The following is a 72,089-nucleotide window of genomic DNA, read 5'->3' as shown; positions in this document are numbered from 1 at the left end:
AGTAAGCAGTAATAACTTGTAGTACTAAGGTCATGGGTCCAAATACGTCCAAGGACAACAATTTAACCACTTTACAACCAGATGTATTTCTGTTTTTGCTTTTTCATTTTTTGCTTCCCTTCTTCCCAGAGCCATTTCGTTTATAGTTTTCGGTCAATATGGCCATGTGAGGGCTTGTTTTTTGTGGGACAAGTTGTAGTTTTGAACGACATCATTAACTTTAACATATTGTGTACTGGAAAATGGGAAAAAAATTCTAAGTGCAGTCAAATTGCAAAAAAGTGCAATTCCACAGTTCTTTTTTTATTTATTTTTATTTTTTTACCATGTTCACTAGAGTTGAGTGACTTTTAAATTTTAAGATTGAGTCGGGTTTTGCGAAACCCGACTTTGTCAAAAGTCGGGTCGGGTGAAATCGGCCGATTATTGCGAAAAGTCAGGGGCCGACCGAAACACGAAACCCCATGCAAGACAATGGAGAATCAAAGTCGGCAGTGAATGGAGGACAGGATAACACCTACAGTGTCCATTGTAATGCCAAAAACATCAATTATTATTTCTTAAGCTTGTCAAATTTAATTTACTTTATAATAATAGTTAGGCATTGAAAACAGGGGGTCATTTGGCTAAAGTTGTGGGGGACTAGGGCTGGCTCAAGATTTTCGTGGGCCCAGGAAACGCGGAATATGTCACAGCGGTGGAGCAGGGAGAGGTAAGTATTTCAACTTTGCAAGTGCTGTGATCCTGAGCAAGCAGGGGGGCCCACTCATTGGCACTGGCACTGGCATAGGGCGCCTCATAGTACGGCGGTGTGTTTGACAGTGGTTGGCGCCTCCCACTGCCAGAGACACTTTTGCATACTATGAGGGGCCCTGTGCCAGTGACGTTGACAACGAGTATGCCCCCCCACCTGATGAAGGAACCTGCACTTTCATCTGCTCCTTCCTCTTTGTCCCCGTGTAAGGTGGTATAGTATGCGGGAAGGGGAACCTGACTTTCAGCAGGGTCAGATTCTGACTGTGTAGAGTGCAAGGAGAATGTAGTGGTCTGGGTCTATGTACCAGCAGACTCATCTAGCAGTGGCTGGGCAATGGGCAGGATGAGGAGGAAACACAGATATAGGCCCAAATAATAAAGTAGGCTAAATGCAGTTCAAAATTGGTAACAGGACTAAACAGGTGGCATTGCTTTGTTCAGTGGAGGACAACTGTAATGAGTGACGCAGACACAGTAAGCCCAAATAATAAAGTAGGCTACATGCAGTTCAAAATTGGTAACAGGACTAAACAGGTGGCATTGCTTTGTTCAGTGGAGGACAACTGTAATGAGTGGCGCAGACACAGTAAGCCCAAATAATAAAGTAGGCTAAATGTTCAAACTTGGTAACAGGACTAAACAGGCAGCATAGCTAGGTACTGGGGTGGGCTCCTCTGCTGAGTAGCAGACAGTGGTAGTAGGTGCAAAGTATTAACTGGTCTAAATGGAGGCCAGGGCCCCTGTATATTTTAACAATCATCTATCATTTCAACAAATTTGTATTGGCAGTGCCATTGGCGGCTTTTATATTTGGAACTTTCAGAAGAGGAGGCGAAAGAGCTAGAGGCTGAGCCAGCAAGGAAAGCCTAAACTTTTTCCTGCTTCTCTGGCTTTAAAAGCCATTTTCCTACTCATAGATAAGGGATCCTTCGAGGCCTTGTGTAGCCAGACGATGACGCTGGCTCAACACCTCCAGCCTTAGGTACTATTGTGCTTTTGCCACTACCACCAAATGCACCACCACCACCATCAGTACCAGCTCACAACCACCTCCCACGGCCTCTTCCACCTGACTTTCTCATTTTTTGGAAAATCTAACCAAAATAACAACCGTTATATGGTCCTGTAAAACAAGGTAGAAGGTGCATATAAACGTGTTGAGATTTTAAATCTCCCTCTTTTGGGGGGGAGACTGAACAAAAAATCAGGTCCTGTGCAAAAAACAACACAATGTAAGTGGCTGAAAGTGGCTGACTGATATACGACAAACTAACAGGACAGTAGTATATCCACTTTGTGAGAATTTGAATCTCCCTTTTTTTTGGGAGACTGAACCACTACTTAGGCCCAGTGTATATAACAACGCTTTCTAAGTGGCAGAAAGTGGCTGGCTGATATACGACAAACTAACAAGACTGCAGTTCATCCACATTGTGAGAATTTGAATCTCCCTCTTTTTTTGGGAGACTGAACAACAGCTTAGGCGCAGTGTATATAAAAACGCAATCTAAGCGGCAGAAAGTGGCTGGATGATATACGACAAAATAACAGGACAGAAGTATATCCACTTTGTGAGAATTTGAATCTCTCTTTTTTTGGGAGACTGAACCACTACTAAGGCCTAGTGTATATAACAACACAATCTAAGTGGCAGAAAGTGGCTGGCTGATATACGACAAAATAACAGGACAGAAGTATATCCACTTTGTGAGAATTTGAATCTCCCTTTTTTTTGGGAGACTGAACAACAACTTAGGCCCAGTGTATATAACAACCCAAACTAAGTGGCAGAAAGTGGCTGGCTGATATACGACAAACTAACAGGACTTAAATATATCCACTTTGTGATAATTTGAATCTCACTTTTTTGGGGGGAGACTAAACCAAACCTATGGCCCTGTGCATAAAACAACACAATGTAAGGCTGGTTGCGTTTTTGTCTGCAGCGTTTTTTGCAAAAAAAACGCATGCGTTTTTTTCCCCTATATTTAACATTGAAAACGCATGCGTTTTTTTGTGTACGCGTTTGGTCGCGTTTTCAATCGCATGCGTTTTTTTACTGCATGCGTTCATTTTCCAAAATGCAACTTGTAGTATTTTTGAGGGGCATTTTTTGGACACAAAAAAACGCATGCGTTTTCATGCGTTTTTTTTGGGACCAAAAATACATTGGCGTCAATGGGGACGCATGCGTTTTTTTGTACATGCGTTTGCATGCGTTTTTTGATGCATGCATTTTTTAAACAAAGGTTGAATATACTGTAGATAAGGTTGTCTAGACACTGATAAGCCTCCCCCATAGCAGCAGGGTTATAAAAGGAAGGTTGGGGGAAGTTTCTGGTCACTTCTCATCAGACTCCAAAGAAGACAAGACCCTGCCCGGACGCATTGGTGGACAAGACCCAGAGCAATGTGAGTATATCCTAGCCAATGCATGTATTTTCAATTTTTTGGATCTACATGTCCTAATTTCTTCTATTTTTTTCTTTCAACATGCATCAGAATGTCTTCTACGGAGTCTTCATCTGATGAGGAGTTCCAGCCACGTCAGTCAGAAGTGGATCATGTCAGTGAGGTTAGTTTTTGGTCCTTCAGCTTGGTAAGTATTGACTGTCACATCGACACATGAGACAATTTGATTTTTTTTTTTTTATAGAGCACTTCAACTGAGGGACAGAGAGGGACTGAGCAGCGGAGTCAAGGTCCGGTGGGAAGACGGCAGCGGGTATGTATACAAGTCAGACTGTCCTCATTGTAATATTCTTGAAACTTCCTTTCTGTACCCTTGATTTTCTTTTATGATCCTTTTCTGAAAGTTGTCTTTCATATTCCTGCCCTTTCTCATCTTCTGGTATTTTTTTTTCTCAAACTTAAATGATTTTCTTTTACTTTTAGGTTTCATAACGGGACGACCACCGGATCGATAATGACCTTCTGATCACCCTGGTCCAGGAGCGAGTCCCGTTGTTGGACGGCCGAGATCCACAGCACGCAGTCAATAGTACGCTACGTCGGTTGTGGAGTGAGGTGGCCCAAGCGTTGTGGGATGGCTGGGAGAATGCCCCGCCATGGGTCCGTAATGCATTTGGTAAGTATTGCACTGCAGTGTGAAGCAGCAGAGACCTTGGCCGGGCTCTCTTGACTGTGTGTGATGAAAGAAACTTTTTGGAGTTTCTGTCATCACACACAGTCAAGAGAGCACGGTCAAAAGTACTTTTTCTGACCATTATATGTTTTTGTTATTTCACAGTGGACAAAATAAGAACACATTGGCGTTCCATGAAGGACCGCTTCAACAAGGACCTTCGTGCTGAGAATCGTGCAGCAAGTAGTTCCGGAGCAAGGCACCGGCTGTACAAATATCACCGTGTGCTGGCCTTTCTAAGACCGGTCCTTCTCATGAGAACGTAAGTATTTCTCACATGCTTCCGGTTGTATTGCATTGAGATAATCTGTAATTTTTAATTCCACAGAATGTACCTTCTTGTTATATTTTGGTATTAATTTTCTGTTTTCTTTTTTCACGGCACACACTGCATGACTGTCGCAACAGGTTCTGGAGCGGTCCTTCAGCCGGCAGCCACGGACCCGTCCCAGCCATCCAGCAGCGCAGCACCAGGTGGGTCTTCCACACTCACTGGAGACCAGGGGGCTGGCCCATCAGGTCTTCCCCTTTCGCAGTCCTCTTTCACTGCACCCATTTTTGCGGGTTCATCCCGGCAGCGACAGAGGGCTTCGGATAGGTCCCTCATGCCCGAGTTTTTGCACTTGAGCTCGGTTTTACACAAAGCTATCAAGGCTTTAGGTGACAGAATGGATGTGTCCCATAACCTCTTAGATTGCCGCATCCAGGATGTCGCCAAAAGCGTTGATCAAGTGAAAGCCAACCTCCAGAAGCCAGCTCATAATTTTTTTAATCAAATCCAACAGGGCATGTCGGAGCACCTTAGCCCTGATCTCCAGCTGAGTGTGATGCAGGCCTGCAATGTTGCTTTTGTGCAGGCTATGCAGCAGAGTCAGAGTCGTAATGTGGCGGCATATCCAACTGTGCCGTCACTGTCACTATTAAACACCATTCCTACCTCTGCTGCAAACCACTGCACGGCCACCTCTATTCCATCCACAGGTGTACTCCACTACAGCACCAACACGATGATGAGTGCTGTTGGACATCCCACCGCCACCACCGTGACAACCGCTGCTCCGGCTTGGACCTCCTCCGCTGACACCACGATGACGCAGGACCCTGGCGTGGCTTATCGGCCCGGCCCCCTCCCGATGCAGCAGGACCCATCCATGGCATATCGGACCGGCCCCCCCCGATGCAGCAGAACCGAGGCCTGGCATATCGGACCGGCCCCCCCGATGCAGCAGGACCAAGGCATTGTTTTCCGGGCAGGACGCCCCCGATGCAACAGGACCCAGGCCAGCCATATAGGACGGCCCACCCCCCCATGCAGCAGGACCCAGGCATGGCGTATCGCATCGGCCCCCCCCCATGATGCAGCAGGACCAAGCCATAGCTTTCCGGGCAGGACCCACCCCGATGCAGCAGGACCCTGCCACGGCTTTATGTTCCCCCCCACCAGCAATGCAGCAGGACCCTGGTATGGGCTTAGTTTCCCCCCACCCAACGATGCACCAGGACCCTGGTAGGGTTTTATGTTCCCCCCCCAACGAGGCACCAGGACCCTGGGAGGGTTTTATGTTCCCCCCAACGAGGCACCAGGATCCTGGGAGGGTTTTAGTTTCCCCCCCCAACGAGGCACCAGGACCCAGGCGGGGCTTTATCTTTCCCCCCACTACAATGCTGTTGGACTCAGACGTTGCCGAGCGCTCCACAATGGAGACAGACTGTGTTATTGTGGAGCCGGATCCTGACGTGTCTCCCGCCAACAATCAACATCCTAGCCCAAGAAGACATCCCCCTACCAGGAAAACCCAAAGAAAAACTGGCAAAACTCATAAAAAACAAAAAACTCGGAATATTCCTCCCCCATCACCTACCGATGTGTCTCTATTGTCTGTTGTATCTCACCCTTCCAGTGTGTCTCAAGCCCCTCATGTTTTAAGCCCCATCCCCGAACTTCCAGACCCTTCCAGTTTTATTGCCCCTTCTCCTGCCACCTCTGCCTCCTCCACGGTGAGCCAGGCCTCAGTTCTGAACACCCCCCAGTTACGTCACTCTACCCCAAGCCGGCGCGGTACAACCCGTCGCGGTACAAAAAAATAAATTTGTTTGTGTTTACTCAATAAAAAAAAAGTTTATCTGCAACAATTATGCTTGGTTTATTGTGTCTTTCACCGCTCTCAATACACACCAATAAACTTCGCCACACACTTATTCTTTTGGCCAAAACATATCTCCAGTAGTATAAAATACAAGACAACATCTATATGTGTTTCTTTAGTATACAGATATGAGTTAGCCAAAAAAATAGTAGTTATTTCCATACTCTTATTTTTGTACCTAGTGTAGTGTCACTGTACAAAGAGAAAATGGTGGAAATCAAGTTCAGAACTCAACTGAACCGGTCAGATGTCAAAATAGACACCTGACCTATTTAGTTGATTACTGCCTTGTATATTCACCATATTCTATATAGCACATTATGTGACAATGGTTGTCAAACTGATGGGACAATGGTTGTCACACGCTACATATCTATGCTCACCTGGCCAGGTGTAAGAAATTGTGAATTCATGATCATGTATATGTTTATCATGAATTCATTATTTCTTACACTTGACTTGATGGGTATAGAGAGCGTGACAGTCTTGACGCAATGACGTCAAGAAGATTACCAATAAATAAATACAAATTTTGTTCCATTATTATAAGTATGCGGCCCGTGTTTTATATCATTCTTTGTAAAGCAAAATAGGGAGTGCAACAGAGGTCAATTATGATGGAAAAATAAAAATTACTACCTCATCAACTATCACCCACTCCTGGTTTTGGATTACAAAATATGATATACATATCTACTGCCCATCTTTCGTCAACCTTTGTTTAGCGAGGAAAAAGATAGGAGACATGGTCAACACAACCAACACTAAAGTTTATTAATTAGAAAAATTTGTATCAGTATTTAATAATTGGTAAACATAAACATACAACAGGACATTTACACAACATTGTTCTGCCATGACACCCGTCCAATATCGGACACAAAATAGGCAGCAAATTGGTCCTGCATAAGACCAACGGCTGCAGTTGACCGCATCGGGTGATGCTGAAAATCAGGCAATGGGTGTGAAACTGGTTCATCAAGATCAATGTGGGGTCGCTCCTTAGCCATTATATAATTGTGTAGAACCACACAGGCTTTGACCACCTCGTCCACTGTTTCCATTTTTAGATTGATGGCTGTTGCAAGAATGCGCCATTTAGCAACCAGAATGCCAAAGCTGCACTCTACGGTTCTTCTGGCCCTGGTCAGTCTGTAGTTGAATATTCTTCTAGTCCAAGTCCCTACTAGAATAGGGCTTCAGGAGATTTTCACACATCTGGAAGGCCTCATCCCCAACCATAACAAATGGCAGCGGTGGGCCTTGAGTGTTGGGGAGAGGCTGTAGAGGGGAAAAATTAAAATTGTTGCCATACACCCGACGGCCCATATCCGAGCTCTTGAAGGTCTGGGAATCATTGCCACGGCCAAAACCTCCAATATGAAGCGACACTCCGCATCCGCTATTGCCATGAGCACTACCGAAAAATATTTTTTATAATTATAAAACTCAGATCCGGTTCTGGCAGGTTTGACAATGCGGATGTGCTTTCCATCCACCGCCCCTAAACAGTTGGGGAAATCACACACGTTCAAAAATGTATTTGAAATTTCCCGCCACATGTCCATGGTGGGTACGAGTATAAACTCCTCACGGAGGACATTCCATAATGCATGACAGGTGTCCACAACAATTCCGAACAGGGTTGATATTCCAAGGCGGTATTGGAAGTGCAGGGAAGATAAACTCTCTCCTGTGGCAAGAAATCTAGAAGAAAAAAAAACAAAAAAAACTTTTAAAATCGGCTCTTAATGGTGTGTTTAAATAAGAAAAAGAAAAAAAACAACAAAAAATACATGGCATAACAAAAAAAATGGACTGTCATTGGTTTAGTTTTGGAACGTACCGTAATGTCACTAACAGACGTTCCTCGGGTGGAATTGCTCTACGGAGCCGTGTGTCCTTTCGCCGTATGGATCCTTCGACACGAGACAGTAAATCCCAGAAAGATTCTTGAGACATTCTCGTGTAATCCTGGAATTTCTCCGGGTTGGCATTCAGCTCCGCATAGAGCGTGTGATATGCTCAACGGGTCTCACGCACTTCAATGATGGGGTGCCTCCAAAAACGCCGACGCTGTCTCCTTCTCCATCTTTGGCGGTTTTGGTCTTGCTCCCAAGCAAAAACACAGGCAAGGAAAATCTTGAAGCTGAACTCCAGTTTGAAATAAAAGCTCTCCATTGAAAGATCCATCATGACACCGGAAACAGTAGCAAGCTGTGAAAATTTCTGCACCCCTAGGGTCAATATATTGAGAGACAATCGTATACGCCCTCTCTATTCCCATTGGTTGTGTCTGGTGACCTTTTTTTTGTTTTGTTTTTTTGAAAAATGCTGAAAAAAATGCATGTAAACGCTGCATTTTTTGATGCATGTGGTAAACGTGTGCGTTTACACGCGTTTACATGCGTTTTTGCATTATGCGTTTTTTAAAAAAAACGCATGCGTTCAAAAACGCAAGTGTGAAACCAGCCTTACAAATAAAAAATAATAAACCAACAATATGCATACCTTCCGTAGATCTGTAATGTCCCACGTTGTAAATCCATCTGAAGGGGTTAAAATATTTTACAGCCACAAGCTCTGCTAATGCAGCTGTGCTTGTGGCTGTAAACCCCAGCGAATGAAGGTAATGTAGGTCAATGACCTATAGTTACCTTCATTCGTGGTGATGCGCCCCCTGCTGGATGTCCCCATATGACCTCGAGCCTGGGAACTTTTCCCACGCTCCAGGGACATCCAGCAGGGGGCGCATCACCTTCATTTGCTGGGGTTTACAGCCACGAGCAGCGCTGCATTAGCAGACATCCTGGCTGTAAAATATTTTAACCCCTTCAGATGGATTTACAACGTGGGACGTTACAGATCTACGGAAGGTATGCATATTATTGGTTTATTATTTTTTTATTTGTTACAGAGTGAGGGTCTTCAGCGAGTGGATTGAGCATACAATAAAATATTACAACAAACGGTGTGTTTATTTCATTAAAATACTTTTAAATATTGTGTGTGTGTTTTTTTAACTCTTTCATACAATTGGATTAATAATGGATAGGTGTCATAATTGATGCCTCTCCATTATTAATCTGGCTTAATGTCACCTTACAATAGCAAGGTGGCATTAACCTTTCATTACTCCATATCCCACCACTACACGGGAATGGGAAGAGAGTGGCCAAGTGCCAGAATAGGTGCATAGTTATGGACCTGGTGGTTAGGAGCACCAGGAACGACCTGATGGTTAAACTAACACAGGACAAGCTCTGGGAAGTGGGAGCTCTGCTGACCGCAACCCCTAATCCTATCACACACACTAGAAATAGCCATGGAGCGTACCTAACTCTGCCTAGACGCCTCTCACAGCCTAAGAGCTAACTAGCCCTAGAGATAGAAAATAAAGCCTACCTTGCCTCAGAGAAATTCCCCAAAGGAAAAGGCAGCCCCCCACATATATTGACTGTGAGTTAAAATGAAAGTCACACACACAGAAATGAAGCAGGTTTCAGCAAAGGAGGCCAGACTAACTAAACAGACTGAGGATAGGAAAGGTATCTTTGCGGTCAGCACAAAAAACTACAAAAAGACCACGCAGAGTGTGCAAAAAGACCTCCGCACCGACTCATGGTGCGGAGGTGCCACTCTGCATCCCAGAGCTTCCAGCTAGCAAGGCAAAATCATGATAGCAAGCTGGACAAGAAAACAATGAACAAATAATTAACTAGCAGGGACGCACGAAGGACCTGGAACACCATTCTGACCTGCTTTACATGAGACTCCCAATCATCCGAAAAGACCAAAATATCATCCAAATATACAATCATGAATCTATCCAGGTACTTTCGGAAGATGTCATGCATAATGGACTGAAAAACAGATGGAGCATTAGAAAGCCCGAATGGCATAACCAGGTACTCAAAATGGCCCTCGGGCGTATTAAATGCTGTTTTCCATTCATCGCCCTGTTTAATACGCACAAGATTATACGCCCCTCGAAGATCTATCTTGGTGAACCAACTAGCCCCCTTAATCCGAGCAAACAAATCAGACAGCAGTGGCAAAGGGTACTGAAATTTGACTGTGATCTTCTTAAGAAGGCGGTAATCAATACAAGGTCTCAAAGAACCATCCTTCTTTGCCACAAAAAAGAACCCTGCTCCCAACGGTGATGACAACGGGGGAATATGACCTTTCTCCAAGGATTCCTTTATATAACTCCGCATAGCGGCGTGCTCTGGCACAATTAAATTGAACAGTCGGCCCTTAGGAAACTTACTACCAGGAATCAAATTAATAGCACAATCGCAATCCCTATGAGGAGGTAGGGCACTGGATTTGGGCTCATCAAATACATCCCGGTAATCCGACAAAAATTCAGGGACTTTAGAAGGAGTGGAAGACGAAATTGACAGCAATGGAACATCACCATGTACCCCTTGACAACCCCAGCTGGACACAGACATAGATTTCCAATCCAATACTGGATTATGGACCTGTAGCCATGGCAACCCCAAAACGACCACATCATGCAGATTATGCAACACCAAAAAGCGAATATCCTCCTGATGTGCAGGAGCCATGCACATGGTCAATTGAGTCCAGTACTGAGGCTTATTCTTGGCCAAAGGCGTAGCATCAATTCCTCTTAATGGAATAGGATACTGCAAGGGCTCCAAGAAAAAACCACAGCGCCTGGCAAACTCCAAGTCCATCAAATTCAGGGCAGCGCCTGAATCCACAAATGCCATAACAGAATAGGACGACAAAAAGCAAATCAGAGTAACGGACAAAAGAAATTTAGACTGTACCGTACCAATGGTGGCAGACCTAGCGAACCGCTTAGTGCGCTTAGGACAATCGGAGATAGCATGAGTGGAATCACCACAGTAAAAACACAGCCCATTCCGACGTCTGTGTTCTTGCCGTTCAGCTCTGGTCAAAGTCCTATCACATTGCATAGGCTCAGGCCTATGCTCAGAGAATACCGCCAAATGGTGCACAGCTTTGCGCTCACGCAAGCGCCGATCGATCTGAATGGCCAAGGACATAGACTCATTCAGACCAGCAGGCGTGGGAAATCCCACCATGACATCCTTAAGGTCTTCAGAAAGACCCTTTCTGAAAATTGCCGCCAGGGCACACTCATTCCACTGAGTAAGCACAGACCACTTTCTAAACTTCTGACAATATACCTCCGCTTCATCCTGACCCTGACACAAAGCCAGCAAGATTTTCTCTGCCTGATCCACTGAATTTGGTTCATCATAAAGCAATCCAAGCGCCAGAAAAAATGCATCTACATCAAGCAATGCAGGATCTCCTGGCGCAAGGGAAAATGCCCAGTCTTGAGGGTCGCCACGCAACAAAGAAATAATGATTTTTACTTGTTGAACGGGGTCACCAGAGGAGCGGGGTTTGAAAGCAAGAAACAGTTTACAATTATTTTTGAAATTCAGGAACTTAGATCTATCCCCAGAAAACAAATCAGGAATTGGAATTCTAGGCTCTAACATCGGATTCTGAACCACAAAATCTTGAATGTTTTGTACCCTTGCAGTGAGATGATCCACACAAGAGGACAGACTTTGAATGTCCATATCTACACCTGTGTCCTGAACCACCCAGAGGTTAAGGGGAAATGAAAGACAAAACACACTGCAGAGAAAAAAAAATGGTCTCAGAACTTCTCTTATCCCTCTATTGAGATGCATTAACACTTTGGGCCAGCTGTACTGTTATGGACCTGGTGGTTAGGAGCACCAGGAACGACCTGATGGTTAAACTAACACAGGACAAGCTCTGGGAAGTGGGAGCTCTGCTGACCGCAACCCCTAATCCTATCACACACACTAGAAATAGCCGTGGAGCGTACCTAACTCTGCCTAGACGCCTCTTCACAGCCTAAGAGCTAACTAGCCCTAGAGATAGAAAATAAAGCCTACCTTGCCTCAGAGAAATTCCCCAAAGGAAAAGGCAGCCCCCCACATATATTGACTGTGAGTTAAGATGAAAGTCACACACACAGAAATGAAACAGGTTTCAGCAAAGGAGGCCAGACTAACTAAACAGACTGAGGCTAGGAAAAGTATCTTTGCGGTCAGCACAAAAAAGTACAAATAGACCACGCAGAGTGTGCAAAAAGACCTCCGCACCGACTCACGGTGCGGAGGTGCTACTCTGCATCCCAGAGCTTCCAGCTAGCAAGGCAAAATCATGATAGCAAGCTGGACAAGAAAACAATGAACAAATAATTAACTAGCAGGGACTTAGCTTCTGCTGGAGTTGACAGGTCACAAGAAAGATCCAAGAGCGAACTGAGCCAGTACAAGAACATTGACAGCTGGCATGGAGTAACGATCTGAGTGGAGTTAAATAGAGCAGCCAGCCAAAGAATAAACTAAGTCACCTGTGGAAGGAACCTCAGAAGCAGCAGCTCCACTCACAGCCACCAGAGGGAGTCCATGGACAGAACTCGCCGAAGTACCATTCATGACCACAGGAGGGAGTTCGATAACAGAATTCACAACAGTGCATCTTACAGATGTGCCTTTTCTGGGGTGGCTGGGGGCAGGTGTTTTTAGCCAGGGGGGGGCCAATAACCGTGGACCCTCTCCAGGCTATTAATATCTGCCCTCAGTCACTGGCTTTACTACTCTGGCGGAGAAAATTGCGCGGGAGCCCACGCCAATTTTTTCCGCAATTTAACCCTTAAATTTAAGAGCTAGAGCGCTGAAATTTTGCTCATATACACTACTAACATTAGTAGTGTGGAATATGCAAAAAAAAAGGGGGATATGACATTGTTTACTGTATGTAAACCATGTCTCAAATCATGTTGGGTTTTGGCAGGAGAAATGAAAAGCCGGTAATTGAATTACCGGCTTTTCTGCTATATCGCGCTGAAGTTAATATAAATATATGTATATATATAAAACGAAACCCGACTTTTAAGTAGAGATCGCCGACCCGATCCCAGAGTGGGATTGGGTCAGGTATCACGAAACCCAACTTTGCTAAAAGTCAGCGACTTTTGAAAAGTGCCGATCTGTTTCGCTCAACCCTACTTGTGGGCAAGGCCGCTACATCTCATTGACGGCACACTGGTTTAATATTGTGGAAGCTGGGACCCAGTCTGAGCGAGGGACGGAACACGTCCTTCCCACACCAAGGATTGCAGGCCCTACCTCAGTCAGGGTTTCACCCACACTCTACAGCTCCGGAATGTCATGTCCTCAGCCTCCTCCTCCTGCGCATCCTCATCCACTTTACCCTCCGCACCAATCCCAAGCTGGAAGTACTGCAGCACTGCCTCGGCGAAGCCGCAACAGGCTGTGCTGAAGCTAATATGCATAGGTGATAAACCCCACAATGCAGAAGAGGTGTGGACAGCTCTGAAACAGCAGGCAGATCACTGGCTCACACCTCTGAACCTAAAGCCAGGAAAGGTCGTGTGTGACAATGGCCGGAACCTGGTGGCGGCTTTGAGGCGAGGCCAGCTGACACATGTTCCATGCGTGGCCCATGTGCTCAACCTCGTGGTTCAGCGGTTTCTAAAATCATACCCAGAGCTGTCTGATCTGCTCATAAAAGTTCACCGCCTGTCTGCACATTTTCGAAAGTCACCTACTGCTTCAGCCGGCCTTGCCGGCTTTCAGCGCCGTTTGCATCTTCCGGCTCACAGACTGGTGTGTGATGTCCCCACGCGTTGGAATTCAACTCTGCACATGTTGGTCAGGATTTGTGAGCAGAAGAGGGCAGTTGTTGATTACCTGCATCACCTAAGCCGTCGGGAAATGGGTCAAACTCCACACATAACACCTGAGGAGTGGAGATGGATGTCTGACCTATGTACCGTCCTCCAAAACTTTGAGGACTCCACCAAGATGGTGAGTGGCAATGACGCCATTATTAGCGTGACCATACCGCTTCTCTGCCTTCTAAAACGGTCTCTGCTCAAAAACAAACATGATGCATTGCAGGCGGAGCACGCTGAGTTGGAGCAAGAAACAGTAGTGGGTGTGGGTGATAACACACAGCCCAGCCTCATGTCTTCACAACATGCAGTGGACGACTATGACGAGGAGGAGGATGAAGACATGGAGCAACTCTCTGGCCAAATTGAGGATGTGACATGCACACCAGTCATACCCTCGGTTCAGCATGGCTGGCCAGGGGACAGGGGAGATGAGGAGGAGGAGGAGGAGGACAGCATGTTCAGTCATCGTGTTGGTCAGGACACTGAAGTGATGGCTGTTAAGAGTCTGGCGCACATGGCTGACTTTATGGTAAGCTGCCTGGCTCGTGACCCTCGCGTTAAGAACATCTTGGCTGACAATCATTACTGGTTGGTAACACTGTTAGACCCACGCTACAAGGAGAACTTTATGTCTCTTATTCCTGAGGTGGAGAGGTCGGCCAAAATGCAGCAGTTCCAGAAGGCCATAGTCACGGAAGTAGGCAAAGCATTCCCCTCACAAAACTCTAGCGGCATAGGTCAGGAATCAGTGGACAACCAAGGCGTACGGCCGAGAGGGGCACAAGTCCAATCCACCAGTGGTAGGGGAACAGTCTTTAAGATGTGGGACAGTTTTCTCAGCCCCTCACATACCACAGCCCCTGAGGTGCGGGGTAGTGCCACAAGAAATGCTAAGTTTGCCCAGATGCTGAAGGAGTACCTTGCAGATCGAACAACTGTACTCTGACATTCCTCCGTGCCTTACAATTATTGGGTATCCAAGCTGGACACATGGCATGAATTGGCTCTCTACGCCTTGGAAGTCCTGGCCTGCCCTACCGCTAACGTTTTGTCAGAGCGTGCTTTTAGTGCCGCAGGTGGTATAATTACTGATAAATGCACCCGCCTGTCAACTGAGAATGCTGACAGACTGACTCTGATCAAGATGAACAAGGGTTGGATTGGGCCAGACTTCATTACACCACCAGCAAATGAGAGCGGAATTTACATTTTGTAACGGGGATTTGCCATGTACCTCCACTCACCCATGGGTACACACTTCTGGACTTTGGCTAATTGCTGGACTGCTCCTCCTTCTCCTCATGTGCCACCATGATGACCGTTACAAAACTTAGGCCGTAGTATCTTGTATACCCCCAGTGGTAAATTTTTTCACCCATTCATTCAGAATGGGCATTACAACGACAGGAGACCCGCTCCTTAGCAATGGGAACAATGTTTTGAGGCCTTCATGCACGTCTCTATCCAGGGACAATGTGGAGCCTCCCAATTTTTGGTTGCCCTGCCAAAGGGCTATACTACAATACACCTACTTTAGGTTTACAGGCCCTCATGCACGTCTGTATCCAGGGGCATTGTTGAACCTCCCAATTTTTGGCTGCCGTGCCAAAGGGCTATACTACAATACACCCACTTCAGGTTTACAAGCCCTCATGCACGTCTCTATCCAGGGGCATTGGTGAACCTCACAATTTTTGGCTGCCCTGGCAAAGGGCTATACTACAATAGACCCACTTCCTTATAATGGGCACTTCAGGTTTACATGCCCTCATGCACATCTGTATGCAGGGGCATTGGTGAACCTCACAATTTTGGACTGCCCTGGCAAAGGAAAATACTACAATAGACCCACTTCCTCAAAATGGGCACATTATGTCAAGAGACCTTCATGTACGTCTCTTCTCAGGGACATCGGAGTTCCACACAATGTTTTCACGTAAAATCTTTCATGTAATCACAAAAAGTAACATACACCAGCTCTATCTCACTATTGGGTATGTGCCCTTAACATTTCCGCCATGAAAATTCATATTGGTGTCATTTTGGAAGGTTTTCTGTTGAGTCCGTAAAAATGGCGTCAAACTCGGACAAAATTGTTCACAGCTTTGACTTTTGAGTGAGAAATGCTTACAGGGGTCTTCCCCATGCTGTTGCCATGTCATTTGAGCACTCTTCTGAGACTTTTGTGACATTTTTAGGGTTTCTACATGCTGCCGGGGGTCATTTCATAAAAATACTCGGGGCTCCCATAGGATAACATTGGGCTCGGTACTCGGGCCGAGTACACGAGTATCTTGGGACGCTCGGCCTGAGCATCGAGCACCCGAGCATTTTGGTAATCGCTCATCACTACTTAATACCACTGTTATGTACTACAAATCACATAATACTCTATGGATGAGTATTTGAATCCAGAAAAAAAAATCAACTCTTTTTTGGAGTGTTATATGCCACATATATGTACCACAAAGTACTTAATACTATGTGGATGAATAATTCAATCAAGAAAAAAAATCAACTCTTTTTTGGAGTGTTATATGCCACATAAATGTGCCACAAAGAAAGTAGTACACTATGGAAAGTAATTGAATCCAGACAAATTTTCAAAGCTTTTTGGGAGTTTTATATACAGTGCCTTGCAAAAGTTTTCGGCCCCCTGGAACTTTTCAACCTTTTCCCACATATCATGCTTCAAACATAAAGATACCAAATGTAAATTTTTGGTGAAGAATCAACAAGTGGAACACAATTGTGAAGATGAACAAAATGTAATTTTTGTGGAAATTCAAAAACTGAAAAGTGAAGTGTGCAATATTATTCGGCCCCTTTAATTTCAGTGCAGCAAACTCACTCCAGAAGTTTATTGTGGATCCCTGAATGATCCAATGCTGTCCTAAAGGCCTAATGATGATAAAATAATCCACCTGTGTGTAATCAAGTCTCCGTAAAAAATGCACCTGCTCTCTGAAAGTCTCAGGGTTCTGTTTGAAGCACAGAGAGCATCATGAAGACCAAGGAACGCAACAGGCAGGTCTGTGATACTATTATGGAGAAGTTTAAAGCCAGATTTGGATACAAAATGATTTCCAAAACTTTAACATCCCAAATCTACTAATACCCGGCCATCCCTCTAAACTTTCATCTCAAACACGGAGAAGACTGATCAGAGATGCAGCCAAGAGGCCCTTGATCACTCTGGATGAACTGCAGAGATCTACAGCTGAGGTGGGACAAGTCTGTCCATAAGACAACAATCAGTTGTACACTGAACAAATCTGGCCTTTATGGAAGAGTGGCAAGAAGAAAGCCATTTCTCAAAGATATCCATAAAAAGTGTTGCTTAAAGTTTGCAACAAGCCACCTGGAAAACACACCAAACATGTGGAAGAAGGTGCTCTGGTCAGATGAAACCAAAATCAAACTTTTTGGCAACAATGCCAAACGATATGTTTGGCATAAAGGCAACACAGCTCATCACCCTGAACACACCATCCCCACTGTCAAACATGGTGGTGGCAGCATCATGGTTCGGGCCTGCTTTTCTTCAGCAGGGACAGGGAAGATGGTTAAAATTGATGGGAAGATGGATGGAGCCAAATACAGGACCATGCTTGAAGAAAATCTGTTGGAGTCTGCAAAAAACCTGAGACTGGAACAGAGATTTGTCTTCCAACAAGACAATGATCCCAAACATAAAGCAAAATCTACAATGGAATAGTTCACAAATAAACATATCCAGGTGTTAGAATGGCCAAGTCAAAGTCCAGACCTCAATCCAATCGATAATCTGTGGAAAGAGCTGAAAACTGCTCTTCACAAACGGTCTCCATCAAACCTCACTGAGTTCGAGCTGTTTGCCAAGGAGGAATGGGCAAGAATTTCAGTCTCTCAATGTACAAAAATGATAGAGACATACCCCAAGCGACATGTAGCTGTAATCACAGCAAAAGGTGGCACAACAAAGTATTAAGTTAAAGGTGCCGAATAATATCGCACGCCCCACTTTTCAGTTTTTGAATTTCTACAAAAATGTAAAATAACCAATAAATTTTGTTCAGCTTCACAATTGTGTTCCATTTGTTATTGATTCTTCACCAAAAATTAACATTCGGTATTTTTATGTTTGAAGCATGATATGTGGGAAAAGTTTGAAAGTTCTAGGGGGCCGAATACTTTCGCAAGGCACTGTACCAACTAAATGTACTACAAATCAAGCAATACCATATTGATAAGTAATTGAATCCAGAAAAAAAAATCTAAGATTTTAAGGAGTTTTATATACCACATAAATGTACCACAAAGCATGTAATACTGTAGTGAATCAAAAAAAAATTCAACTATTTTTTGGAGTGTTATATACCACTGAAATGTGCCACAAATACTTAATACTCTATGGATAACAAAATAGTCAATTTTTCAGTTAAAAAAAAATTGGTCCCATTGAACCGATATACATTTAGCAGTGGACTGCAAAGCCCTAGGCCCTGCTTAGTGACTGTATTCTGCCACTCCCCTTGTTCCTGCAGCTATACTTCCCTTGGCTAAATGCAGAATGTATCTGATACCATTATAAAGCACAGATTTAGCCCTCACAAGGGCTGTTAGAATAATGGTTCAAAATCAGTACCAGCAATGCTAGAGGACTTTGATTCATTCAACTATCCACACACAGTCCAGGACAAGCACTCTCTCCCTCCAATAAGAACTGTCCCTGAGCTGTCCAATGGCATCATGTACCGAGCATCGCAGTGCCTGTCCTTTTATAACCTCTGATTACGTCATACTGCCTGCCAATCACAGTAATGCCACTACCATTATGGCTATGGCATTACAATGACTCGCTGTTAATTCCCGCATGATTATTGGCTATGTGACAAGTGCCAAACATACAAGGTGGAGATTTAAGTTTCAAATTGGAGCATTAGCTAATGATTGCCGAGTGCCGAGCACATCCGTGCATCCAGATACTCGAGTAATATCCAAGTATCATTGAGCATGTTCGCTCATTCTTTAGTTTTATAATTTTTTCTTAACTTTTTTTACTTAGTCCCTTTATGAGACTTGGACATGTTATACAACTGGCTGTTGCTGCAGGAGTTTGGCTGTCAGTGAAGCCAAGCTTTCAGCATAGAAACTGTTGGCAAAGATTCTCTGCATGATCACCATTATGTAACTATATATATATCATAGTGCAGGAACACGTTTCTCATTATAATTTAGAAGAACGGAGCATGGGGATAAAGAGACTGAATTCTGCCACTCTCCTTGCTCCTGCAGCTATACTTCCCTTGGCTAAATGCAGAATGTATCTGATACAATTATGAAGCACAGACTTAGCCCTCACAAGGGCTGTTACTATAATGGTTCAAAATCATTTTTTTATGCTGTGTGACTTCCAGGCAGAAAAAAACCCTGCAGAACGGATCCGAAGGAGAGAAGTTGAGGGTGGACTGAATTAGCCAGTGCTTTGGGTCAGGTGACAGTGACGAAGACTTAAATTCAAAAGGCCAACTTGCCAAAAATAGAGGAAATTTGGTGCCAAGGGAAGTGACAGTTTCTCCTGCTGAAGCTCCAGCATCTGAGACAGTTGGTTGCAGCAGTGTGTACCAGCAATGCCCAGACTCAGATGACGATCAAGCATCGAAGACCAGAGCTACGCCAGTCAAAGTCCAGACTCCACTTGTTTATGGTCAAGCACCGACCAACATGATGACAGTCAGCAGCCAAGAACCTGCCTCCAATGTTACGAACCAAAGAGACATTCATCGGCGGTCAAGCACCGAAGAGCCCTGAAGACATCCAGCCAGAGATTCGAGCCTGGGATTGTGATCGGAGGTGATATGTGAGACAGGCCATCAATTTCACAGAGACTTAAGGTACTGGGGTGCGCAGAGGGAGGACTTCAGGCTAGACAAGGTCTGGCTGATGCTAGAGTGGCACAGAGAGAGCTGATAGACTTTGTCAGGAAAACATGCGATTAGTGAGATGGAGCAGCGGCCTTTGTCAGGATCCAGATATTCCCAGGGACAGCTTAGTGAATAACTAAAATATTTGAGTCATCTAATGACATGAGATATAAATGTTAGTCAGCGGGCTGTCATATAATATTATATTAATAAAAAGTGCAGATAAAATTTTATGTTGTAAAATTAGTTTGATAGCCTTTTTTGGTCTGGACATGTAGTGGTATAAATATACAATTGAGCATTCATTTTTGATTGATTATTGTGCTTTTATTCTATTTTCTTCCTTGTTGTATTTAGTCACCACATCTCTAAGTCTGGACACATATTTGAAATATTCAAATAATAATGATCTGTGAACATGATAGATCATACCAGCCCCACATAAAAAGGTCAAACAGACCTGAAAATGTTACTTGTCTAGTAGGAAGATCACTGATACTGAGAGAGCTAGATAATAGACTCATGGAGAGATGTCTGTACTGAGATTATCAAGACTGAAATGAAAAACAATATTTATGTTTTTCCTACTGTGGACTCATCTATTTTGTGCACTTTTCCATGAAGACCTTTGTGTTCACAGCATTGCAGAACTAAGCACATTAAAAACCGTTGTCAAAAAGGTGGCACATGGCCATCATGATTAATTGTACAATGATGCATAGCGCATCAGTTTTACTAGTTACTTTTTAATGGAACAATTAATAAACTCTTTTTGCCTGCACATTTTTCCTCATATCATAAATAGATTTTACAATGTGGGCACGTCAGTTTAACAACATTGTGCCCCATACTCATCGACCTTAAAAATGTCCATTTTAGAACAGAACAATAAAAAGAAATGATGGTGAATACTACGTCATGTAATTTACTGCAGTAAATATCCTAATGTGTTGGGTGGCTTACTCTTCATAATTAATGTTTAATCTCCTTTAGAATATTAAATCATTATATACTTACTCATCCTATTAAATGCCTTATCACCAGCTGATGAGAAAATATGTCCCAATTCTCACTATGTCCAGATATATAAGGATCAGTCTCAATGCCATCATCAAAATATAACTTTGAGTCTCTGAGAAGTTCAGAACTAAGACAAGAAATCAATCATGTCTGGAATCAAAGGAGGACCAAACTGCCAGAAGAGCTCGTGCCAGAATCCGTGCAAGGATCCCTGCCAAAAAGTGCCTGTCTGTGTAAATCCTTGCCAAGACCGTAAGTTACTCTTTTTCTGCTTTGCTTTTTGCGTATTGTTTGTAAACTTTACACATTAATTACCGTAGTATTATAGAACTTTGCTCCAGTATTTTACAATACTATTATTTTAACAAAGATATTAAAAAATGTAAAAAAGTAATGCATTTAAAAACTGTAAAAAATAGCCGTAGATGTCTTGTTGAAAACATGTCATATTAAAGGTTAGGTTTAGTGCACACTTCATATGCTCTTACGTTCAGCCTGTACAAAGATGTCCTGATATATAATTTGCAGCTGTATGCTATTCAGCTACCTACTTTACCACTTGATTTAAAACAGGTTTTTATTGAAAAGAGTGGTTGAACATGTTTTTTGATACAGTAAAATGATTTAGGCTAAGAAATGGGATATGTTCTGTGTACTTAAATTTAATAATGAATAGTGTTTTCCAAGAAGTAATCCACAAACACTGACTAGTATATCACTCCGACACCTGTCCTGCATAGGCGGTACAACAGCATCCTATAGACTTCAACAGGTTCCAGCACAGCTCCATAGTGCTCAGACATTGTACATAAATAACGATACGACCATAATCATACATAACTCTGCAGATATTGTTTCAAAATGCAGTGAACACAGAATGAATGTTTCTCTTTTCTAGCTTGCCAATCTGGATCCCAGTACTCCGGCTACAGCAATCAACAAGGTTGTGGACAATTCCCCAAGCAAGGTAAAAATAATGTGGTATTTAATGCCTGTATGCGCAGGTCAAAACTGTAGTGTATACAAGCTACCTTATATGGGTTGATTCGTAGAAGTGCATTTGGGATATATTATCAAGAAAAACTAAGATCCGCACTAATTGCTGAAAAAAAAACCTCCCAAGAAGTATGCAGCTCAGGTGATAGAAGCACACAGCTCCTTCCTGAGCCCGCACACAGAGCAGCGGATGGATTCAGTAGAAGGCATTGATCTTTTATTGTGTGCATTTCCTGCTGTGTGTGGGCTCAGGCAGAAGCTTTAGGCCTCTATAGCTGGAGCTGCGCACCACTCAAGCTTTTTTTTTCACTTATTTACTTGAAGTTAATGGGCACTCAAATATAAAAAAAAATGATAAAGGGGTTTAGTTATTCTTCAAAATAGATGAGTAACTGGTATATATTCACTTTTTCATCAGATCCCTGCAACCCCTGCTGTCCACCTCCCTGCTGTCCTGATCCCTGCTGTCCTGATCCCTGCCAAGGTCAAGGGAATTTTTATTGCAATAAATGAAGATTTGACACCTGTGTTCCTTGCATCATAGAGATGACCATGGCACTACTGTATAATGGTGCGCAAGTAGCATCTACACCCCTTTAATGATACATATGAAAACTTGGCACTCAGAGTAGATAAAATTGAATAAATCATTTAATAAGCAATCCAACATTAAGGTCCCTCAGTGTGCCTATTGTCCAGTTAAATCATTTATTTAGTTTCATCTACTCTGAGTGCATTCCTTGCATCGTTCCCCATCTTTCTGCAAATGTATTACAAATTGTCCTAATAAACTTCTGAATCCTGACCGTCGCTTTAACTTGCTGTTTACTCATCTGTTCTGTTATTCAATAAAATGCTGTTATTAACATATGGTTTATGTATTCATTTTTTATGCATTAAAAATCTTTTATTATAGTGAACCAGTCCTTAGAAAAATATGCTATTGACCTGCAGATATGGAGTTAATCTGCAAGTTAACGTCAATCATCCGTGCCTTTATAGACTTTCTACTAGGCACTGCTCCTGATAGCCAGTTTCCTAGTCCACACTGATGAGGGGCAAAAACCCTGAAACAGCTGTCTGTGGATGGATACCATGCTTGGCATAGGTGGTTTTCCTTTATTGGATGCTTTCCTTTATTGGATGCTGCCCTTCCCTTGGTTGTTCCTTCCCGGGGAAAGGCCTGGCTATTCACTGCCTGTGTTGAGAAACACGTGATGGTGTCTCTGCAGCTCCTCTACATGCAACGTCATTGTTAACATGCCCGATGCCCCCATTAATGCGACCGCTACTTGGAGAAAATCAATTGTAAGCCTCCTGGCAGCACTCCGGATTCAGCCTCGGGGTTGGCGCTGGCATGGGTTCTGTAAATACTCAGAGTATACATAGCAGCGGCAGTAACTGTGCCCCCCATAGTGACTGAAAGCTGAGTCTGCATTAGGGTGGGCTGTCAGTCGGTGTTGGGGGCGAGGTTACAGCCACCACTCTGCATACTCAAAATAATGATTGAACCCGCATTGGCGACACTCCCGTGACTAAAAACTGAACGCTGCAAAGGGGAATAAAGTTCTGTAGGATAGTAATTTTTTTTCAAGTTCTTTTTACAGCATCGATGTAGGTAAGATAAAAAATAACAACAAACGGACAGATGAACGGTCCTTTCTAAGAAAAAAAAAAGCAGACATGTTTTTCTAATCAAAAACAATACTTTTAAGAAATAAAAATGTCAAAGATCAAATGCTTCTCATATGCAATGCAAAGCTTTTCTAGCGAATAACCAATATATTGAGAAAAGGAGTATAAATAGATTTATCAACCAAAAAGAACCAAAAAACATACCCCTAAAATTTAACTTTTAATACTCATAGGTAAAAATTAACCTAAGCAAGGGTCAGGAGACGACGGTTAATCATAACAATATAATCTTAACACTAAAAAGAATAGAGGTACTCTACCTTACCGCGAAGGTTGGCACCCTAAGTTCAACATGACGCCCCCACTCAACGACGGCTCTCCCTTAAGACCCTAAGAAGGACTAATAAAGAAACACCATCACCAACACCAGTATATCTAAAGTGCTAATGTGCTTAAAGTGCTTAATCAATAACACCTGCATAGGTATATTCTTGATTGTTTAACATACCAATTTATTTTGGGATTCTTAGTTATATAGATCCTGATGCCTTACAACTAATGTGCAGCTGTAAGCAAGAGTATAAGTTCAAAAAATAATTACTACTTATGCCATTTCTTATGGCTACTCATATTTTCTTAGCACCCACAGTGTGCATACAGACTAAATATGTTCCAGAGCACTAAAAATACATATGTTCCCCTCAAATTTTCACAGAGATACATCTGTGAGCACCTTTCTGGAACAAAAAGGGAGGAAACATGTTCCTCTGGGTTAATCAAGGTTAATTTCTTAAAGAGTTAATTTTCAGTCTGACACAACCATAACCCGCTACCAAAACTCAGCGGCTGCAATATATCTGAAAAAAACAAATAGTACCAGTATGCTCCACAGATGATATATTCCTTAGTCATATATTACATTTAGAAATAATGCAGGAAAGCAATAGATCCATAGATTGATCGTGGTCACAGAAAATAATAGTACAAATTGTACTTATCCAATCAATTGCCCATCCTGACGTGTTTCCCTCAGGATAATAAGCCAGGTTTCTTCAGGGGACCAAAAGGGGCTTCTCCTGACGGGAGGCTGCTACAGTGAGCCTCACCCCATCCTGACCGCTCACAATGAAGGGTTACCTGCCTATCCGCTTTCCTGTTTAAATAACATTTACCACCATAATCGGTGTCCCTCCTGGCCGGAGGGTGACGTATCGCAAGTCCGGTCACGTCACCAGACTTCCGGCGCTTGACACGCACACGTGTCACGGCCTGGGGAGGATACTGGGGGTGGCACTCTGTGGTGACACGCACTGTGTTCCAACGTGCGCAATTACAGTAAGCTAAAAAGGCAACCCATCTACCTTAAAAGATACTGGACAGCGGCGCCGTCTTCAAATATAATGGAACAATAGTGCGTTCCATCATGTGCTCTCACATTGAGTGGCAGCCTCAAATGATATGGGGTTAATCTGCAAGTTAACATCATTGTTAACATGCCCGATGCCCCCACTTATGCGACTGCTACTGGGGAAAAATCAATTGTAAGCCTCCTGGCAGCACTCCGGATTCAGCCACGGGGTTGGCGCTGGCATGGGTACTGTAAATACTCAGAGTATACAGAACAGCGGCAGTAACTGCGCCCCACACAGTGACTGAAAGCTGAGTCTGCATTGGGGCGGGCTGTCAGTTGGTGTTGGGGCGAGGTTACAGCCACCACTTAAAATAATGATTGAACCCGCATTGGCGACACTCCCGTGACTGAAACCGGAACGCTACAGAGGGGAATAGAGATCTGTAGGATAGTAACATTTTCTCAAGTTCCTTTTAAAGCATTGATGTAGGTAAGATGAAAAATAACAACCAATGGACAGATAAACAGTCCTTTCTAAGAAAAAAAGCAGACTTTTTTTTCTAATCAAAAACAATACTTTTAAGAAATAAAAATGTCAAAGATCAAATGCTTCTCATATGCAATGCAAAGCTTTTTTAGTGTAAACATACTCAAAAGAGTATTCCCATCTCCAAGATCCTATCCCAGTATGTAGTAGTTGCAATAATAATAATAATAATAATAATAATTTTAACAGATACCTTCAATTTGAAATGTCGTACATTTCTTCTGATAACTATGTCACTTATGCCATGTGCAGGACATTGCAGTAGCTTAAAGGGACACTGTCACCTGAATTTGGAGGGAACAATCTTCAGCCATGGAGGCGGGGTTTTTGGGTTTTTGATTCACCCTTTCCTTACCCGCTGGCTGCATGCTGGCTGCAATATTGGATTGAAGTTTATTATCTGTCCTCCGTAGTACATGCCTGCACAAGGTTCAATCTTGCCTTGCGCAGGCGTGTACTATGGAGGATAGAGAATGAACTTAAATCCAATATTGCAGCCAGCATGCAGCCAGCGGGTAAGGAAAGGGTGAATCAAACACCCGAAGACCCTGCCTCCATGGCTGAAGATTGTTCCCTCCGTTTTGTACAACGTTCCAGTAGTCTTGTATAACAGCTAGCATATAATAAAGGTATACAAGATTCCATACAAGACGTGTATTGTATTCAGATGTGACTTTTCACATATGCAAAAAATTGTCCAAGTGTCATCAGTGTTTTTCATCCTTGTTTCATCAGTGTTTGTTGAGTGTTCGGGTATGAAGTAGCCTAAAAAAGGTCTAACTTAAGCCCCATAAAATGAACATAATACACAGCATGTCAAAACGACTTGTTCTGACTTTTTCCACTTCTTTTATCTACTTCATGGTTCAGAAACCATAAAGCAGTTAAAGGGGTCGTCCACTACACGGACAATCCCATCTTAATCAGCATGTTTAAACCATTCACTTCTACTGCTGGTGATCTCTCAGGGATCACATGAGGTTGTTATGTCATGTGAACCCTGCCCTCAATCAGTGCTGTCTTCACTCTCCCCACTTTCGGACAAATCAGACATCCAGAGGAAGGTAGAGCTGCGGCTAGCTGCAGACATCCTCTTGTTGTCTAAAATGTCTAAAGGCAGATGCATTGAAGCCAGCACTGATTTTCATGCAGTCCTTATGTGACTTAACAATGTCATGTGATCCCCAGGAGGGGAAATGCCGACACCACTGGAATTGCCCCGACTCTGGAGGTGAGTATGAGCGTTGTTATTTTACTGGGGCAAATATACTAATTGAGACGGAGTTGTCTGAGTAGTGGAAAACTACTTTAAAAGAAGTGTCATGCTGATTCTTCGCAGAATAGAGTAATGAATGCCTGTGCCAGAGTCGCTGCATTGACATTTAAAATTTGCTGTGTGCTCATAGCCTACAGTGTTTTATCATTTAATTTCATGTATGGATAAAAAAATGACAAAACTTCTGTAATGACAGAGCCGGCAGATAATGTGAAGGTGAAAATAGAATGTAATATTAATTCACCAGCTTGATAGATTATAGAGTATTGCCAAAATTATTTATTATTCACAGACTAATCAAATTGGAGTGATTCATAAAAATTAAATGTTATTAGATATTAATTAAAATTCATAGAATTATACAAGTAAAATTAAAATTACACTGAAAATCTGCCAGCCAGAGGTTTTTTAGGTTATTTAACATGTAGTTTCCTTAGCTCTATATATTTATTAATATGATAGATGGTTTATTAAAGAATCTCAATTGTGAGATTTCTTTTAGTATAGTTCTATCAATTTAAACATATAAAGTATACTACCTAATCCTAATATTATAATAGGCAGGTATCATTAATCAGTGACAATTTAAGTTTTATGTCCTGAATAGATAAGAGTGGACCTTTCAAGGTTTGGTTTGGTTCAATTTGTTGAACGTTTAGACGTTCACGAACATGTTTGCCAAACAGTTCAACGAATGTACCCGAACCCCATTAGGTTCAATAGAAGGCTAAACAAAATGTATAAGCAATACCTTAAGGGGTGTCAAGCAGCTAAAATTAGGGGCAGACACCATGAAAAGTGGCATTAATTAACACACAGTAGAAATTTGCAAATGGCACAGTAGCAGTCAGCTATAATCCATGCATGGGGTATCAGGGTCTAGCCTAGCCAGCTTTGAATTGAAGTTTCAATGAGGACCTGGTGGTTAAGGGAGTGGTAAAATTCTCCTTAGCTGGGAGCCCTGATACCTCATGCAACACTTCCAATTTTTTTCCCAGTCACACTCAGATGGCACAAGCATCAGTTTCATACAGTACTATTGGTAGAAAAATGTAAGGGAAGTAACATAGGTTGTTGACTGATCAACTGACCCACAGTAGAATTTTTTATAATGGCATAGAAGGAGTCAGCCATGGGCCATGCATAAGGTATCAGGGCCTGACCCAGCATTTAGAGGTTTTAATTGAAGTTTCAATGAGGACCTGATGGTTAATGGAGCGGTGAAAGCCATCTTAGCTGGGAGCCCTTATACCTCATGCAATACCTCCAATTTTTTTTCCAGCCACACTCAGATGGCACAAACATCAGTTTCATATGGTAATATTGGTAGAAAAATGTAAGGAACGTAACACAGATGGTTGACTGAACGTAAATGCAGGCCTGCCTGTCTGGGAGCCCTACTTACACAGGCAACCCACCAAATGGAGAGCCAACTTGGAGTCTCCACATTTCAAAAAATTATTGTCACACACCACTAAAATGGCATCAATTTTCACAGAGCAGGAACAGTATAATCGACCTCTGACACACCTTCTACTACAGGCATCTTTCCAAATGTAGACTCAGCTTGGAGTCTCCAGTTTTCAAAACATTATTGTCACACACCACTAAAGTGGCATCAATTTCCACAGAGTAGAAACAGTTTAATAGGCCTCTGACACACTTCCTACTACAGGCAACCCACCAGATGGAGACCCAACTCGGAATATCCGCATTTAAAAAAAAATTTGTGACACACCAATAAAGTGGCATTAATTTCCACAGAGTACAAATATTACAATAGGCCTCTCACACATCTTACACCACAGGCAAGCCACCAGATGGAGACCAAACTTGGAGTCTCCAGACTTAAAAAAAAATTGTTTGTAACATCAGCAGCAGTAACAACAGCAGGTACAGAAGACACCACAAAGGTGATACAGACTGCAATAATGTGAGATCAATGCATGACACTAAAAACGTCACCATCGCCTAGTCTGCCCAGTCTGCGATCCATGACTTGTTTATTTTGATGAAAGTTAGGTGGTCTACATTTCCATGGGACAGCCGGATGCGCTTATCCATCAGGACACCACCAGCAGCTCTGAAGACAAATTCGACAGAACACTGGCTGCTGGGCATGACAAAACCTTCAAGGCGTGACAAGCAAGCTCAGGTCACTCTTCCATTTCTTGAAGATTAAAATACAAAAGAGTTGAAACCTCCCTGATGGCATTGACATTGAGCTCCAGATATTCCTGCACCATCATCTCCAGTTTTTCACAACGTGTAAGACTTGTATTCTGTTGTGTTGGTTCATGAGCTGTTCTAAAAAATGTAAGAAACGACTAACAGCAATTACTTATGCCACTTACACTACAGCTGCTGCCGCTAATGTTTTTGCGATGATGCTTTGATGTTCCCAGGGGTGGATATGAAGAACTGGGATGCACCCTGATTCTTCACTGCTTTTTTGGGGAAAACAACTCTTAAGATTGTCTACAAGCATTTTTGATACTTTACCATGCACGTGTCCCTTTTTGGGGGGGAAGCATCTGGCTAAATTTACCCTTCTGCTGATGATCTAAAAGCGTTGCAACCTAGTAGTCAGTCAGTCACTATTTCTAAACCTAAGAATACGGACATTATGTTGAAGATAGCGCAGCAAGAAGGTGCTTCCTTGAGGTACAAGTCCATGGTGTGCTGGTGGCAGGGCAACACTCATGGTTGCTTTCTCCATCCTCTTCATCCCCTCCCTCTAACCATGGACAACAGAGAGGAAATCATTATCCTCTTCATTACCTGACTGTTGTGCATCCATCACCTCATCCTTCTCCATTTGTTCCTCGGCTTCTGCTCCTTCTCTAACAGTTTTTCTGTACCAAGAGCATCCCACTATCGCAGTAAGCAACCCTCCCATGTCACCCGCCTGTGCGACGACAGTCTGGAAATTTGAAATATTGTTATCCCTTCTGCACACTATGCTTCTACCTCTTCCTCTGGAACCACCACCTCCTCGTGCATGCTATTCAAATTGTGCTCCAGCATGTAGATGAAAGGAATAGTGATGCTCATGACAGCATGATCAGAGCTAACCATTTTAGTAGCCATTTCAAAACTGTGCAGAAAGGTGCAGAGGTCATTCATCCGTGCCCACGGCATAATCATTATTTGCACCATGTTCGTACTGCGTTGTCTCAGGCTATGCAAAAGAACATACTGTACGAGGGCTTGTTGCTGCTGTCACAGTCGCTGCAACATGTACAGAGTGGAATTCCACCCTGTCGGAACATCTCAAATCAAGCATTTAACCAGTCGGCCGAAAGACTTCTGTAGCGATTCAAGTCGATGACCTGAGGGTTGCTATAGTCAGAAGTGGTCACACTGCTTTCACCCGCTGCACATCCTGGCCAGGATAGTGGCAGAGAAATTGCTGTACCAACAGGTTGAGTACGTTAGCCATGCAAGGTACGTGGGTGAGGTTGCCCCAGTGCAGGGCCGTCATCTGGTTTGCACTGATATTGCACACGGCTTTCCCTGGCCCCAGGTTCAGTGGAGACAGCTATTGCTCTAAATGTGTGTGGTATTTCCTGAGGAAGAAGTCATATTTGTTCTTATATTGTTCTTATATTGTTCTTATATTTGTATTATGTGTAGGAAAGGCGTAGTGCTGGATTTGACCACTAGATAGGGTATTTCAGTGTAGATAGTTACTGTGTGAGGGGTCACTGTGATATAAGATAGGTCAATGTGATATAAGATAGGGGAGCTTACTGGTTGGGACAGTAGAAGGGCCTGAGCGCCCATAGAGCTCAGGGGGGCTGTTAGCCCAACAACAGTTAGGCCCTGAAAAAATCACAAGCATAATTCTCCACCATCCAGAACCCCATTACCAGCTTGGCCAAAGCCATAAAAGCATCAGCAGCTTCAGTACGGAAGATTTATTTAAAGTAAACATGGCAGAAAAGACGGGAAGGTCGCTTGCCATATGGCAGTTGTTTGCATGGGCCGATGTCATCAGAGCCGATGTGAAATGGCTGAGGGAACTCCAAAATAAGGCAAGGGATCTGGACAGGGAGGAAGCTGAAATGCCGTATGAGGCGGTAAGACCTGGGCTTGAGCCGTGTGAGGAGGAGAGTATTAAAGGGAAAGCTGAAATGACATGCACTGTGAAAACTTAACCCCTTAGCGACCGCCGATACGCCTTTTAACGGCGGCCGCTAAGGGTACTTAAACCACAGCGCCGTTAATTAACGGCGCTGTGGAAAAAGTCCATAGCGCCCCCCAGAGGCCGATTTTCTCCGGGGTCTCGGCTGCCGAGGGTAGCCGAGACCCCAGAGAACATGATTCGGGGGTTTTTTAACCCACCCCGCATTTGCGATCGCCGGTAATTAACCGTTTACCGGCGATCGCAAAAAAAAAAAAAAAAGCGATCTCTTTTTAATTTCTCTGTCCTCCGATGTGATCGCACATCGGAGGACAGAGAAAAGGGGTCCCAGGTGGCCCCCCAATACTCACCTAGCTCCCCCGATGCTCCTCGTGTCTCCCGGTGGGCGCCGCCATCTTCAAAATGGCGGGCGCATGCGCAGTGCGCCCGCCGGCCGGCACCGGGAGAATCTTTGGGGTCTCGGCTGCCGGGGGTAGCCGAGACCCCAAAGAGCACGATCGGGGTCGGTATTACCGACCCCTGTTTTGCGATCGCCGGTAATTAACTGTTTACCGGCGACCGCAAAAAAAAAAAAAAAAGTAAAGTGTAATTCTCTGTCCTCTGATGTGATCGCACATCAGAGGACAGAGAAATAGGGGGATTCGGGGACCCTAGCATACTCACCTAGGTCCCTGGATCCTCTTGCTGCTCCTCCTGGCCTCCGGCAGCAGAAAATGGCGGACGCATGCTCAGTGCGCCCGCCATCTGTCTCCATCTGCCGGCCGGCAGGAGAACAGCAGTTGGGGCTAAAATTAGGGTTGGGGGTAGGGTTAGGGGTAGGGTTAGGGTTAGGGGTATGGGTAGGGTTAGGGTTAGGGGTAGGGGTAGGGTTAGGGGTAGGGTTAGGGGTAGGGTTAGGGGTAGGGTTAGGGGTAGGGTTAGGGTTAGGGTTAGGGGTAGGGTTAGGGTTAGGTTAGGGTTAGGTTAGGGGTAGGGTTAGGGGTAGGGTTAGGTTAGGGTTAGGGGTAGGGTTAGGGGTAGGGTTAGGGTTAGGTTAGGGGTAGGGTTAGGGGTAGGGTTAGGGGTAGGGTTAGGGTTAGGGGTAGGGGTAGGGTTAGGTTAGGGGTAGGGCTAGGGTTAGGGCTAGGGTTGGGGCTAAATTTAGGGTTAGGGTTGGGGCTAAATTTAGGGTTAGGGTTGGGGATAAACTTAGGGTTAGGCTTCTTTCACACTTACGTCGGTACGGGGCCGTCGCAATGCGTCGGCCCGACATATCGACGCACGTTGTGAAAATTGTGCACAACGTGGGCAGCAGCTGTAGTTTTTCAACACATCCGCTGCCCAATCTATGTCCTGGGGTGGAGGGGGCGGAGTTGCGGCCACGCATGCGCGGTCAGAAATGGCGGATGCGACGTACAAAAAAACGTTTCATTGAACTTTTTTTGTGCCGACGCTCCGCCAAAACACAACTGATCCAGTGCACGACGGACGCGACGTGTGGCCATCCGTCACGATCCGTCGGCAATACAAGTCTATGGGCAAAAAACGCATCCTGCGGGCACATTTGCAGGATCCGTTTCTTGTCCAAAACGACGGATTGCGACGGAATGCCAAACGACGCAAGTGTGAAAGAAGCCCTAGGGCTAGGGTTAGGGTTGGGGCTAAAGTTAGGGCTAGGGTTGGGGCTAAAGTTAGGGTTAGAGCTGGGATTAGGGTTAGGGTTTGGATTAGGGTTGGTATTAGGGTTAGGGTTGGCATTAGGGTTACGCTTGGGATTAGGGTTAGGTTTGGGATTAGGGTTAAGGTTAGGGTTGTGATCAGGGGTGTATTGGGATTAGGGTTAGGTTTGAGGTTAGGGTTGAGATTAGGATTAGGGGTGTGTTGGATTTAGGGTTTTGATTAGGGTTATGGTTAGGGTTGACATTAGGGTTGTTTTGGGGTAAGGGTTGTGATTATGGTTAGGGTTAGTGATTAGGATTATGGATCAGGTTGGGATTAGGGTTAGGGGTGTGTTGGGGTTAGGGTTGGAGCTAGAATTGGGGGGTTTCCACTGTTTAGGTACATCAGGGGGTCTCCAAACACGACAGCCAATTTTGCGCTCAAAAAGTCAAATGGTGCTCCCTCCCTTCTGAGCTCTGCTGTGCGCCCAAACAGTGGGTTACCCCCACATATGGGGCATCAGCGTACTCGGGATAAATTGGACAACAACTTCTGGGGTCCAATTTCTCTTGTTACCCTTGTGAAAATAAAAACTTGGGGGCTACAAAATCTTTTTTGTGAAAAAAAAAATATTTTTTATTTTCACGACTCTGCATTCTAAACTTCTGTGAAGCACTTGGGCATTCAAAGTTCTCACCACACATCTAGATAAGTTCCTTGGGGGGTCTAGTTTCCAAAATGGGGTCACTTGTGGGGGGTTACTACAGTTTAGGTACATCAGGGGCTCTGCAATCGCAACATAATGCCCACAGACCATTCTATCAAAGTCTGCATTCCAAAAAGGCGCTCCTTCCCTTCCGAGCTCTGCCGTGCGCCCAAACCGTGGTTTACCCCCACATATGGCGCATCAGCGTACTCGGGATAAATTGGACAACAACTATTGCAGTCCAATTTCTCCTGTTACCCTTGTGAAAATAAAAACTTGGGGGCTACAATATCTTTTTTGTGGAAAAAAAAATATTTTTTATTTTCACGACTCTGCATTCTAAACTTCTGTGAAGCACTTGGGCATTCAAAGTTCTCACCACACATCTAGATAAGTTCCTTGGGGGGTCTAGTTTCCAAAATGGGGTCACTTGTGGAGGGTTTCTACTGGTTAGGTACATCAGGGGCTTTGCAAACGCAACATAATACCCGCAGACCATTCTATCAAAGTCTGCATTCCAAAACGGCGCTCCTTCCTTCCGAGCTCTGCCGTGCGCCCAAACAGTGGTTTACCCCCACATATGGGGTACCAGCATACTCAGGACAAATTGGACAACAACTTTTGGGGTCCAATTTCTCTTGTTACCCTTGTGAAAATAAAAATTTGGTGGCTAAAAAATCTTTTTTGTGGAAAAAAAAATATTTTTTATTTTCACGGCTCTGCATTATAAACTTCTGTGAAGCACTTGGGCATTCAAGGTTCTCACCACACATCTAGATAAGTTCCATGGGGGGTCTAGTTTCCAAAATGGGGTCAATTGTGGGGGATTTCTACTGTTTAGGCACATCAGGGGCTCTTCAAACGCGACATGGCGTCCGATCTCAATTCCAGCCAATTCTACATTGAAAAAGTAAAACGGCACTCTTTCTCTTCCAAGCTCTGCGGTGCACCCAAACAGTGGTTTACCCCCACATATTGGGTATCGACGTACTCAGGAGAAATTGCACAACAACTTTAGTGGTCTAATTTCTCCTGTTACCCTTGTGAAAATAAAAATTTGTGGGCAAAACGATCATTTTTGTGGAAAAAATGCAATTTTTTTTTTCACGGCTCTACGTTATAAACTTCTGTGAAGCACATGGGGGTTCAAAGTGCTCGCCACACATCTAGATAAGTTCCTTAAGGGGTCTAGTTTCCAAAATGGTGTCACTTGTGGGGGGTTTCCACTGTTTAGGCACATCAGGGGCTCTCCAAACGCGACATGGCGTCCAATCTCAATTCCAGCCAATTCTACATTGAAAAAGTAAAACGGCACTCCTTCTCTTCCAAGCTCTGCGGTGCGCCCTAACAGTTGTTTACCCCCACATATTGGGTATCAGCGTACTCAGGAGAAATTGCACAACAACTTTTGTGGTCTAATTTCTCCTATTACCCTTGTGAAAATAAGAATTTGTGGGCGAAAAATCATTTTTGTGTAAACAAAAGCGATTTTTTATTTTCACGGCTCTACGTTATAAACTTCTGTGAAGCACTTGGGGGTTCAAAGTGCTCACCACACATCTAGATAAGTTCCTTAAGGGGTCTAGTTTCCAAAATGGTGTCACTTGTGGGGAGTTTCCACTGTTTAGGTACATCAGGGGCTCTCTAAATGTGACATGGTGTCCGATCTCAATTCCAGCCAATTCTGCATTGAAAAAGTCAAACGGCGCTCCTTCACTTCTAAGTTCTGCGGTGCGCCCTAACAGTGGTTTACCCCCACATATGGGGTATTGGCGTATTCAGGAGAAATTGCATAACAAAATTTATGGTTACATTTCTGTTTTTACACTTGTGAAAATAAAAAAAATGGTTCTGAATTAAGATGTTTGCAAAAAAAAGTTAAATGTTCATTTTTTCCTTCCACATTGTTTCAGTTCCTGTGAAGCACGTAAAGGGTTAATAAACTTCTTGAATGTGGTTTTGAGAACCTTGAGGGGTGTAGTTTTTAGAATGGTGTCACACTTCATTATTTTCTATCATATAGACCCCTCAAAATGACTTCAAATGTGATGTGGTCCCTAAAAAAAAATGGTGTTGTAAAAATGAGAAATTGCTGGTCAACTTTTAACCCTTATAACTCCCTAACAAAAAAAAATTTTGTTTCCAAAATTGTGCTGATGTAAAGTAGACATGTGGGAAATGTTATTTATTAACTATTTTTCATGACATATCTCTCTGATTTAAGGGCATAAAAATACAAAGTTTGAAAATTGCAAAATTTTAAAAATTTTCGCCATATTTCCGTTTTTTTCATAAATAATCGCAAGTAATATCGAAGAAATGTTACCACTAACATGAAGTACAATATGTTACGAAAAAACAATCTCAGAATCAGCGGGATCCGTTGAAGCGTTCCAGAGTTATAACCTCATAAAGTGACAGTGGTCAGAATTGCAAAAATTGGCCTGGTCATTAAGTACCAAATTGGCTCTGTCACTAAGGGGTTAAGCGTTGTGTTTGAAGTTATACAGTTTTATCACAAACTATTTGTATTAACTAATTGGTCCTCCTTCCTGCACCCCAATTTTAGGCATGATTGTTTTTTAGTGAAAGCTGGCATTATGATTTGTCACTAAAACTCAGTTTTATCACAAACAATTTGGATTAGCTAATTGGGCCTACTGGCTGCACCGCAAAATTAAGCATAACAATTTTTAATTGGAATTCTGGCTGATTTCTCAATGAAACACAGTTTTATCACAAACTATTTGGATTAACTAATTGGTCCTCCTTCCTGCACCCCAATGATAAGTGGAAATGTGGCCTTCTCATTTGTCAATGAAACACAGTTTTATCACAAACGATTTCAATTAGCAAATGGGGTATACTGAGACTGCAACACAGTAACTGCACAATCTAGTTAGATGCTGGAAGATCGATTTCACACAGGACAGGATCCTATCTAGCTAGCTGACAAAATCACTTGCACAACTAGCAGGGGCGGGTTCTCTGCACTGTGACACTGAGAAAATAGCACCATCAAAATAAGATGTCCGCTTTTTATATGGCCAGGGACATGTGTCTTCAGCAGCCAAGCACAGAAGACCTAGTGTTATGAGTTTGTAGATGGTTTCTGCACCCTGATTTCCTGTCGGAAATAGCACATTAAGTTATTAAAGAAAAAACAATTTAAAAAAAATTAAACTCTGCAGCTCGTCTGACCTAGACACCCCCCCCCCTCATCAACACATCCCCCCTCATCAAACACATCCCCGTCCAATTCGCTTATCATACAGCACCACTATCCTAGCCAAAGTAGTAGCAAAAGCATTAGTGGAAACGTAATGATTTACCGAACTGTGACTGAATTTTGACAACTTTGAGTAAAAATGCTTGTGAAACCGAACACAAATCCAAATGCGCTATGACTATGAGATTGGCAAATGTTTTCCAAATAAGTTCACACATCTCTGAAGGCAAACTCCTGTCATAAATATTTTATCCATATCTTCCCTTGGCAGAATATTAGTATTAGTATACATTTTAGTCCAAACACCTCTCAACTGAAGGTCACACTGTGCACTACATCAAAAGTACAAGGTCAAGAAGTATATAACAGAATTAAATAATAATTCTTTATTCAAAGGTCACAAAACAGATTAAAAAACAGATGCCTCGTGTCAAAGAAGAGGACGCAATCAAACAGATAAGTCAGCACTCTGTATCACTTTAGCATGCAAACATAAAATATGAAAATTGAATTGCATTACTGCACTAGAAATATGAAAAATTGAGAATGCTTAGGGCATAAATTGGCCAATTCATGTGTACCTGGCAGCCACATTAAGGCGAATCAAATATACTAGAAATATGAAAAACTGAGAATGCTTAGCACAAATAAAAACACAATTTTTTTATATTTGTTTGTAGCCTTCTGACTGAGCACTCCGCCCTTTAGCCTTAGGTGTTTTTAAATGCAGCAGGATTCTACCCCTCCACAGAGGTATAGACTTCAGTCCAAGTGAGGATTCACATTAGGTTCCCAAAGAGATGTAGACTGTCTAAGAGAGGATTGGCATTAGATCCTGGCAGCGAGAATCACCTTAACGTGGCTGCCAGGTACACATGAATTGGCCAATTTATGCGCTAAGGTGGAGGGCTACAGTGATAGTTGACTTTGTGGAACTTTCTCCCATCTCCCTACTGCATCTCTGGAGCTCAGCCAAAGTGATCTTGGGGTTCTTCTTTACCTCTCTCACTAAGGTTCTTCTCCCATGATTGCTAATTTTTGCTGGATGGCCAGGTCTAGGAAGACTTCTGGTGATCCCAAACTTGTTCCATTTAAGGATTATGGAGGCCACTGCTATTAGGAACCTTGAGTACTGCAGAAATTCTGTTGCAACCTTGTCAAGATCTGTACCTTGCCACAATTCTGTCTCTGAGCGCCTTGGCCAGTTCCATTGACCTCGTGATTCTCATTTGGTCTGACATGCACTATGAGCTGTGAGGTCTTATATAGACAGGTGTGCGCATTTCCAAACCAAGTCCAATCAGTTTAATTAATGGTATAGAAGATGCAAAGCACAGCCTAGGAGGGAGGTGCACAGTCAATAGGTGCCCAAACCTTGATGTATAGATTACAAGTGACTAGCACACTCCAAGAAATTGTTATGCAAAATAAAGGGGGTTTATTACATACAAAGTCACAAACTTTGCCTTCTTGCGGTGGATACCACGTAGACCCATATCTCCTGTGCGCTGATTGGCGGTTTAGGTTTACAGCCGTATGGTTCCTTTTGGCCTACCTATTTACCGGACCATTATCTGCAACCCTATCTGGTTCAATCTCACCAGAACTATCTAATTGATGCAATATATAGTATTCTACATTGGGGCTCATACAAGCACACAGGTGTACTTAGCACACTGATGAAGGTCAAGAGTTGACCGAAACGTTTGTGACTTTGTATGTAATAAACCCCCTTTATTTTGCATCACAATTTCTTGGAGTGTGCTAGTCACTTGTAATCTATACAATCAGTTTAATTAAACACAGCTAGGCTCCAATGAAAGAGTAGAATTATCTCAAGGAGGATCACAAGGAAATGGATATTCTGTGACTTAAATATGAGTGTCTGCGTAAAGCATCTTGAATACTTATGACATGTGATATTTCAGTTTTTCTTTTTTATTAAATTTGAAAAAACTTCTACATTTCTGTTTTTTTTCAGTCAAGATGGGGTGCAAAGTGTACATTAATGTGAAAAAAATTAACTTTCCTGAATTTGCCAAATGGCTGCAATGAAACAAAGAGTGAAAAATTTAAAGGGTTCTGAATACTTTCTGTACCCACTGTACTTCTGGTTCCTGATCTTCCCCTTCTCCACCCTCCTTCATATATCAATGGCCCCAGTCAGAACATGCTCAGTGAGCTCTAAACCCAACTCCAGGTTTGCAACGCTCCCGAGGGTTGCCAGTTGCACATTTAGATTCATAACCTGGGCTTCCAAACATGTAACTTGCTGACATCAAGCACAGACAAATTCACCCTCAAACGGCTGTTCAAGGCATGCATACATCTCACAAGATGCACACTTGGATCATTGTCCATGGAGCACATACTAAATAGGGATAAAGAGTACAGATAAAAGCCGGAAAAAAGAATGGATGCTAGTAAGGAAAACACCATACTGTGCACTTATGTTAAAGTATGAAATTTTGTTTAAACACTTAAATCACAAGACACTTAATCACATGACCCTATCAAGAAATCCTCCTTTTTTAAAATAAGCTTTAACAGGCCCACTAACAGACAATTTGCCACACAAATTCGACAATTGCAAAATTACCACAAACTATGATATTTTGTCTAATATGCAGTTACCTGCAGCCCTGCACTTGAAATGCATCCCCGCTCTTAAAATGCAGCCCCCACTTTGCTTAGCAGCTTCACTTAAAAGTCCCTGACACATGTAGTTCTCCAACAGACCATTACTAACCCCATATTTAAAACTAAAATACGCACAAAGGAAAAATAGTTCTAAAGGCTGCATGGGTGACTTGCAGTCATGATCACATCATGTGATTGATTGGCAACTGCTTATTGGTCAGTGGTGGCTATATAATGTGTATATGTCTGTGTGTATATAGCTCTGATAAAGATCTGTAAAGATCAAAACGCGTTGCTCGTTTCCCGGTGTGCTCTGGAGAGCTTTACAGCCCTTACTTTTATAAGGGATCAATAAAGAATCAAGTTTTAAATTTAATCGATTGGAGCTGGAACAAAGTTTTTTCCTCTTTCCCTATTGTTTTTTTGTGACATATTGTACTTCATGTTAGTGGTAAATTTCTTTGATATAACTTGCATTTATTTGTGGAAAAACTGAAATTTGGCGAAAAATTGGAAAATTTTGCAATTTTCAAACTAATAAATAACATTTGTTATGTCTACTTTACATCAGCACAATTTTGGAACCAAGGACTTTATTTTGGCTGTGTCTTTACAACTATAGGATTAGTAATGGATAGGTGTCTTAGAGACACTTCTCCATTACTAAACCGTGGGCTTGATGTCACCAGTGACATCAACATCACAACTATTACCCCACTTGCCACTGCTACAGGGCAAGTGGGAAGAGCTGGGCAAAGCGCCAGAATTGGTGCAACTAATAGATACTATAGAAAATTGATTCCAGCTCACTCAGTTGCCCCATGCTCATCTACCTGGGGCCCAAACTCCGGCCTCGCATCAAGGAAAATATAAAAAATTGGAGTCCGGCTTAACAACTCGATTTTTCTTTTCTTTTTCAAAAGAAATTATAGTGCATACACAAGAAAAATGTACATGGTCGACATGATCCAGTCGACACGTTTCGACTGCACTAGGCAGCCCTACTCATGACTCCAAGACTGCCTAGTGCAGCCGAAACGCATCGACTGGGTCATATCGACCATGTACATTTTTCTTCTGTATGCACTATAATATCTTTTGAAAAAGAAAAAGAAAAGGAAAATCCAGTCTTGTTGAGCCAACTCCAATTTTTCCTATCTAATTGATATGCCTTTTCTGGGCAGCTGTGGGCTGCTATTTTAAGGCTGTGGGGCCAATATCCATGGCCCCTTACCAGCCTGAGAATACCAGCCCCCAGCTGTGAGCTTTAGCAAGGCTGGTTGTCAAAAAGTTGGGGATGATGTTTTAAATATATGTTCATACGATTAAAAAAAAAAGTGGGGGACCCCCACACGGTTTTTTAAATTATTTATTTAAATAATTAAAAAATATGGCATGGGGACCCCTCTATTCTTCATATCCAACTTTGCTGAAGCTGACAGCTGAGGATTGCAGCCCCCAGCTGTGAGTTTTTTCTTGCTGGTTATCAAAAATAGGGGGAAACCTATGCCTTTTTTTATTTAATTACAGAATTTATTTACAGCACAGGAGCAGCAGATGAATACTCCCATCCGCCGCTCCTGATGTCACTGTTATTAGCAGCAGCAGGGGTAGGCTGATGGTAGTAATAGTCTCATGATGAGAGCCCTGTAACGCTTCTTTCCTGGCGCCTGTCCTTGTGGTACTGATATGGCACACGCATGCCACAGGTGTGCCACAAGTGTTACACACACGGACAGTGGCATCTCCAGTACCGGAAATATCAGGATGTGTGAAATAGACCTTATAGCGGGTTTTTATATTTGGCTGCTGTCACACGCTAAAAGACAGTTTTTATTGCAAAAAAAAGCTTTTGCATCACCATATTTTGAGAGCTATCATTTTTTTTATATTTTGGCCGACAGAGTCATGTGAGGTCTCATTTTTTGCGGGACGAGTTGACGATTTTATTGGTACCATTTTCAGGCACATGACATATTTTGATTGCTTTTGAGAGGCAGAATGAACAAAAACCAGAAATTCATGAATTTATTTTTAGGGGGGGGTCCTTATACCATTCCATGTGTTGTTAAATTTGATGAGGCAATTTTATTCTTCGGGTCAATGCGATTATAGTAATACCTCATTTATTTTTTTTATATTTTGGTGCTTTTATACAATTAAAACTATTTTATATAAACAGTAATTATTTTTGCATCCCTTTAATCTAAGAGCTATAACTTTTTTATTTTTCCGCTAATGCAACTGTATGGGGGCTTGTTTTTTGTGGGACAAGATGATGTTTTCAGTGGTATCATGGTTATTTACCGTATATACTCGAGTATAAGCCGAGATTTTCAGCCCAAATTTTTGGGCTGAAAGTGCCCCCCTCGGCTTATACTCGAGTCACGGTAGTGGTGGGGTCGGCGGGTGAGGGGGAGAGGGCGCTGAGGTATACTTACCTAGTCCCAGCGATCCTCGCGCTGTCCCTGCCTTCCTCCCCGTCTTCTGTGCTGCAGCATCTTCCCCTCTTCAGCGGTCACGTAGGACCGCTCATTAGAGATATGAATAAGCGGCTCCACCTCCCATAGGGGCGGAGCCGCCTATTCATTTCTCTAATCAGCGGTGCCGGTGACCGCTGACAGGAAGATGCTGCAGCACAGAAGACGGGGAGGAAGGCAGGGACAGCGCGAGGATCGCTGGGACTAGGTAAGTATGTTATATTCACCTGTCCGCGTTCCAGCCGCCGGGCGTCGCTCCATCTTCCCGGCGCCTCCATCTTCCCGGCATCTGCGCTCTGACTGTTCAGGCAGAGGGCGCGATGACGCATATAGTGTGCGCGGCGCCCTCTGCCTGATCAGTCAGAGCAGAGACGCCGGGAAGATGGAGGCGCCGGGACCGGACGCTGGGAGCTGCAATCAAGGGAGGTGAGTATGTGTTTTTTTTTTTTATTGCAGCAGCAGCGGCAGCACAGATTTATGTGCAGCATCTATGGGGGCAGTATGAACGGCACACAGCACTATATGGGGGCAGTATGAACGGCACACAGCACTATATGGGGGCAGTATGAACGGCACACAGCACTATATGGGGGCAGTATGAACGGCACACAGCACTATATGGGGGCAGTATGAACGGCACACAGCACTATATGGGGGCAGTATGAACGGCACACAGCACTATATGGGGGCAGTATGAACGGCACACAGCACTATATGGGGGCAGTATGAACGGCACACAGCACTATATGGGGGCAGTATGAACGGCACACAGCACTATATGGGGGCAGTATGAACGGCACACAGCACTATATGGGGGCAGTATGAACGGCACACAGCACTATATGGGGGCAGTATGAACGGCACACAGCACTATATGGGGGCAGTATGAACGGCACACAGCACTATATGGGGGCAGTATGAACGGCACACAGCACTATATGAGGGCAGTATGAACGGCACACAGCACTATATGAGGCATCGGTGCAGCATCTATGGGGGCAGTATGAATGGCACACAGCACTATATGGGGGCAGTATGAACGGCACGCAGCACTATATGGGGCATCTGTGCAGCATCTATGGGGGCAGTATGAACGGCACACAGCACTATATGGGGCATCTGTGCAGCATCTATGGGGCAATATGAACGGCACACAGCACTATATGGGGCATCTGTGCAGCATCTATGGGGCAGTATGAACGGCACACAGCACTATATGGGGCATCTGTGCAGCATCTATGGGGCAATATGAACGGTGCAGAGCACTATAAGGCACAGCTATGGGGAAATAATGATCTATTTTTATTTTTGAAATTCACCGGTAAATGCTACATTTCCACCCTAGGCTTATACTCGAGTCAATAAGTTTTCCCAGTTTTTTGTGGCAAAATTAGGGGGGTCGGCTTATACTCGGGTCGGCTTATACTCGAGTATATACGGTATATTCGTCTATTTGATCGTGTGTTATTCCATTTTTTTTGGTGGTATGATGATAAAGCATTGTTTTTTGCCTTTTTTATGATGCTCACTAAAGGGGTTAACTAGTGGTATAGTTTTATTGGTCGGGTCGTTGCAGACATGGCAATACCAAATAGGTGTACTTTTATTGTCTAGATTTTTTTCATTAAAATATGTATTTATTGATAGAATAAATATTGAGTTTTTATTATTATTTTTTATTTTTTATATAGTTTTACAATTATTTTAACATTTTTTTTAACTTTTTCTAACTTTTTTACTTTGTCCCACTATGGGACAATCATTTCTTGCAGGCTGATCTCTTCTATGGCATGCAGATGAAGCAGCATCTGCATGCCATATAAGCTGTCAGCGCTGCACTGACAGGGAGACTTGGTGATCATACACTGTGCATGATCACCAAGTTTCCAAGCTCTGGTGACCCAGATGTCGCTATGACGACATCAGGTCACCATGGCAACATCGGGACCCCACGTCACGCCACGAGGTCTCCGATGCAAAGGCAAAGGGGCTGTCAGCCCCTGTGCCAGCTTCCAGAATGCTGCTATCGTGTTCGATCACAGTATTTTGGGGGTTAACGTGCCGGGAGCGGTCTGTGACCACTCCTGGCACCTATTTCCGGGTGCCAGCTGTCAGAATTAGCTAATACCAAGCGGCCATCGGCTGCGATCCCCCCATGATAGCGGCCATTCGTTGAGACATACTATTCCGTTCATGGTCCGAACAGTAAAACAAACTTCTGGGAAAAAGTCTGTGTTCAGAGTTTGGTATCAGACACTGTGTGTCAGGTACAATCCCCAAACTTTGCAGTCTAGGTTCGCTCATCCCTACTGACCACCACTAAACTTTGTGTGCTATTAAAGAAAAGTATTTTTATATACTGAAATGGTTTTAGAGCTATAAACAGTGTTGAATTTTACAAGCTAACATTATGTAACAAAAACCAATACTAATATTATTATTATTATTTAATTATATAGCACCATTAATTCCATGGTGCTGTAGATGAGAAGGAGTTACATCAAAATACAAATATCACTTACAGTAAACAAACTAACAATGACAGACTGGTACAGAGGGGCGGGGACCCTACCCTTTCGCGCTTACATTCTACAGGATTATGGGGAACGAGACTGTAGGTTGGGGGTTTCAGTAGCTCCGATGGTGCTGAGGTGGCCGTGAAGTGATTACAGGTTTTAAGCTTTCTTGAACAGGTGGGTTTTCAGGTTTCTTTTGAAGGATTCAAATGTGGTGAATAACCGGACGTGTTGGGGCACAGAATTCCAGAGGATGGGGGATATTCGGGAGAAGTCTTGGTGGCGATTGGATGAGGAGCGAATAAGTGTGGAGGAGAGAAGGAAGTCTTAGGAGGACCGAAGATTACATAAGGGAAGATATTGAGAGATTAGTTTGGAAATATAAGGAGGAGAAAGTTTATGGATGGCTTTGTAGGTCAGTGTTAGTAGTTTAAACTGGATACGCTGGGAAATTGAGAGCCGGTGAAGGGATTTGCAAAAAGGGGAAGCAGGAGTGTAGCGAGGAGATAGATTAATTAGTCAGTCAGCAGAGTTAAGGACAGACTGGAGGGGTGCAAGAGTGTTAGAAGGTAGGCCACAAAAGAGGATGTTGCAGTAGTCAAGGCGGGAGATGAATAGGGGATGCACAAGCATTTTGGTAGAGTGAGGGTTGAGGAACAGATGGATTCTGGAAGTATTTTTGAGCTGGAGGCGACAGGAAGTGGCGAGAGCTTGGATGTGCAGTTTGAAGGACAGGGCAGAGTCAATTGTTACTCCGAGGCAGTAGATTTTGGGGACAGGGGAAAGTGTGATTTCATTTATTTTGATAGGTAGATCAGGTAGGGAAGATATGATGCAGGAAAGATAATTAGTTCAAATTTGTCACCATCAAGCTTGAGAAAGTGAGAGAATATGAAGAAGAAGGATATGGCTGATAGACACTCTGGGATTCTGGAGAGCAGAGAGGTGACATCTGGGCCAGAGAGGTAGAGCAGAGTTTCATCAGCATATAGATGGTACTAGAAGCCATAAGATATTATGAGTTGTTCCAGGCCAATTGTATAGATTGAGAAGAGTAAGGGGCCTAGGACAGAGCCTTGAGGAATACCAACAGAGAGGGGGCAAGATTAAGAGGTAGTATGGGAGTAGGAAACGCTAAATGTGCAGTTGGTAAGGTATAAGGAGATCCAAGATAGGGCAAGATCTTTGACACAAAGGGAAGAGAGGATCTATGGTAGGAGGCAGTGGTCAACTGTGTTAAAGGCAGAGGACAGGTCTAGAAGAAGGAGTATAAAGAATTGTCTGTTAGCTTTAGCTGTAAGTAAGTCATTAGTAATTTTGGTAAGGGCATTCTCAGTGGAATGGTTGGGACGGAAGCTAGATTGTACGTTGTCGAAGAGAGAGTTATATGCAAAGTGAGAGCAAAGTTCAACATAGACGTGCTGCTTAAGAATATGGGGCAATAGCTGGACATAGCGCTTGGGTCAAGGGATGACTTTTGAGGATAGGTGTAATTGTGGCATGTTTGAAAGTAGAGGGGAAAGTACCAGAAGTTAGTGATAGATTGAAGAGATGGGTTAGGGATGAGATTAGTGTGGTGGTGAGGTTGGGGAGGAGGTGGGATAGGGTCAAGCGCACAAGTCATGAGGTGTGATTTAGAGAGAAGATGAGCAAGCTCCCCTTCAGTGATTTTGGAGAGGGAAGTTGGGGGGTTAGGGAATTGGTCTGGTATACAAGGGGGATGTGGTGATTTGACAACAAAGACTTGCCTTGTTTGGTCGATCTCATTTTTAAAGTGCATGGCACAGTCCTCGGCAACGATTGGGGAACTCGGAGGGGGCAGTGGTGGGTGGAGGAGGGAGTTAAAAGTATTTAACAACTGTTTGGGTTGTGGGATAAAGAAGATACAAGGGATGTAAAATAGGCCTGTTTAGCAGAGGTGAGAGCTGATTTGAATGTGAGTGTTGCTTGTTTGAGTGCAGTGAAATCATCTTGTGAATTGGTTTTCTTCCAACGCTGTTCTGCAATTCTAGATACTTGCCGAAGCTTTTTAGTTGTGTTATTGTGCCAGGGTTGTCTATTGATTTGTCACACTCTGTTGTGCATGACAGGGGCGACTGAGTCAATTGCTAATGCAAGAGGGGCATTGTAGAAACTAGTGGCAGTGTCTGTTTTGTGGAGTGAGGATATTGATGCTAGTGGTAGGATAGTCAGAGAGCATTTGGGTGTCAAGGTGTGCAATGTTTCTGCATGGGTGCGCATGTTGCTGGACATGGGTGACAGCTGAGGAGGATGGGAATGAGAAATTGACTAGATGGTGGTCAGATAGAGGGAGAGGGGAGGTTGTGAAGTTAGATTGGTAGCAGAGATGGGTGAAGACCAGGTCTAATGTATGTCCGTCTTTGTGGGTGGCTGAGGAGGATCACTGAGTAAGTACACCATGTTTGGTGCCAGAGAAAAGAGTGTGGGTGAAGTGGAGGCCACTGTAACATTGTGCAGCAGGGGAGGCTGTGTCAGAGGGCGTCAGCCATGTTTAGGTGATGCCCAGAAAGGAAAGATTATGAGAGGCAAAGAGGTCGTAAATCACGTGGAGTTTATTGCAGATGAGTGGGTATTCCATAGTGATCCAGAGAGAGGGAGCAGGGTGGTGGGCATCAAGGGCACGGATTTGAGGTGGGCAAGATTTTGTGTATTTATATTGGGTTGGGAGCGATAGGAGGGGGAAGTAATGGGAAGTATGAACTGTGGGGGTCCAGGATTGGGTGATATGTCGCCAGCAGTGATGAGAACCAGAGAGAGACAGAGCAGGTGGGAGAAGGAGAGTGGGTGGCTTGTTTTTTGTTTTATTAGGAGAGATCTGAGGTTGAGCAGCAGGTAAGCAGAGGAGGTCAGGTGTGGAGGCAGGAGAGAAGGAGAGATTATTATTTGGTTAGAGGGTGCTGGGGTTTGGGAATAGAGAAGGAGATTGAGGAGTAATGGAGCCAAAACTGTTAGAGCGTATGTCATCATGATGAGAGTAAGTGTGGTGGAAAGAGAAAGAAATTTAGTACATTACATTTAGTGGGGCAGCACGGTGGCTCAGTGGTTAGCACTGCAGCCTTGCAGCACTGGAGTCCTGGGTTCAAATCACACCAAGGACAACATCTGCAAAGAGTTTGTATGTTCTCTCCGTGTTTGCGTGGGTTTCCTCCGGGCACTCCGGTTTCCTCCCACATTCCAAAGACATACTGATAGGGAATTTAGATTGTGAGCCCCATCAGGGACAGCAATGATAATATCTGTAAAGCGCTGTGGAATATGTTAGCGCTATATAAAAATAAAGATTATTATTATTAACTGTGTTTAGTCATACATTCTGTCCACTTCTGGCTCATTTATGGCATATTTCTGATGTTATCCTTTTAGAGACAGACCACAGTCTGACAGACCTGTGATTCTGAATTTATAACAGGCTAAAGGTACCATCACACTAAGCGACGCTGCAGCGATACCGACAACGATCCGGATCGCTGCAGCGTCGCTGTCTGGTCGCTGGAGAGCTGTCACACAGACAACTCTCCAGCGACCAACGATGCCGGTAACCAGGGTAAACATCGGGTTACTAAGCGCAGGGCCGCGCTTAGTAACCCGATGTTTACCCTGGTTACCATCGTTAAAGTTAAAAAAACAACCACTAGATACTTACCTACCGCTGTCTGTCCCCGGCGCTGTGCTTCTCTGCTCTGGCTGTGAGCACAGCGGCCGGAAAGCAGAGCGGTGACGTCAGCCAGAGCAGAGAAGCACAGCGCCGGGGACAGACAGCGGTAGGTAAGTATGTAGTGGTTGTTTTTTTTACTTTAACGATGGTAACCAGGGTAAACATTGGGTTACTAAGCGCGGCCCTGCGCTTAGTAACCCGATGTTTACCCTGGTTACCAGCGAAGACATCGCTGAATCGGCGTCATACACGCCGATTCAGCGATGTCAGCGGGAGATCCAGTGACGAAACAAAGTTCTGGACTTTCTTCCCCGACCAGCGATATCACAGCAGGGGCCTGATCGCTGCTGCCTGTCACACTGGACGATATCGCTAGCCAGGACGCTGCAACGTCACGGATCACTAGCGATATCGTCTAGTTTGACGGTACCTTTAGTGCACATGAATTAGGCAAGGTTAGGTGTGATCAGGAGGGAGGGGCAGCAGGGAGACTGATCACAGACACAGGAGGGGATTAATTAGAAGACAGAAGCAAAAATACAAACAGGAAATAGTCAGATCCAAATGGACAGATAAAGCCAACTGTGTGGAATTAAGGTGAGAAAACATGCAGGGGAAAAAAAAAACAGTAATAGCAGCCAGCGGACATACCAGGAATGGCAGACGGATAAAGGGTGAGAAGGATCAGGAAAGCTGGGTGATGGGATTGTGGTTGCAGCCAACGGACATGCCAGGAATAGCAAACGGATACAGGGTGAGAAAGATCAGAAAAGTTGGGTGATGGTGATGGGATTGGGGTTACAGCCAGCGGACATACCTGGAATAGCAGACAGATACAGAGTGAGAAGGATCAGGAAAGTTGGGTGATGGTGATGGGGTTGCAGTCAGTGGACATACCTGAAGATGAAGCAGATTGATTGTCAGATAGTAATAAAGAAGCATAATAATAATAATGAAGCATCTATATCAAGGGGTTATTTTTCTGGCTTATTTCTGCTGTTATCTTTTTAGAGCCATCTTTATAGAGACAAACCACACCCATGGTAATATAACCGTGGTAATAATATAACCCATGTGGAATTAGGAGTAGGTATGCTCCGTGTGTCAGAGAAATACTTTACGTGTTCTTCCTACCCTATCATTTATCTAGTATCTACCTTCTTTACTCATCCTAATATGGTATATTATTCATAGCTCATCACATTATTGCACAGGTGCTCTCAGAATACATGGATTTCTAAATCATTAGCCATAAAAGCACTATATTTATAGATGTTAATGGCATGAGTTGTTCTGTTAGAAACACCCACCCTTCAAGGAAACAATTATTCGGAAATAAAAAAATAAACATTTCATCAGGAAAATCCTGATTTTCTGTCTCGTAAAATCTAAGTTGTTTACGCATGCCTGACGCGACATGCTAATTTCTGTGTATATAAGGAACCTTCTTAAAGCTTCCCTACAACCAACTGCAAATCTTCTCATTTTGTGCTATCCTAGGATCAGAAAGAAAACATGTCTGGAATTAAAGGAGGACCATGCCAACAAAAGTCCCAATGCAAGGACCCATGCCAGAAGCAAAACGTCTGTCAAGATCCATGCCAGAAACAATCCATCTGCCAGGATCCATGCCAAAAGCAGAGCTGCTGCCCAGATCCATGCCAGGACCGTAAGTAATAGAGAGCATTGTTTTCTAATAACATTTCAAGAAGAAATGTGAGTGAGACCAGAAGCTTAGTAGAGTTTATTTCGCTTACTGCTCATTTTGATCTAGAAGGCAGCACATTATAAGCAATTCAACATATAAATTGTTATTCTATGCAGCACAGATATTGATATACATGGGTCACCAATCTATAGGTAGGCTGCCCAAACTACCTGAACACTATTTGTCTCCTACACGTCAGGGATCAAATTGATGACCAAGGAGATTAGATAGAGTACGTGCACACAGAGTATTTTTTATGTGGATTATCTTTTGCTGAAAAATCCATGTTTGAAAAAAATGAGTTAAAAATCTAAGTTTGTAAGTGCATTTTGTGGTTGTTTCAAAAGTTAAATTTGGAGTTTTCATTTCCAAGCCAAAATAGCTCAGTAATCGACATCTTGATTTTCTTTCCAAGTGGAAAAATATCAAATTAAGTTAAACAATATAAATGCAAAATATGTGTGCTTTCGCATTTAAATAAATAGTAAACTTATTCAAAGAATGTTTAAAGTCGAGTTTTTTATGCTGATTTTGTACCAAAAATTCTCCAAATTCCACATTCTAGTGTGTGACCATACCCTTAAGATGTTTTCTTCAATGTAACATTATATTTGCATAAATATGGAACATAATCTGATGACTGAAAATTACATTTTCTCACAGACAAAAATAACTCAACCTGTTATATTAAAGACATTGCATTGACACATATTGTTTCTTTCAGCTTGCAAGCCTGTACAGCAATGCCAGGGCTCCGGTGGTTATCAAAGAGGTATAGAAATTATATTTTCTGTTTCACTAAAAAGCATTAAGTCCTCTTGAGAATGCAGGTTGCAGTTTTAGTCAATGATTTATCTTCTTTTTCTCATTCTTTTACTATTTGTCATATGGTCACTCAAATACAATTTATTTATTTTATTTATATTACTCACTTATTACTCGCTTATTACTCAGCACTTTACAGATATTATAGACGCTGTCCTCATGGGGGCTCACAATCTAAATTCCCTATCAGTATATTTTTGGAATGTGGGAGGAAAACCACCCAAACATGAGAACATACAAACTCCTTGGAGATGTTGTCCTTGGTTGGATTTGAACCCAGGACCCAAGCACTGCAAGGCTGTAGTGTTAACCACTGACCCTCCATGCTGGCCCTGTACTATAATAAGTATTAGTAGGGTACAATTATCATATTTGATATACAGTATGAATCATACTAAAACATTTCTAAATCCAAATATATAGGATTTATCTAAAGCACATATTTTAGTTAATTCTAGTCTTTAATAAGTATTTAAACAGATTGTAGTTTTATTTGATCACATTGGTCTATTATCATACAGTATATATATATATATATATATATATATATATATTATACAACTATTATATATATATATCTTATACAACTATTGCCCCACTTGCCAATCCACCAGGGCAAATGGGAGCAGAGGCTAAGATCCAGAATTTGCGCATCTACGGTAATTATTCTAGCTCTACATTTTCATCATCAAGATGAAATTATAGACTATTAACCAATAAAGATCATACAGACAGTAACTTCCTTGTACAAATAAAACATGTCAAACTTTTACAAACCCATAATTTAAAGTTTCAAGTTATTAAATCTGTTTTATATCACTACAATTTGAAAGTCAGCATGCATTAAATGAATAAAATAAAGAATTTTCTTTTCTTTGACAGATCCTTGCAACCCTTGCCCTAATCCTTGCCAGTCCCAAGGAAAATATTATTAAAAGGACAGCCCTTCAAGAAAATAGAGAAGCAATAACAACGATGCTAAAGCCTTAAATTATATATGTAACTTAATTGTACTGCTTGCTGCTTAAGAGTTAAATAAAAGTTTCCTATTGCATAACTTAGTCTACTTCTTTTCATACAAATAACATAAGACATATCATTAAGTATATTTCTCTATGATAATTCCTATCTATCTTCTGTATTAGGTCATATAGATTCGACAGTGAGAGATATCTTTTCTTTAAGTGCCGCTCTCGCTTTAAAAGTCTTCAGTTGACCAAGTATTAATTTGATGACCTCCATGTAATACAGGAAAGATATATATATATATATATATATATATATATATATATATATATATATATTTGTACCGTGTTAGGCAGTAGATAGAAAAATATTTAAAATTGAGAGTCCTCACTGGTTGACTCTTCAACATTATTTCTATGCTGTGTTGTGCATAAGTATGTGATTCTTCAGATTTTGTATTAGTCTATGCCTGATGGCGTGGCCTAAGTAGTCTCAAAAGCTTGCAATTTGTTACCATTAAAAGGTATCAACCACCGAGGTCTCTCAATTCTAAGTATTTTTCTACCATGTAATATAAATTTGTCAGTCTGCCTGCAGCTTTCTCAAGTAAAATTTCTCGAAAGTCTTGACAAGACAGTTTCAGTTAATCTCAGTTTTAACTCATTATGAAAGTGTTTGGTGAATACTATCAAGATACCAGAATTGGAGACCACATTGATTAAAATTCTCTCTTTTTATTTTTGGGCAAAAGAAGCAGACCATATTTAAGCCACAGCAATAGGATATGCAATAAATGTTTATGAGAGCAATCCTATTGCTTGCTCTATACTTTTCTCTCATAAATATTAATAGAAAGAGCCATACATGCATCGATACCTCTTTTTTCCTGACTTGTACACACCTGGCTCCCACCCCCTTTGCCAAGCAATTGAGAGACTTGCATCTGTACAACATATCTAATCGATATGCCATAAATTTTACAGATGGAGATGCAAGTGTAATTTTGTAACATTTCTTTAAGGGGTTGTATAGAACTCAAAATCCCAAACAGGCTCATTGAATATGGATCAATATAGCTTCTATTAATGAAAACTGGAACTGTTAAAATCACTATGTAATGTGCACCCCCTAGTCATGGCTACAGTATATTGTGATGACTATTGGTTGGGAAGTAGTGATGGGCTGACCTGTGGATGTTTGGGTCCATTAGATCCAGCCAAACATTTAAAAAAATAAAAGTTCGGGTACCAGAACGTTACCCGGACTCGTACTCGAACCCAGACCCCATTCAAATGAATGGATGGCCCGAACATCCAGCATTTCCCACTATATCATCTGTCTGACAGCATGAGAAACACCAGGCTCTGATCGTCAGTAATTTCGTTACCGCCGGTCAGATCACTTTGGTTCCCACACTATCATACAGAAGACAGTGTGTGAGCCAGCAGCTGTGACCAGCAGTAAAAAGGTTACCACCGATCACATGCATTGGCTGATGAGAGTACTACTATCATTATCGTACTAACAATAGCTCATGAAAAAGATTATCATATTTGGTAATATGTAAAATTATGCTATATATTAATATGTCATAGGGACTGCTAATATACATATCTGTATAGGATTAAATTGGGACCGATAGTCAAATGCATTGGGGGGGAGAACAAAAAGCAATCAAGGAGTCCCATATAGAGAGTAAAATTTTATAACATCCTTATTAAATGTTCAAACATGCATGGGAGAATGTGGACAGCATCACATACCAAAACATACACAAAATTATGTGCACAGACCACTCAAGACCTGGAGCTAACATCTCCTATACAATTACAAAATTAACGGTGAAGCATATATTGCAGAGGGGGCTCTCTGATGAAGGACCGCATCCTGTTGGTGTTACTTCCCAGGTACAGTTGTGCTCAAAAGTTTACATACCCTGGCAGAATTTTTGCTTTCTTGGCCTTTTTGCATAGAATATGCATAATAACACCAAAACTTTTTCTTCATTCATGGTTAGTGGTTGGGTGAAGCTATTTATTGTCAAACTACTGTGTTTTCTGTTTTGAAATCATAATGACAACCCAAAACATCCAAATGACCCTGATCAAAAGTTCACACACACCATTTGCTAATGCAATGTATTGCCCCCTCTAACATCAATGACAGCTTGAAGTCTTTTGTGGTAGTTCTGGATGAGGTTCTGTATTTACTCAGATGGCAAAGCTGCCCACTCTTCTTGGCGTCCAGTTCCTGTAAATTCCTGGGCTGTCTAGCGTGAACTGCATGCTTGAAATCTCCCCAAAGTGGCTCAATGATATTGAGGTCAGGAGACTGAGATGGCCACTCCATCATCTTCACTTTGTTCTGTTGTAGCCAATGTAGCCAAGTCGACTTGGCCTTGAGTTATGGATTGTTGTCATGTTGGAATATCCAAGTACATCCCATGCGTAGCTTCCGATACGATACGATACACTTTATTGATCCCGTGGGAAATTATGGTATCACAGCAGCACAACTTAAATCATAAAAATCATAAAGGAATTACATAGTTGACATGACAGTGGAGTTGACAGAAAAACATTACACATTATACATTAGAATAGGACATACACAACAAGTGAACTGAAATGTAGAGAAATAAGTAGACATTCACCTTGGTGGTTTAACCCTAATGTTATTATTGTACATTCCCATGGCAGTTGGCACAAACGATTTCCTATATTTTTCCTTCTTACACCTCAGAAGTATTAGCCGGTTACTGAAGGTGCTCTTCTGTCTCATGAATAGCTCATATAGTGGATGTGCATTATTGTTCATAATTGTCATACACTTTTTCAGAGTTCTTCTCTCCACTACCTCCCCAAAAGAGTCCAGCTTGCAGCCCACAGCAGAATTTCCCTTCTTAATAATCTTATTCAGCTTATTAGCATCAGAGGCCCGCACACTATTGCCCCAGCACGTGATTGCAAAAAAGATGGCACTTGCCACTACAGATTGGTAGAACATTTCTAACATTTTGCTACACACATTAAAAGACCTCAGTTTCCTTAGGAAATACAGTCTGCTCATCCCCTTCTTGTAGACAAACTCTGAGTGGCATATCCAGTCCAGTTTGCTATCCAAATGGACCCCCAAATATTTGTAACTCTCCACCTGCTCTACCTCCTGACCAGCAATAGTGAGGTAGAGCAGGCTGATGATTGCAAATTTGCCTCCAGTATTTGCTGATAACGTGCTGAATTCATCTTTGCTTCAGCGTTGACCAAGTTTCCTGTGCCTTTGTAACTCACACATCATCAGCGATCCACCTGTGCTTTACAGTAGGAATGGTGTTCCTATCTTCATAGGCCTTGTTGACCTCTCTCCTAATGTAACGTTTATGGCTGTGGCTAAAAAGTTCAATTTTGGTCTCATCACTCCAAACTACCTTATTGCAGAAGTTTTGAGGCTTGTCTCTGTGCTGTTTTGAATATTGTAAGCTGGATATTTTGTGGCATTTGTGCAGGAGAGGCTTTCTTCTGGCGACTCTATTCTGCAGCCCATTTTTCTTCAAGTGTATCCTTATTGAGCATCTTGAAACAGAAACACCACTAGTTTTCAGAGAATCCATGTGGATGTTATTTGTGGCTTTTTCTTTGCATCCCGAACATGTTTACTGGCAGTTGTGGATGAAATTTTTGTTGGTCTACCTGACCGTGGTTTTGTTTTTACAGAGCCCCTCATTTTCCATTTGTTAATCACAGTTTGAACGCTGCTAACTGGCATTATCAATTCCTTGGATATATTTTTGTATCCCTTTCCTGTTTTATACAGTTCAACCACCTTTTCCCATTGACAATTCTTTTGCTTTCCCCATGACTCACAATCCAGAAACGTCAGTGGCTGGATGAAAGAGTCTGTTTGGATCCCAGAAACTCACTCGGTTTTTATGCACATGCTGATTAAAAGCAAAAATGTAACAGGTGAGGATGTTACCTGTTGTGAATTCTGTTATCGAGCTCCCTCCTGTGGTCATGAATGGTACTTCGGCGAGTTCTGTCCATGGACTCACTCTGGTGGCTGTGAGTGGAGCTGCTGGTTCTGAGGTTCCTTCCACAGGTGACGTAGGTTATTCTTTGGCTGGCTGCTCTATTTAACTCCACTCAGATCGTTACTCCATGCCAGCTGTCAATGTTCTTGTACTGGTTCAGTTCGCTCTTGGATCTTTCTGGTGACCTGTCTACTCCAGCAGAAGCTAAGTCCCTGCTAGTTAACTATTTGTTCATTGTTTCCTTGTCCAGCTGGCTTTCATGATTTTGCCTTGCTAGTTGGAAGCTCTGGGATGCAGAGTGGCACCTCCGCACCGTGAGTCGGTGCAGAGGTCTTTTTGCACACTCTGCGTGGTCTTTTTGTAGGGTTTTGTGCTGACCGCAAAGATACCTTTCCTATCCTCAGTCTGTTTAGTAAGTCTGGCCTCCCTTTGCTAAAACCTGTTTCATTTCTGTGTTTGTGACTTTCATCTTAACTCACAGTCAATATATGTGGGGGGCTGCCTTTTCCTTTGGGGAATTTCTCTGAGGCAAGGTAGGCTTTATTTTCTATCTTTAGGGCTATTTAGCTCTTAGGCTGTGAAGAGGCGTCTAGGTCATGTTAGGTACGCTCCACGGCTATTTCTAGTTGTGTGATAGGATTAGGGGTTGCGGTCAGCAGAGCTCCCACTTCTCAGAGCTTGTCCTGTGTGAGTTTAACCATCAGGTCGTTCCGGGTGCTCCTAACCACCAGGTCATAACAGTACAGCTGGCCCAAAGTATTAATGAATCTCAATAGAGGGATAAGAGAAGTTCTGAGACCATTTTTTTTCTCTGCTGTGTTTTTTGTCTTTCTTTTCCCCTAAACCTTTGGGTGGTTCAGGACACAGGTGTAGATATGGACATTCAAGGTCTGTCCTCTTGTGTGGATCATCTCACTGCAAGGGTACAAAACATTCAAGATTTTGTGGTTCAGAATCCGATGTTAGAGCCTAGAATTCCAATTCCTGATTTGTTTTCTGGGGATAGATCTAAGTTCCTGAATTTCAAAAATAATTGTAAACTGTTTCTAGCTTTGAAACCCCGCACCTCTGGTGACCCCGTTCAACAAGTAAAAATCATTATTTCTTTGTTGCGTGGTGACCCTCAAGACTGGGCATTTTCCCTTGCGCCAGGAGATCCTGCATTGCGTGATGTAGATGCGTTTTTTCTGGCGCTTGGATTGCTTTATGATGAACCAAATTCAGTGGATCAGGCAGAGAAAATCTTGCTGGCTTTGTGTCAGGGTCAGGATGAAGCGGAGGTGTACTGTCAGAAGTTTAGAAAGTGGTCTGTGCTTACTCAGTGGAATGAGTGTGCCCTGGCGGCAATTTTCAGAAAGGGTCTTTCTGAAGCCCTTAAGGATGTCATGGTGGGATTTCCCACGCCTGCTGGTCTGAATGAGTCTATGTCCTTGGCCATTCAGATCGATCGGCGCTTGCGTGAGCGCAAAGCTGTGCACCATTTGGCGGTATTCTCTGAGAATAGGCCTGAGCCTATGCAGTGTGATAGGACTTTGACTAGAGCTGAACGGCAAGAACACAGACGTCAGAATGGGCTGTGTTTTTACTGTGGTGATTCCACTCATGCTATCTCTGATTGTCCTAAGCGCACTAAGCGGTTCGCTAGGTCTGCCACCATTAGTACGGTTCAGTCTAAATTTCTTTTGTCCGTTACTCTGATTTGCTCTCTGTCGTCCTATTCTGCTATGGCATTTGTGGATTCAGGCGCTGCCCTGAATTTGATGGACTTGGAGTTTGCCAGGCTCTGTGTTTTTTTCTTGGAGCCCTTGCAGTATCCTATTCCATTGAGAGGAATTGATGCTACGCCTTTGGCCAAGAATAAGCCTCAGTACTGGACTCAATTGACCATGTGCATGGCTCCTGCACATCAGGAGGATATTCGCTTTTTGGTGTTGCATAATCTGCATGATGTGGTCGTTTTGGGGTTGCCATGGCTACAGGTCCATAATCCAGTATTGGATTGGAAATCTATGTCTGTGTCCGGCTGGGGTTGTCAGGGGGTACATGGTGATGTTCCATTGCTGTCAATTTCACCTTCTGCTCCTTCTGAAGTCCCTGAGTTTTTGTCAGATTACCGGGATGTATTTGAAGAGCCCAAATCCGGTGCCTTACCTCCTCATAGGGATTGCGATTGTGCTATTAATTTGATTCCTGGTAGTAAGTTTCCTAAGGGCCGACTGTTTAATTTATCTGTGCCAGAGCACGCCGCTATGCAGAGTTATATAAAGGAATCCTTGGAGAAAGGTCATATTCGCCCGTCGTCATCACCGTTGGGAGCAGGGTTCTTTTTTGTGGCCAAGAAGGATGGCTCTTTGAGACCTTGTATTGATTACCGCCTTCTTAATAAGATCACAGTCAAATTTCAGTACCCTTTGCCGCTGCTGTCTGATTTGTTTGCTCGGATTAAGGGGGCTACTTGGTTTTCCAAGATAGATCTTCGAGGGGCGTATAATCTTGTGCGAATTAAACAGGGCGATGAATGGAAAACAGCATTTAATACGCCCAAGGGCCATTTTGAGTACCTGGTTATGCCATTCGGGCTTTCTAATGCTCCATCTGTGTTTCAGTCCTTTATGCATGACATCTTCCGAGAGTACCTGGATAGATTTATGATTGTATATTTGGATGATATTTTGGTCTTTTCGGATGATTGGGAGTCTCATGTGAAGCAGGTCAGAATGGTGTTCCAGGTCCTTCGTGCAAATTCCTTGTTTGTGAAGGGGTCGAAATGTCTCTTTGGGGTTCAGAAGGTTTCATTTTTGGGTTTCATTTTTTCCCCTTCTACTATCGAGATGGACCCTGTTAAAGTTCAGGCCATTTATGATTGGACTCAGCCGACATCTGTGAAGAGCCTGCAGAAGTTCCTGGGCTTTGCTAATTTTTACCGTCGCTTCATTGCTAATTTTTCTAGTGCTGCTAAACCGTTGACTGATTTGACCAAGAAAGGTGCTGATGTGGTCAATTGGTCCTCTGCAGCTGTAGAGGCTTTTCAGGAGTTGAAGCGTCGTTTTTCTTCTGCCCCTGTGTTGTGCCAGCCAGATGTTTCGCTCCCGTTTCAGGTCGAGGTTGATGCTTCTGAGATTGGAGCAGGGGCTGTTTTGTCGCAAAGAAGTTCTGATGGCTCGGTGATGAAACCATGTGCCTTCTTTTCTAGAAAATTCTCGCCTGCTGAGCGCAATTATGATGTTGGCAATCGAGAGTTGTTGGCCATGAACTGGGCATTCAAGGAGTGGCGACATTGGCTTGAAGGAGCCAAGCATCGCGAGGTGGTCTTGACGGATCACAAGAATTTGACTTATCTCGAGTCTGCCAAACGGTTGAATCCTAGACAGGCTCGATGGTCGCTGTTTTTCTCCCGTTTTGATTTTGTGGTTTCGTACCTTCCGGGCTCTAAGAATGTGAAGGCTGATGCCCTGTCAAGGAGTTTTGTGCCTGACTCTCCGGGTGTTCCTGAGCCGGCGGGTATTCTCAAAGAGGGGGTAATTTTGTCTGCCATCTCCCCTGATTTGCGGCGCGTGCTGCAGAAGTTTCAGGCTGATAGATCGGACCGTTGTCCAGCGGAGAAATTGTTTGTCCCTGATAGATGGACTAGTAGAGTTATCTCTGAGGTTCATCGTTCGGTGTTGGCGGGTCATCCTGGAATCTTTGGTACCAGAGATTTGGTGGCTAGATCCTTTTGGTGGCCTTCTTTGTCACGGGATGTGCGTTCTTTTGTGCAGTCCTGTGGGACTTGTGCTCGGGCTAAGCCCTGCTGTTCTCGTGCCAGTGGGTTGCTTTTGCCCTTGCCGGTCCCGAAGAGGCCCTGGACGCATATTTCCATGGATTTTATTTCAGATCTCCCTGTCTCTCAAAGGATGTCGGTAATTTGGGTGGTTTGTGATCGCTTCTCTAACATGGTCCATTTGGTACCCTTGTCTAAATTGCCTTCCTCCTCTGATTTGGTGCCATTGTTTTTCCAGCATGTGGTTCGTTTGCATGGCATTCCGGAGAACATCATCTCGGACAGAGGTTCCCAGTTTGTTTCGAGGTTTTGGCGGTCCTTTTGTGCTAAGATGGGCATTGATTTGTCTTTTTCTTCGGCTTTCCATCCTCAGACAAATGGCCAAACCGAACGAACTAATCAGACTTTGGAAACATATCTGAGATGCTTTGTTTCTGCTGATCAGGATGATTGGGTGTCCTTCTTGCCTTTGGCTGAGTTCGCCCTTAATAATAGGGCCAGCTCGGCTACTTTGGTTTCGCCTTTTTTCTGTAATTCTGGTTTCCATCCTCGTTTCTCTTCAGGGCAGGTTGAGCCTTCGGACTGTCCTGGTGTGGATACGGTGGTGGACAGGTTGCAACAGATTTGGACTCATGTGGTGGACAATTTGACATTGTCCCAGGAGAAGGCTCAACGTTTCGCTAACCGCCAGCGCTGTGTTGGTCCCCGACTTCGTGTTGGGGATTTGGTTTGGTTGTCATCTCGTCATGTTCCTATGAAGGTTTCCTCTCCTAAGTTTAAGCCTCGTTTCATTGGTCCGTATAAGATTTCTGAAGTTCTCAATCCTGTGTCATTTCGTTTGGCCCTTCCAGCTTCTTTTGCCATCCATAATGTGTTCCATAGGTCGTTATTGCAGAGATACGTGGCGCCTATGGTTCCCTCCGTTAATCCTCCTGCCCCGGTGTTGGTCGAGGGGGAGTTGGAGTATGTGGTGGAGAAGATTTTTGATTCTCGTATTTCGAGACGGAAACTCCAGTACCTGGTCAAGTGGAAGGGTTATGGTCAGGAAGATAATTCCTGGGTTTTTGCCTCTGATGTTCATGCTGCCGATCTAGTTCGTGCCTTTCATTTGGCTCATCCTGATCGGCCTGGGGGATCTGGTGAGGGTTCGGTGACCCCTCCTCAAGGGGGGGTACTGTTGTGAATTCTGATATCGAGCTCCCTCCTGTGGTCATGAATGGTACTTCGGCGAGTTCTGTCCATGGACTCCCTCTGGTGGTTGTGAGTGGAGCTGCTTCAATTTAGCAAGGGTGTGAGTAGGTATGTTGAGATCTAGGGCTTCTGATTTAGAATGATTAACTTTAAAGTTTGCTAGGGTACTATATTCCTCCAGTAACGACATCAAAGCTGGGAAGCTTTTGAGTGGTCTAGTCATCAGAACAAGTAGGTCGTCCGCAAAGGCTGCCGTTTTGTACTGTGTTTTTCCTATCTTGATGCCCTCAATTTCAGGGCTCTGCTGAATAGCACGTATTAGGGGTTCCATCGCTAACACGAAGAGTATCGGCGACAAGGGGCAACCCTGGCGAGTGCCATTTGAGATAGTAAACGTGTCTGTCAGGGAGCCATTAATTCTAATGCGTGCCTTGGGTTCTCGATACATACTCATTATTGAAGAAGTTAGTTGGTGAGGGAATCCAAAGCAGGCCAAGGTCTCTCTTAGATAAGTCCAGTCCACCCTGTCGAAGGCTTTCTCTGCATCAGTCCCTAGGAGAACTAAAGGTATCTTTCTTTCTCTAGCATGATGCATAAGGTGCAATATTTTATAAGCATTATCTTTCCCTTCTCTACCCATGACAAAGCCTGTTTGATTTAAAGAAATCAATGAAGGCAAAGATTCTGCTATTCTGCGTGCTATCATACTTGCAAATAGCTTCAGGTCCACGTTTAATAACGAGATAGGCCTTAGCTACTGCATTGCTCTGGTTCCTTGCCTTCCTTGTATATTAGTGAAATCTTGGCTTCTAAGGCCTGCGTAGGGAATTGTTCGCCGTTCAATACTGAGTTACACATGTTTAATAGGCGTGGGAGTAATACTTGGGGAAAGGACTTATAGTATATTATGGGCAAACCGTCGGGACCGGGGGCTTTCCCAGAAGGGCTCCTTGACAGGGCGGACCGGAGTTCGTCCAGTTGAAATGGTTTGGTTAGGATGTGTTGCTGAGAGGTTGTCAGCTGAGGGAGATTTAGTCGTGACAGAAAGGATTTAATAGTTAGTAACCTTTTGGATTTGTCATTATCGTTCTCTTTTGGGCGTAGGTTGTAAAGCTTTTTATAATAATTTAGGAATTCAGTTTCAATTTGTTTATAGTTTTGGGTGCTCTGACCATTTGAAGATTTGATAGTATGGATATATGTGCGTGTTTGGCGTCTTTTTAGCCTGGTTATCATTAACTTAGAAGCTCTATCGCCATGTATGAACATTTTGTTTCGCCAAGAGGCGTACCATTTAGCAGAGTTTAAGTTCAAAATTTCTTTCAATCTTTGTCTTTTTTTTGTAAGTTCATCTAGGGTAGGCTGCTCCTGTTGTTTTTTGTGTTGTGTTTCTAGTTCAAATAGCTTGGCATATAAGTTTCTTATCTCTTGTTGTCTTTGTTTGTTGAGGTACAAGGAGATAGAGATCAGTTCTCCTCTAATTACCGACTTATGTGCTTCCCAGAGAGTTGTGATCGAGACCTCATCAGTATCTTTGTGCAAAATATTGGTTACGTTTTTTTGTAACACATCGAACAACTTCTGGGGAGTTTAATATGGATTCGTTCAGTTGCCAAGATCTATTAACAGACAGGGGTCTGAGAAGCTTTGTTTGAAGTAATACTATGGAGTGGTCTGAGTGAACATTAGGGAGGATTGTTGAGCTTAATACATTTGGCAGTAATTGCCTGGGTACGAAAATATAATCGAGTCTGTGGTAAGATCTGTGGGGATGGGAGTAATAGGTAAAGTCAAGTTCGGTAGGGTGTAATTGCCTCCATATGTCTAACATTTGCATTGACCCGAGTTTTGTTTTAATCCTTATTAGATCTCTTGCAGAGATAGTACTTTATTTGGTGGATATGTATATCAAGGGTTCTAGGGCAATATTTAAATCCCCCCCTAATATGAGGGAACCTTCTCTGAAATCTTCTATTTTCCTGAGCAACGATAGTAGCCATTTTAGGTGTTTTTTATTAGGAGCGTATGCGCTGCATAGGGTAACCAGGTACCCCGCTAATAAGCCTTTGATCATTATGAGTCTGCCGTTAGGATCCATAAGGATAGCGTGGGGTTGGAAAGGGATTCCCTTTGCTATTGCAATTGATGTCCCTCTAGATCCTACTTGTGGAGTGGTGGCATGGAACCATGTGTCATAGTGATTGCGTTCGAAGTTTGGTTGTTTATCAGGCTTAAAATGTGTTTCCTGTATGAAAAGGATGTCTGCCTTTTGTTTCTTGAGGAAGTCTAGTGTGTGTCGTCTATTGGACGGTGAGTTTAGGCTGTTTGCGTTAAATGAAGCAATGGTAAATACCTTATCCTGTGCTGCCATTTGTGTAGTGGTCGATAGAGTCAAGGAGTCGCCGAGAGGTCTTCATCTGATGTTTCCATGGTGTCAACCTTTAATAGCCATTCAAACCCATTTGTGTCGACTTCTGTGCATGTTATCAGGCAAAATAATCAGGGTATGTGAACTTTTGATTTGGGTCATTTGGATGTTTTGGGTGGTCATTAGGATATAAAGAGAAAACACAGTAGTTTGACAATAAATGGCTGCACCCAACCCCTAACCATGAGTGGAGATACAGTTTTAGTGCTATTATTCATATTCTCTGGAAAAAAAGCCAGGAAAGCAAAAAAATCTACTGGGGTATGTAAACTTTTGAGCACAACTGTATATCTATGTGACATTTTTTCTGTGACATTGTGTTTGGTCTATTACCCCGTGGCCTATTGATCCTTTATCACCTATTGATCCTTTATCACCTCCCCTTGGTGATCATTGTACAGTGTGTCCATAAAGTCATGGTTCACTTTTATAGTTTACATGTTGGCACCCTTTCTCTGGCCCAATCATATCAGACCTGTTCATGAGGAGAGATGCCGAGAACCAATCAAACAACACAAACTCATTTAAGCTGTTGCTGAGCCCCCAGTCAGATTAAACCCTGATAAACTGAACTCTGATTAATACACTGCCAGGTATGTGACATCATGCAGCCACAAGCTTATGCTATTGTTTGGATGTGTGTAGGGCAACAAATGGAGCCCACATCGAACTGTACTGACCAGGTATGAAACTGGGAGAGTTTTTCTTTTGTTTGGAGCAAATTTCAAATTTCTGTCATTTTTTGAAGCTTTCCAGTGACTGGTCAAAAGTGTACCATGATTTTATGGACTCACTGTATATACATATTGTTGCCTGAGTCCACAGCTAATACCTGACATCAAAATTCAGGGTTCCTTTATATGGATTTACTCTGCAATACATGCTTCATCATTTGTTGTATAATAATGTAGATGTTAGCTCTGCGTCTTGTGTGGTCTGTGCACAAAGTTTTGTGAATGTTTTGGTATGTGCTACTGTCCACATTTTCTCATGCCTGTTTGAACATTTATTAAAGATGTTATATGGATCGCCCCCACGTAAGGGCTATGGGGTACTCGGTACCGGGTCCTTCAGTTCCCTCAGCGAGGATGTCACGGTGGCCCGACTTCCTTTCTTGTCCATTCTTAGGAGGCTGCCGCATGGGTTGCAGGCGCAGCTCCGTGTCCTTCCTACTGAGCCACTGATGTTCCTTCTTGTTCCTCTGTCTGCCTGACAGGAATTCCCTGGGCCGAGCCTAGTCTGCTTCTCTCCCTCTCCTCCTAGCTCCAACTCCGACCGACTATCTCCTTCTCCCTCCAGTAAGCTTCTCCCTCCACTTCCTAACCAATCCCAAGTTTTACCCAAATGTGAGGAGTGGCCTAATAGATAGAACCTTTTGCTCCCCCTGGTGGCCAGCGTGTGAAGTGTGTGTGTGGCTGTGATACCTGGCAGGGTGAACGCCTTTGGTGCCATCAGACGTAACATCGCTCCCCCTGGTGGAAGAACGACATTACTGCAATGACCAGGACTCTGGGGCGCTGCACTCCCCCCCCCCCCCCCCCACCCCGTTAAATCCAGCACTCCCAGGCTGGGAAAAGAACACAACAATTACAGGTTAGCAAAAGACATGCAAAAATTTTTAAATGCTTTTAAACAGATAAATTTAACAGTGCTTCCCTTTATGGGAGATGAGAACACGTGAACGTTGCAAACATGAACATATTTACATTGTGCGTATTACCCTTTAAGGCAAAAGTAGAAAAAAGAACAATTACTAACTTACTATGGCATACAATTACCCATACAGGTATTCTATCTACTAAGTGCAATTACCCTTTAAGGGTATACTATCATTAACCCTTAATGTGCAATTTAACATTTTCTTTATTCTTCTTCTTCACATGCAGGACTATATGTCTACCCCCACGGGCCTACTGCATCTTTCTTCAAGCTTTCTATCACTATCTAGATACATATTATCAGCTATGTAAACATTACTAAGGTGCAACAACCGAACATTCCCTTTAAGAGGGAAACTAGTCTTTTCTGATGTAGTGCAAACAATCAACAAGTCAGTAATAAACTTTAAGACCACAGAAACTTTTACGCCGTCATCAGGAACAGTTTCCTCGCAGTCTTCCTGCTTGTAAAACCAGTAGAGAGCACCTTTAAGAAGGTGCAAACTATATACAGGAACTGTTTTTGACCATGCTCAGTTCATGATTCCACAGTTCTTTAAACCATGATAACCTTGTGCAAACTGGAAGAAATAGGGATCCCGGGTAAACGAAGGGATCCCTTTAAGAATTAACCCTGGAAGGGTTAAAAGCAGCAAAAAGCAGGAAAACAAACAGTTAACTATGTACAGCTTCATGGTTTTGAGGTTTACTCGAGTTCTGGCGGTAGCAAAGGTCGAGGTAGCCCAGCCGGATACTGGCGGCTACTACGTGCTACATAAGGGGCTCCCTCACTCCATACAGGGGTCTGCGTACCCACAGTTTTCTGTTTAGGCACAGCTGGTGCGCAAACCATCACTGCGGTCACTTCTTTGGCAACCACAGTGGTAGTGGTGGCTACAGTACAGGTAGTGGTCCTGACGATGGTGCACGTCGGAGTGGCAATAGTATTCTTCGTGACAGGGGACGTCTGGATACAAGGGGGCACTGTTGTCATGGGAGTCGATTGAGCGGGGGCTTTAGCCTGGTGCATGACAGGGTCCCTCTTTTTATGCACGTTGAGGGCAAACCAACCCTTCTCACCGAAGTGCCTGGTATATGTCACGGTGTCTCCCGGGTACAGGTCCCGATCAGGGTGTCCTTTCCGGAGATGCGACTCCACATCTCTGTGGTTTATGAATACCTCCGCATACAGCCCAGGCTCCTTTATAAAGCCCCAACCTCCACTGAGTCTAAAAGTCACAACTTTGCCCTGCTTCCTCGGGGACTGTTGGGTGCTGCGGTCCTTGCGGGCCTTGGCCTTGACTGCATGGTCCTTTTGGTGATAGGCCTGACGCTTGGCCTGGTATTCTGCCTCCTTCTCCTCCCACCTCTGGTCAAGTTGGGCCTGATAATCCTCCCAGCTGAGGACCTCCACCATCTTCCCCTCTTGCTGTTCGGCCCTGGGAAACCCCATAAAATTTTGCCCGGGGTTCATCCAGCGGCATTCAGTCCGCTCCGCGTAGAACTCACCCGGCAGGGTGGTGGGCGCGATCGGGGCCTTTAAGAGTTGCTTCATACCCTTGGCCTGGTCCAAGGGCTATAGGCGCTGGAGGCGGTGAGTACCGCGGGGAGGCGGCGCTGCGACAGGGCCCACAAGCAGGCCTTCAGTCACCGGGGCAGTGTCAGCGTCCTTACCTGCCACCTCGGTGCCCTGGGTCTTGACTGGCTCCACCAGCAGCGGTGTCGGTAGCGGTTCCAGGGGCGGGGCAGAAAATGGCATCAGTGTCTGTGGATTTTCCGCAGGCACCACCTGGTACGAGGACTTAGTCTTCACCTGCAGCTGCAGGAGTTGATCGATTAGCTCCTCCATTCCAAGCTGCAGGGAATCAGCATCAGCAGTGAGGACTTGGCTACGGTACCCTTCCGGGTAGCTGGGGGAGACTCCTGCTCCGACCCCATGCTCTGGCTCCGGGTTACTTGCCATGGCAACCTCCACGTGGCTTCTGTCCTCCTCATCCTTTTCCCGCTCTCTCCTCTGTGGGCGGTTTCATTTTCTTTGTCTCCGCCCGCCATTGGGGATCAGGAGGCAGATCTCGGCTGCTGACAGACACGTCCTCAAGGTACAGAGATATTTAGACTGGGTGGCCATTGTTCTTCACATTTCTCAGTTCGTTCACGCCCACAACTCCACGCCCTTCTTCTTCTCCAGCGCTCCTCGTGGCGCTCTAATGGCGGCAGTTTTGGTGGGAATTTTTGGCGGTAAACGGCGATACACAGTCTTTAAGCACAAACAGTTCAAATACGATTCTGGCACAGTTCTAAGGCACACATGACCCGAATTTTCAGGTTTAAGTAGATCCTGTTCGTGACGCCAAGATTTGGATTGCCCCCATGTAAGGGCAATGGGGTACTCGGTACTGGGTCCTTCAGTTCCCTCAGCGAGGATGTCACAGTGGCCCGACCTGGACCGTGGCCCTATGAGGGGCGCCCAATAAAAGGCAGAGTTCGTAGATAACGGTAGTGTTCGTGAAGCCACCTGTGGTATTCGGTCAGGGTGACCAACGCTGCTTAGGGGTCCGCTGGGGGTGATGGAATGGCAGCTAGATGGTATACCTTCCCACAGGTGAAGTATATCCCCAGGGCTTCCCAGAAGTTTAGATGGTGATGGTGGATGGTGCAAGGCGCGGTGAATAACGAGGACACAATGGGTGCAGTCTCTTTACCTTTACTGAAGGCTTCAGCATCCACAGTCCAGAGTGCCAGATAACAGGGTAGGCAGAGTACGGCCAGTCTGATGGCAATTCCAGAGTCCCCTTATCCAGGTGGAAATCAGTAGCCTTCCCATTGCGCACAGTAACGTAGTAGGTCCCTACTTGCATTAGCTATCATAAGGTCCTCAGTCTTGTTACTTCTCTGTCTCTGTCCCCCAGATGGATAGGACATAACCCATATGACAGTGGTGGCCTGAGGCTATTTTATAGGGACCCTAGAGACTCCCCTCCTCCGCGTTGCCACCTTGTCTGCTTAGGTGTTTAGGTCGGACAGCCAACTTGGAATCGACTGCCCTGCTGGTCTCTGAAGTAAAGCGTAGAGTCTATCACTTCCTCGATGTTCCGGTCACCGGATCTGCGCTCAGATGGAGGCAGCCTGCTCCTAGCTGGTCTCCCACTGGTGTTTTACTCCTGTTGCTATGACTTCTGTGCTCACTCACTACGGCACACTTCCTTTCTTGTCCGTTCTTAAGAGGCTGCCGCATGGGTTGTAGGCGCAGCTCCGTGTCCTTTCTACTGAGCTGCTGATGTTCCTTCTTGTTCCTCTGTCTGCCTAACAGGAATTCCCTAGGCCGAGCCCAGTCTGCTTCTTTCCCTCTCCTCCTGGCTCCAACTCTGACTGACTATCTCCTTCTCCCTCCAGTCAGCTTCTCCCTCCACTTCCTAACCAACCTCCAGTTTTTCCCAAATGTGAGGAGTGGCCTAATAGAGAGAACCGTTTGCTCCCCTTGGTGGCTGGCGTGTGAAGTGTGTGTGTGTGGCTGTGATACCTGGCAGGGTGAACTCCTTTGATGCCATCAGACGTAACATCGCTCCCCCTGGTGGAAGAACGACATTACTGCAACGACCAGGACTCTGGGGCGCTGCATTATACATTTTTACTCTATATGGGATTCTTTAATCATTTTTTGTTACTTCAGTATCGTATGTGTGGTCTCGCTGATAGCAGTGGGAGAAGGCATAATATACGTCACTGCACCCTCCCGCACCGCTCCCCTCTCATGCCGTAGCCTGTATTGTACCAAGTCTGGAACATTGTGCCATGCTTATTATTGGATATTTATACATCTGAAGAAGTGGGGTGAGTGCTGCTCTCTTTAGTTCTTTGTTTCTACGTGGATTACCTACTCTTTAAGCAAGCACCTCCCTACCTTCAGTGGAAGCTTAATCCGTCCAGCCTTGTACTGGGGTTTTCCCCGCAGCTGCTTTGATTCACAAGAGCTCCTTCAGTGCCGAACAGCTGTGTTTCTTCCTTTGCGAAGGCATAATATGATGAGAGTATTCATCAGCCTGTGCAGTTGCAATAAATAAATAAATGAAAACAATGTGGGAACTCTCTATTTTTGCTAACCAGTGCAGATAATTCTGATAGTTGTAGGCTACAGCCCCCTGCTGTCAGCTTTGTATTGGCTGAGTATCAAAAATAGAGAGGTCCAACGATCTTTTTTAAATAAAAACTTTAGAAAAACAGCGTGGGGTTTCTCCCAAGTTTTGACACCCAGCCAAGCTAAAACAGACAGCTGGGGGGCTAGTATTCTAAGAATAGGAACAGCCATGGATATTAGCCCTCCCCAGACTAAAAATATAACCCCCCAGCGACCCCTAGTAGATGCACCAGTTCTAGCGATTTGTCTGACTCTTCCCACTTGCCCTGGTGCGGTGACAAATGGGTTAATAATTTGAGGGTTGATGTCAGCTGTTTAATGTCTATTGACATCAAGCCCAAGGATTAATAATGGAGAAACGTCTATAAGACACCCCCATTTCTAACCCCGTTGTGAAAATAAAATATAGACACACATGAAAAAGTCCTTTAATTGAACAAAACACACATAAAATATCCTTTATTTGAAATAAATACTCCCCAGGCAGCGGTTTTCAGGCTCAGCTTAGTGCCTCCTGGATTCATGGCTGAGCGATTGCATCGTGTCACTGCTCAGCCATGCAATCCAGATGAAGCAGATTTGGCCTCTTCATGGGAAAAATAGATCATCGTCATACAGGTGACGGATATGGTGTTTTATAATTTTTTAATTTACATTAATAAATTGGTAAAAGAGAATGGGGATTGTTTATTCCAAATAAATGAGTTTTCTATGTGTTTATTTCAAGTAAACAACTTTTTTTCTGTGTGTTCCTTTATTTAATTTTCACTATGGGGTAAATAATGGGGGCGACTTATAGATGCCTTTACACTACTAACCCCTAAGTTTGATGTCAGCTGACATTACAAAGCTGACATCAACCCCACAAATATACCGTATTTTCCACCGTACCAGGGCAAGTGGGAACAGCTGGGCAAATAGCCAGAATACCAGCAGTCTGCTTTAGATTTGCTGGTTGTCAAAAATTAGGGTAGATCCCACGCCGTTTTTTTAAATAATTTTTTTATCTAAAAAATTTTCAAAAAATGACACTGGACTCCTCTTTTTTTGATAAAAAAACAATCTAAAGCTGTCAGCTGGGGGGCTGTTTAGCAAAAATAGAGGGCTCTCATGCAGCTTTTTTATTTTATTCATTTATTGCACAGGTGCCGGCTAATGGATACTCATCATACCACATCATCGTACGCCTTCTCTCGCTGCTATCAGTAAGACCAGGCATACAATGATGAGCGTAGTACTCTCATTAGCCCACACCTGTGACTGACAGTAACCTTTGTACAGCTGGTCACAGCTGCAGATTCCCATGCTATCATCTGTATGACAGTGTGGGAACAGCAGTGCTCTGACTGGCAGTAACAAACTTACCGCCAATCAGTGCCAGTATTTCCTGTACTGTCACATCGATGACAGAGTGAGAAGTGCCGGATGTTCATGCTACCAATCCCAAACAGTAACATGAACTTCAGGGAGAAGTCCAAATTTGTGGTCCGTGCACTGACGCTAGGTCTTCGGCACGAACCCCAGAACCTTACCATTCATGCTTGCCCATCACTATTGGGAAGACCAATAAGCAGTTCAGCACTATACCTATGCCCCAGTTTTCATGTTGTCACTACCACAGCATAATTTCTGCATGAAACAGATTTTGCCTAATGACACAACAATTAACCACTTTCCAACATCGGGTGTAATAGTACGCCGATGTCAGACACCCTCCATTTGATGTGGGCTCCGGCAGGGAGCCCACATCTTTCCCGGCACCTATCAGTTGTTTTGATCACCCACAGCTATTAACCCATTAAATACCGCTGTCAAATGGTGACAGTGGCATTTAACATGTGCTTCCGGCAATCGTGCCGGAAATCCACCCACCGGTGACCGCCGTCACTTGATCGCAGGTCACCGATGGATTGGCATGACTACCAGAGGTCTCCTGGAGACCTCTATGGTTGTCACTGCTGGCTTGCTGTGAGTGCAGCCCAGTGGTTGACGGTTATAGCAAGAGAGTAATTCAGCTACATACAGGTGAACTGATCACCGCCTGTATGTAGCTGAGCCGATTGAGTTAGGACAGTTTTCAATCTCCCATGGAGACCATTGAAGCATGCCAAAAGTAAAAAGAAAAGGTTTTTAAAAATATTATGTCTATGCAAAAAAAAGGATTAAACTGATCGCTAAACAGCATAGCGAAAAAAAAGTAAAAACGCCAGAATTATGTTTTTTTGGTTGCCGTGACAATGCATTAAAATGCAATAACGGGTGTTAGGGCTTGCAGAACGCACCAAATAATTAGAAGGATAGTGTAAGGTACGTTCACAGCCCAGGGTCCACCGTGCAAAGATGGAACCTGCTGCCAAGTAATGATGGACTATATGGCGGTATAATATGGATTCACACACAGGTTAACTTCACCCAGTATGAAGAAAGCGAACCCTGTTGCATCACAGGGCCGCGGTACTGCACAAAGATCGCAAGCAAGAAGTCAAAGAACTCTACCCCAAGACTCCGGATAGAGTACAACAAGACCTATTGCACTCAACACCGCAACTGGGGTGTCAGAATAACAGAAATAATAATTGAGATGCACGAGAGTGCGTGCGGTGCCGCTCTGGTGGATGCCACTAACCACACAGGCTTTGGTAAAGAAAGCGCTATGAAAGCGCACAGCGCTGCTCTGGCGGTCACAGCAATTGGACGCTGTTTTGTGTGTCACGTGCTGATAGCTAAGTCCGGTGCTCGATAGCAATCATACACCTTACGCGAGCAGTCATACACAAGGGAGAGGATAATTAATGAACGACATCAACACACACACATTTAGAAGTGTACATTAGCGCATGGCTGAGCGGCCATGCGAACCTTTTAATTAATGGATATGCTAATTTTTGCAAAAGGAAGATAAAAATGTATTTTACTTTCTGGTACACACAAATAAAGGATAATAATTCTCTCTTCTGGCCTAAACAAGAGCCTTTATTATTGAACTGCACTTTGGAGTGATGTGATAATTATGCAGATTGTTTTCCCCTTATAATATGCTTTCCGGAGCTAAAGGAGGCAAGTTGTTGTCAATGTTAATGCCCGGAGGGCTGGTGCCAGTGGTGGTGGTCATACTTTTGCTGCTGCTAGTGGCTTGCCCATTCTCAACCTTTGTTCTGCCCATTAATGTGCAGCAAGTTAATTCACACTGTAGTACCAGTTGTCACCATTAGAGGTCATAAGGTACACATTTATCATGTTCCTGTATTCAGGAGTATTTCGCTTTAAACCCAGTGTTCTGACTAGAACCGCCCCTCTGGTTTCTGGGTCAAAAGTAGCCATTTTCCTCCGGACCTTTGAGTTTTACACACGTGTTCCTGGCTCTCTCTTCCTGCAGATCATTGCTTTTGATAAGCGGATTCCGGTGAGGCACAAATGTACTTACGTGTGTGTTATGTAAGAATCTGTATATGCAGCCACTGTGCAATGTACTGTGTAATTAGGTATATTGTGCAATGTATCATGCACTTTATTATAATGCTTTTGCACTGCTTACAGATAGATTGCTATTCTGTATAGAGCAGAACAGTGTTGCAGGATGTATTTGCCTTAGATAGATATTATAACTGCATTCCTGTGTTGTAATGTTACTGTGCAGCCTCTGTAATGTGAGTTAGGCTTCTTTCACACTAGCGTCGGGCCCGGCCCGTCGCAGTGCGTCGGGCCGAGGTTACCGACGCTAGCGTTGCTTCCGCCGCACAACGGGTGCAGCGGATGCTGCTTTTCAGCGCATCCGCTGCCCCATTGTGAGGTGCGGGGAGGTGGGGGAGGAGTTCCGGCCGCGC

General features: G+C 43.6%; 1 protein-coding gene across 1 annotated transcript; it reads left to right on the top strand.

Moving 5' to 3' along the window:
- The first annotated feature begins 20,820 nt into the window (after nt 1–20,820).
- Nucleotides 20,821–51,146, top strand: LOC138666802 (small proline-rich protein 2H-like). Its single transcript, XM_069754976.1, has 5 exons — nt 20,821–20,979; nt 21,626–21,708; nt 49,065–49,233; nt 49,997–50,044; nt 50,980–51,146. Exons 1-5 carry the CDS (start codon nt 20,874–20,876, stop codon nt 51,030–51,032), a joined length of 459 nt encoding a protein of 152 aa, XP_069611077.1. The 5' UTR covers nt 20,821–20,873; the 3' UTR covers nt 51,033–51,146.
- Nucleotides 51,147–72,089: the final 20,943 nt, after the last annotated feature.

This window comes from Ranitomeya imitator, chromosome 2 (genome assembly GCF_032444005.1).
Source record: "Ranitomeya imitator isolate aRanImi1 chromosome 2, aRanImi1.pri, whole genome shotgun sequence".
In the NCBI taxonomy this organism is placed as follows: domain Eukaryota; kingdom Metazoa; phylum Chordata; class Amphibia; order Anura; family Dendrobatidae; genus Ranitomeya; species Ranitomeya imitator.
Note: the sequence above shows the minus strand (reverse complement) of the source record. Positions and strands in the feature narration are given on the sequence as shown.

What these genes read in the sequence shown, in the direction of transcription:
- LOC138666802 (XM_069754976.1), top strand. Translation starts at nt 20,874, where the DNA reads ATGTCTGGAATCAAAGGAGGACCAAACTGCCAGAAGAGCTCGTGCCAG. An exon ending in TGTAAATCCTTGCCAAGACC is followed by an intron (nt 20,980 to 21,625) that starts GTAAGTTACTCT and finishes TCTCTTTTCTAG; the next exon opens with CTTGCCAATCTGGATCCCAG. An exon ending in CTCCGGTGGTTATCAAAGAG is followed by an intron (nt 50,045 to 50,979) that starts GTATAGAAATTA and finishes TTTCTTTGACAG; the next exon opens with ATCCTTGCAACCCTTGCCCT.